The sequence below is a fragment of the Drosophila ananassae genome, assembly GCF_017639315.1.
Source record: "Drosophila ananassae strain 14024-0371.13 chromosome 4 unlocalized genomic scaffold, ASM1763931v2 tig00000077, whole genome shotgun sequence".
Taxonomy (NCBI): Eukaryota; Metazoa; Arthropoda; class Insecta; order Diptera; family Drosophilidae; genus Drosophila; species Drosophila ananassae.
The window spans coordinates 111,809-183,897 of NW_025319043.1; the positions used below are offsets into that span (position 1 = coordinate 111,809).

At 35.2% G+C, this 72,089-nt stretch overlaps 1 protein-coding gene and 1 pseudogene across 1 annotated transcript; both read left to right on the forward strand.

Moving 5' to 3' along the window:
* Window positions 1-25,491: 25,491 nt before the first annotated feature.
* On the forward strand, window positions 25,492-25,598 carry LOC123257961 (annotated as a pseudogene).
* A 4,331-nt stretch (window positions 25,599-29,929) lies between these two features.
* On the forward strand, window positions 29,930-31,405 carry LOC123257956 (ATP synthase subunit beta). Its single transcript, XM_044717899.1, has one exon. It carries the CDS (start codon window positions 29,978-29,980, stop codon window positions 31,403-31,405), a length of 1,428 nt encoding a protein of 475 aa, XP_044573834.1. The 5' UTR covers window positions 29,930-29,977.
* Window positions 31,406-72,089: the final 40,684 nt, after the last annotated feature.

The following is a 72,089-nucleotide window of genomic DNA, read 5'->3' on the forward strand; positions in this document are numbered from 1 at the left end:
AGCAACTCTAACTTTACCTGGAATTGCCGGTATTGCACTCACTGTCGGTATGGCGGTGGATGCAAATGTTTTAATATTTGAGCGAATTCGTGAGGAAATCAAATCTGGCAAGAGAGTGGAACGTGCTATTGAAGAAGGGTTTAAAAACGCTATAAAGACAATACTGGATTCAAATATCACTACATTAATTGCTGCAGGAATAATGTTCATTATTGGCAGTGGAGCAATAAGAGGCTTTTCTGTCACTCTATCAATAGGAATTTTATGTTCGATGTTTTCTGCAATCACAGTCACAAAACTCCTGATAGAGTTGTGTATGAACCCGAAGGAACTAGTGCTTTGTTAGTCAACTACCTTCATTCCCACAACGTTATATCCTGAATCAACGTGCAAAATTTCTCCAGTAGTGCCACTACTTAAGTCGCTTAATAAGTATAACGCTGCCTTGCCAACATCCTCTATTGTAACATTGCGTCTGAGCGGAGAATTATTTCTATTCCATTCTGATATGGAGTGAAAATCGCTTATTCCAGAAGATGCTAAAGTTCTGATTGGACCAGCGGAAATTGCATTTACTCTGATATTTTGTGGCCCGAGATCACATGCTATATATTTTACACTTGCTTCAAGTGCCGCTTTACATAAACCCATAACGTTATAATTTGGCATAACTTTTTCAGCGCCATAATAAGATAAAGTAAGTAAACTACCACCATTTGACATCATTTTTTCAGCCCTTTGCGCTAAAGCAGTAAAAGAATAGCACGATATATGCATTGCATTGAGGAAGTTATCCAGTGAAGTATTGACATATTTACCATCTAACTCATTTTTATCGGAGAATGCTATTGCATGCACCAAAAAGTCAAGAGTACCCCATTTTTTCTCTATTATTTCGAAAGCGTTATCTATGATTTTTTCATTTGAAACGTCGCAGTGTAATATTAGCTCCACATTTAGTTCATCTGCTATTGGTGATAGTTTTTCTTTTATTATTTCATTCTGGTAGGTGATTGCAAGTTCTGCTCCGTGCTCTGAGAGAGTTTTTGCTATACCGTATGCTATTGATCTCTTATTTATTATTCCGGTTATTAATCCCTTTTTGCCTTGTAATAGACTTGTCGTCATAGAACTATCTGTTTTTTTATAATTTGGAATATTAACTAGGTAAAGTCAAGATATCACTATGTTTTAAAATATTTTTTGCAGTAACTTGAAGTCTAATACCACTGTTAACAAAAAGGCAGCAATGAGAGTTTCTAACAGCCGTCTATCTTAGATTGCTCCTTATTAAACGAAACAAAGCTTTATTAATTAAATATTATAGTTAATAATTATACTCTTTTGACAAGTAATTAAAATAGTGTTAAACTGCGTGCATAAAATAATTAGTGAGGTTACAATGTTAAGTGAGATTATAAAACAAGCTGGTGGCTCGGATACAAAAGCACTAGCTACGATATTTAGTCGTAAAAAATTTTTTAGACAAGTCGATGGTGGTGAAGAAAGGTATAAAAACTACCTAATAGATCTGGTTTCAGAAAGTTCTGGTTATCAAGATAATACTGTAACTCTGCCAAGAGAAATAATACCTGATAGTGTTACTCTGGATGCTTTGTATTTTACTCATAAAAAAGATCCTTTAACTCTACCTATTTTATTAAGATATTTCACTCATAAAAATTTACTTCAAGAAGCCAAAGATGATTTGGATAAACTAAATCAAAAGCTGCAAGGTGCAATGGATGAGGAGCTAAAAAAGCTACAGGACGAGCTGAAGCTATTGTGTGAAGAGACAGTTGAGTTATCTGGCAAAAAAGTGGATGTTAAACAGAGTAAAGTACTTGTTACAAAGAGTGAAAAAATAACTGAAACTGCATCTAAGATCGAGGAAATTAAGTCATATAAAAAAAACATCAAAAACCTTTTTAACGGTAGTAAAACAAAATTAAATTCTTATCCATCCCAATATTTCTCTATACTAAATAGTGGGCTTATAGAGATAATGGAAAAAAAACTAACAGCTTATGTTAAGGGTGATACTGATATTGGGGAAACATATTCAAGTCTTAATAGTAGAGCAAAAAAAATTATAAGAGTAAGAAATGTGAAAAATACACTAGTACTTTCTGCGTCTCTGACCTTTTTCATACCATGTATTTCAGTAATGTGTCTTGGCATGTTTTGTATGGGAGTACAACATGGACCACGACCTAGCTTCTTATTTGCTATGATTGACATCACACTTTTTTATATAGTACCAATTATGTTATCAATCGCCGTTGCATTATACGCAACAGCAGGTGTGGCTCATCTAATAAAGAGACGCTATGAGCAAAGTTTTGAAAAGGAAATGCAAGACTTCATAGAAGGACCAAAGCGTGCAGAGAAAGCAACTAATGAAGATGTGAAGAAATTAGAACAAGAAGGAACAAAAGTAGGCGATGTAATAGATCTTTCTGGCAATTGTGAGATGAATGATAAGGTAGAACCTTCGGCACCACCTAAGCGGTCAGGATTGTACCCAGATCTTTCAGAAGAACTTTTAGCATCGTCATGCAATAAGAAAGATTCACAACCAAACAGTAACGTTGATTCTACTCTGTCTGGTGTAACACAAGTAAGAGAAAGCAATGTACAATTATTGAGAGGTATAGTCATAGGAAAAGAACAGGAAATAGGTGTGTAGATAACGGCAAGCAAAGTTACAAATGTAATTTTGCTTGACTATCCATTTATTACCACCTAAAGCAGCTAACAAAGCCATCCCATATGACATTTTGTCTATACCTAATTAAGCATATCAATAAGTAAGTAAATTTTAATATAATCTTATTATACTTATAAATACGCTGTATAGAATGAAAGTATGGATGATTTCATAATTGCAAGAAGAAAAGATGATGCTGTGGTATCTGTTTGTCAGGATAATAAGAAAAAAAACGTGTTAATTTTAGGGCTCAATCAAGCCGCAAGGAATTTGTTAAAATACGAGGAAGGGAATTTACTTAATAAGCCGTTAATCAATATTTTAAGTGCAAGAGCAGCTGACGACATGAAGAATTATTTAGAGTATACCGAAAATGGGCACGATTTACTTGATATATTACCTAAAGTGATAGATTTTTCCTTAACTGATGCTAAAGGAGAAGATATCAGGACAAAAGTAAAAGTTTTCCGCACTGCACAATTTGCCAGTAATAAAATAAATTATGAGCTATTAATACGTGATATCAGTTTGTCCCATAAACTAGGAATCTTTAGAGATAAATATCTAATGGGTAAAAATATAAAAACCATGACTTATTCGATATACCGGGCAATGAGTCCACTATTCTAGAGTTATACGTTATATTAAATTTTGCCTTTCAACATCAAATTAATGCAGCTATAGGAGTGATTGGCTTAAATAGTAGCTGTAGTGAGACAAATAATGCACTGAAAGTTGTCATAGAACATTTTTATAAAAATTGCCGTAGTGATGATTTTCTAGGGTATATTGATGAGAATAAAGTGCTTTTTGTTTTGATTAACTGCGATGTAAAAAGTACATCTAAAATAATTAATCGTATACATTCTGCCATTAATAAGCAGTTATTAAAGCGAAAATTACCAAGTGTATCAATAATTTATGGGAATATAGCTCAAAAACAGGCAGCAAAATCTACCAGCGGTGCCTTCTGAAAAGTTGTTTTTTATTTATATTGAGTTTAAACTTAAATTTTTACAAAAATTTAAGTTTATTTATGAAGTTAAGGTACTACCTGATAGCACTGCTTTCGTTATTATTTTCACAGAATAGTGCTAGCTCTAGAACAATTTTGGATAAGGAAATATTTTATGTAGAGCTAGACGGAAAAATAGATTTGAGATTCGGCTACGCCTTCAACAGAGATTCTTTCAATGCTAAGGCTAAGGATAAAACTTCAAGTTATTCATACTTGCGCTTTCTTTATCTACAGCAAGTTTATCCAAATACTCAAATGGGGGTTAATGTTAAGGCAGGGGTTTCTGGTATTGCAAACCTAAAAGCGTTAGACATAGAAAAGTTAGACATGGAGGAATGGTATTTTATCATAAAAAACCAGGAACTTGGATCAGTTGAATATGGTAAAAGAAGTTTAGTTAGTCAGAGCATGTTAATTAACACTTCAAAAATTTATGCAGCTGCTGGGGGAATAAATGGTCATTGGACAAACTATGCAAATTTGCGTGGTAACAAAAACAAAGATAATGACCCTGGATATGATAAAGACAAGACTTTTTGGGTAAAACCCAACATTTATAGCGATTATAATGGGCTAGAACTAGGGTTAAGACAATCATCAATTAACTACATCTCCCCTGAAATCTATAACTTTCAACTCGGGTTCAGTTATGTCCCAGGAAAAAATAACTTACAGTACAGCAATCTAATTGCTGCTGGCCTTTCCTATAAAAACAGCTTGTCAGATGATATAGGTTTTACTACTGCTTTGACTGGTGAATTTGCAAGAGAAAATTTAACTGGTTGCTCAGATGGAACTCCTGAAGGTTATAAATGTCGTAATCAATTACTACACTGGAATTTTGGTTTGAAGCTAAAATTGTTCGATCTTGATTGCATTTTTTCGTATGGTAATGGCGGTAAATCTGGTGAGAAGCATAATCCTGAAACAAATAATACGTATTATATAAATGCAGGTATCGCTTACCGTTCTGATTCTTACAAATCGAGCTTAACATATTTTAGTAGTGGTAGGGATATTGCAGGCGAAGGTACAAACGAGTTAACATCATATGCTTTAAGCCTTGAAAATTCTCTTTTTTTAGGTACTTCATACTATTTCGATATTGTAAAATTTAGTACCAAAGAACCTAAAATAGAAAATAACAACTCTGGTTATGTGTTCTTGGCTGGACTGAAATTAAGTTTTTAATATTGCCTCCTTCCAACACTCTTTTCTGTCATCCAAGGTAACCGTTCACAGATTTCCACTTAATTTTTCAATCTCACTCATGGAGAGGCCAGTAAACTGACCTTACCCAGAAAAAGTGGAGAGAAAGAAAAGAGTTTTTTTGGGTAAAATAAAATTTTGGAGGATTAGAAATGGTAAGAGAATATACGGCAGAATTCAAATTGGAAGCTGTTAAGCTGGCAAATGAACAAAGAAAGGCAGGTCAAACAATTACAAAAATAGCAAGAGATTTAGGAATAAAGGGTGGTTTATTAGGAAAATGGATAAAGAAACACAACGAAAAAAAGTCGGCAGCAGATGCATTTCCAGGTAGAGGTAACATGGCTCCTTACGACAAAGAGAGGTTTGATTTACAAAGCAAGAGTAACAAGGGAAAGAGACATTTAAAAAAAAGCCCTGGCCAGTCAAAAAGAGTAAAATATTTTTTTATATAGTAACTGCTATAAAGTACAGGAATTATGTAGGATTTTCTGCTAGTGGCTACTATAAGTGGACCACAAGAAAAATAAGCAGTAGAGAATCAGCAAATAAAGAGCTACTCGAAGCTATTCAAAAAATATATCAAGTTTCTAAATGTAGATATGGAGCTCCTAAAATTCATGCTGAATTGAAGGCTTTGGGTAAAAGTTGCAATTTGAAAACGGTGCAAAGTATTATGCAGAAAAATGACATCAGGGCTATACTGAGAAGAAAGTTTAAAATTAAAAAACAACAAACAGATAATAGAGCTGTAGCTCCCAATATACTAGATCAAAACTTTATTGTTGATCAACCAAATAAAGTATGGGATTACTTACATCAAAACCAAGGAGGGATGGCTATATTTGGCAGCAATAATTCTCACGTATGGTAGTTAATGAGTAGTGCAATAAATAAACAATTGGTTATGAACTCTTTATTAATGGCCATTAATAGGCGTAAACCTGTTAAAAATCTACTGCTGCACAGTGACCAAGGTTCACAATATACTGCGCAAGGGTATCAATATCTCTTAGCTGTAAAGAATATAGATGAGTAATAAAGGCTGTTGTTACGACAATTCTGTTGCAGAAAGCTTCTTTAGCTCATTGAAAAGAGAAATACTTATTGATACTTCACAACACTCTGCTCAACACACTAGAACTGCAATATTTGAATACATAGAAATTTTTTATAACAAACAACGTCACTATTAACTATTGCATTCCAGAACAATTTGATGCATCATTCTTTTTGTAAAAAACATTCCACACTTTCTCTCCACTTTTTCTGGGTAAGGTCACTGACTCAATACCCAGTCAATATCCTTTCCACCAGTTCTTTTACTGCCGGTACGTAGCCATTCTCATAAAATGGATCTTGCTTAAATTTGTACACATTGTGCCCGGAAAACATGAGTTCGTTCTCAATATCACCATCGTGTATAACGTTTTGCAGTGTTTTTTGTATGCAAAAACTACGCGGATCTGGCTTTCGTCCTGTTGAATGGTCACCATGATCTTTCCAATTGCTAAACAAACAATGGCTCAAACATCCCATACAATTGATTTGATCTTCTCTTATTTGTTTAAATTTATCTGGCGTCACAAAAATAACAGTTGAATCTGGGGTTTTCATTGCTTCTGTGTACCCTGCTTTAGTCCATGTATTTGCCAGCTCTTTGTCTTTTGCAGTAAGGTAGATCTTCCTACCTCTGCTACCCATTGCAAATTCACTATTGAATTCCTCGCTGGCATTTTCTGAAAAATTTACTTGATGTAATTTTCGTTCCTGTAACTCACGTATAAAATTATTCCTCACCGCAGATGAATAAAACCCTGTTGGACTGAATTTATTTAAAAATACATCACCTTCTTCTAAAGTGAGTAGCTTCTTTTTCCACTCTGCAGAAATTGGGCTTTCTTTCGTCAAAAGTGGACGAGTGCCAAACTGAAAAGCTATTGGTCCAATTTGCAGATTGTCAAACCAATGTTCCCAATCTTTCAAATGCCACACTCCTCCTGCCATAACAATTGGTGTTTCTGAAAGACCGATCTCGTTCATGAAAGATCTAAGCTCTGCAACTCTTTCAAATGGAGCCTGTGGTAGCTCTGGGTCTTCACTGTTACTCAGTCCATTGTGCCCTCCAGCAAGCCATGGATCTTCATACACTACTCCACCAAGCAAATAGGAAGATATTCTTTGGTAAGCACGCTTCCATAATGCTTTAAAAGCACGCACCGATGAGATAATAGGGTAATAATAAACCTGATATTTAGCTGCAATTTCTCCAAGCCTATAAGGCATACCAGCACCGCAGGTAATACCATGAATCAAACCTTTCGCTCCTTCTAATATGCCATGAAGCACGCGTTCTGCTGCTCCCATCTCCCAAAGTACATTCATGTGTATTCTTCCATGACCTTTTGATATTTCATTTGCTATTCTTGCCTGACTAATTCCAGCTTCAATACTATACTCAATCAATTCACTATGCTTTTCATTTCTTGTTTTGCCTTTATAAATTAGTGGCACTAACTCGCCATTATCATCAATAAGCTTAGCATTTGCACCAGAAAATGTACCCACAGCATCTGCTGCAGCAAATGCTCCGCTTGATCTTCCATCACTAACTGCAATGCCTTTGCCGCCCTCGATGATTGGCCACACTTCCTTTCCTGAAATTACTATCTTTTTTATCTTATTTTTCAAAACTTCCTCGCAATCTTTCACTCTATTTTACTTAATTACTAAAAAAATGATAGCTGTTTATTTTTTCTTGTATCATTAAAGCTTCTGTAGCTACTCATGCTGTTGTAGTTTGAGAGCAGTTCCCATCGAAAGGGTGTCATTCCAGTGCTTGACACTGGAATCCAGTTTTTGATCAAAAATGTTGCTATAGTGCACAATCAATTTTCCTGGATCCCAGTGTCTGGGCACTGGGATGACACCATAGGGGGCTACTTGGATGATAGGGGAGGGAGGCTGCTGGGATCCTGACAACCGTCATCCCGCTGCTTGTTAGCGGGATCTAGAGATACCGCGGCGGTATGACGTAGAGCTACGTGTTTAGGTTTAATGAATCCACTATATCTTTTACTTGAGAAAAAACATACTCTTTGCTTACACTGGTATCGATAATAAAGTCACTCATCTTCCTTTTCTCCTCAATAGATAACTGAACATCGGAGATTAGATTAAGCTTTTCTTTATCTATGTTGCGTTCGTTAAGTCTTTGAGCTTGCACAACGCTATCTGCATGAACAAAAACAATAAGGTCGCAATATAAATAAAATTTTGTTTCTAATAGAAGTGGCACATCTAAAACTAAAAGTTTTCTATCGATCTTTTTTTCCTTGGCAATAAAAAATTCTAATTCACGCAGCACAGCAGAGTGAACCAAAGATTGAAATTGTTTCCAATTTTCATCGTAGGCTAAGAAATATTTAGACAGTACTGTTCTATCTATTTCACCATTTACTACCACTCCAGGAAAATTTTTCTCTGCATAACTTATTATGCTTTTATCCACTTTATAAAGTTGGTGTACAACAGAATCAGCATCAAATACAACAGCACCAAACTCTTGAAAGCAATTAGCTACAAAGCTCTTTCCTACCCCAATTCCGCCTGTTAGACTTATAATCATATAACAAAATACATTCGACTTCTTTTGAAACTATAGCTAAGGTTTCTCTATATATATTAACTAGATTTTCTAGATCCCAGTGTCAAGCACATAACTATACGAACATTGCAATTTGTAGGTGGTGTCATCCCAGTCTGGGATCTAGCTTTTTGGTAATTTTATCGAAAATGTTTGCTCGTTTACAATCAATTTTCCTGGATCGAAGTAGTCAAGGCACTGGGATGACACCCTACTTAACCGTCATACCGCCGCGGTATCTCTTAGCCACTAACACGTAGTGGGATGACGATTGTCGATAAATCTAAGTTACTTTAGCAACAGTTATTCTCCACTAAATTACTCTGAATTTTGGTTATATTATTTGCGGATTTCACTGCTGAAATCTCAAATTTTGAGCTTGTGTTCAAAAATGATTCAACTGACCTGCCAAAAAAATCATATCTCCATCCCTTGAATAATTTATCTGTCTGTCCAGATATTGACCCGGTTAACTCATCTTTTGAAGAAACTAATTTCCTTGATATGTTACTTTCTTTACATTTACTATCTAAAATAATTGAGAGTATATCAAGTACAGATTTGTCATAATTACTCGATAAGGTGTTGTTTTGCTGCATCCAATTTCTCTCATTTTCATTAAAAATATTCACAAACTCTAGTAAATCCGCATCTTTTATATTTTTTGTATTCCTCTTGAGATCATCTAAAATCTCATCAACATGCTCTACATTTTTTTCAATAAAATCAGCTATTACAGCATTATTGATTATTTTATTACGGTTCATATTATAGCGCTGTGCTAAGGTTTCTTGCCACTCACTAACTGCTTTAACAGTTAGTATCAATCTTGGATTTACTTCATAATTAAATTTAATCCTCTTCCATGCATCTTTTGGGCTATGTAAATACTTATTTATATCAACTATTGATTCCATCTCTTCTTGAAACCAACCCATCCTATTATTTTCTTCAAGTTTATTGCACAATATTTGGTATAGGTCATATAGGTGTACCACGTCGTTTACTGCATAATCTAACTGATCTTCGGACAACGGACGCCTTAACCAATCTGAATTTTTAGCTTTAATTTTATCCAGTGCTATTCCTTGATATTGCTCCACTACTTTTGAGTAACCAATAAAGTCATGATAATAATGACAAAACATAGCAGCAACTTGGGTATCAAAAATGGGAGTGGGAATACATTTAAACACAGTGAGTAAGGATTCTATATCCTGCCGGCAGCTATGAAACACTTTGGTTATCCCCTGATTTAGCATTATTTTCTTAATGAATGATAAATCAATTTCTGGCACTAATGCGTCTACAATAAAACTCTTCTCTCCGTAAGAAATTTGAATTAACGATAATTTTGGGTAGTAGATTAAATTATTTCTAATGAACTCCGTGTCAACTGCTATAAATTTTGGCTTTTTTGCTATCAACCCCTCACATATGTCCTCCAGCTCCGACGTTGTATTAATTAACATATGTTTTTTATTCAGTGGTTCTATTTTACTACTTATATTAAATTTTGCAATTAGAGTCACTACGAAATTAGTAATGGAGCTTGCTAGTTACTTATAATATTATAAAGTGTTTGTTATGTAGTGGTGAAGTGTTATGGTAGATTTTATAGACCTTTTTCAAGGAAGTAAAGATTTTACGATGTGCATGCACAACGGTTCAGGGGATGCAATATATAATCGATGTATATCTGCTGTAAGAATGGACCCGCCATGTATGCATGGTGAATCTATTCAAGGTTTGTTTGAAAGTTCGTTTGAACAAGGTGTTGTGACTGTTAGAGTGAACTTAGACTTAGAAACTTTAAATGTAGTGGTATATAAATCTCCTCCAACTTCTGATAAGCTTGACGCATTTTCACTAGCATATCAAATAGACAGATATCACATAGATGAGAATACTATAGTTTTTGATGAGAAAGTAAATACAATAAAATTTGATATATCAAATCCTTTAAAACATAAATTTATTACATTTGAGATTTTTAAAAGATAAATTATAATTCTGGTTCATTTATAAAAGGCTAGACTTAACGTGCCAGGCAGGAATTAACTGAAAGAAAAATTGAAGTAGCAAGAATTGATCTAGTTTGATATTACTAATATAGTAAATCTCTGGATATATAATAAGAACTAGATTCCAGCGTCACGCGCTGGAATGACAGGGCTATAGGTATCATCCAAGTAGCCTCTTTCTTGTCATCCCAGTGTCCTGACACTGGTTTCCATCCAAAAGGGTGTCATTCCAGTTTGGAATCCAGATTGGACACTGAATTGGTGAGTGTAAAATTCTACGTCATACCGCCGCGGCGCTAACAAGAGATCCCGCTAACAAGCAGCGGGATGACGGTTGTCAGGCTAGCTGTCATCCGAGTAGCCTCCTTTTTTTGTCATCCCAGTGCCCAGACACTGGGATGACACCCTACTAGCGGAAGTTACTCTCAAATGTTTGTTCATGTTAGCCACAAACATTAAGAAATTTACCAAATGAAAAAAAAGGCAAAAGAAGCCCTGGGGTTATTATCCGCTTTAAAATATTGGCGTTTTTTATGTTTTAAACGCTTGACAAGCGAGATTCAGCCGCTTTTAATTGCAACTAACTTACGCTGCAAATGTTTAAGAAATTTACCAAGCAGAAAAAAAGACAAAGAATCCCCGAGTTAGCTAGTCTTTTACTATCTCTGTCGAGTATTGGCATTTTTTGATGTCTTGTAACGCTTTATAAGCGCGTTCAGCTTATTTAGATAAAAATCTAGATGTAGATGAAGTTTTGTAAAGACATACAGTATCTATATACTGCAAAAAATTGAACATAAGACGCCGATACATTAAGTAATCCTTACCTTTTAATCTGCAGATTGGCGAAAGCAAATACAATAGCTTCACTATCATGATAAGGGCGCTGGCGAAGGGTGTCAAGTAAGTTTTTCGTTTCTATAGCTACTACCACGATTGTATAGGTAATTCTTCACTTATAATAATGATTCAAGCCTTCAGCTCCTCAAATACCTCACTTGCTCTATTTAAAACAGAATCAGGAAAACCAGCAAGTTTTGCTACATGTATTCCATATGACTCATCTGCAATGCCTTCAATTACTTCATGTAGAAAGATAACCTCTCCGTTCCACTCTCTTATTTTTACACAAAAACATTTCACGTTCTTCAAGTATTTGCTTACTTTAGTTAATTCATGATAATGAGTTGCAAAAATGGCGCGGCACTTATTTACATTGTGAATATGTTCAATCACCGCCTGTGCAATAGATAATCCATCATACACCCCTGTGCCCCTACCAATTTCATCAAGTATCACCAAGGAACGGTCCGTTGCCTGATTTACTATCGTTGCTGTTTCGATCATCTCTACCATGAAGGTAGAATAACCAGCTGTTATATTATCCGTTGCGCCAACCCTGCTGAATATCTTGTCAATCACTCCAATATGCGCACTCTCTGCTGGCACAAATGACCCCATGTGAGCTAAAACTGCAATAAGAGCGTTTTGCCTCAAGAAAGTGCTTTTTCCAGCCATATTAGGACCAGTAATTAGATGTATACCAGCTAAATTGATGCTATTTGCAATGAATTTATTGTTAACTTCAACCACTGGATGTCTTCCGCTACAGATATTGAACTCTTTGCTGTCATCAATAATGGGTTTTACGTAATTATTTTGCACTGCAAGCTCTGCAAACGCGGTTCTAATATCAAGTTTTGCCAAAGCATTTGCAGCAAGAGCAATTTTTTCAGACTCTTTAGCAACTTCACTACACAGTTCACTAAAAATTTTCATTTCTAAGCCGATTGCAGCATCACGTGCCGTAAGAATTTTATTTTCTAGTTCTTTCAATTCATTAGTAGTGTAGCGCATGCTATTTGCTAAGCTTTGCCTATGAATAAATATATCCGAAGTTATTTTGTGATTTGCTGACACTTCAACGTAATAACCGAGTATATTGTTGTGTAATATTTTGAGTGCGGCAATGCCAGTTAGGTCGCGATAAGATTCACGAAGTTTGGTTACCAACTTGTTACTATTGTTCAATATATAAGATAACTCGGATAATTCTGAGTTGTATTTTGAGTGAATAAATCCTCCTTCTTTCACGGAACTGAGGTTATTATCAAGTATAGCACTATTTAACAGTTCAAATAGGTCTTTATGATTGCCAAGGCTTTTATGTATTGTGCTTAGTTCACTTTCGTCACTACTTATCACCTGAGTAGTAGACACTGGTTCCTTTTCTTTGGTCAAGCACTGGAATGACATCTGAGAGTTAATTTCTGATTTTTCACTTAAACAATAATTATGCAAGGTAGACAGGAACTCAGACAATTCTAAAGTCTTTCCTAGGCCTATTTTCAATAGGTTCATATCCTTTGGTGAACCACGCCCTAGTATTAAGCGCGATAAAGACCTTTCAATATCCGGAATGTTAGATAATATCTCTCGTATTTTTCTGCGTGGCTCATGATTATTTACAAAAAATTGAGCGGTGCTGAGCCTCAAATTGATTGCCTTGGAGCAAGCAAGGGGTGAAGCGAGCATTTGTTTGAGCAGGCGTCCACCAGAAGCTGTAACTGTATGATCAATAACTGAAATTAGTGAACCTTTCTTTTCACCAAATTGAGTTGAAAACAACTCAAGATTTCTCCTTGCTGAAGCATCAATAAGCATGAAATTTTGTTGCTTATAGGTTTTTGGGAATTCAAGCCTTGGAATAGAGCCCCTTTGTGTTACTCTGACATATTCAAGCAGTGCACCACACGCCATGATTTCTACTTTGCTGAAATTTCCTATACTCCCAAGTTCCCTGATTTTATAAAACTCGCATAATGTTCTGTGAGATTTACTATACTCAAAAAAGCTCTGTGCGTGTTGCGTAATTGATATTTTATAATTTTTTAAAACCGATCTAATTTTTTCATCCTCAGTGAATTTTTCAGAAATTAATAATTCTCTTGGTGATATACGCAACAAATCACTATCTAGAGCTTTCAAACTCGTTAAAGTGTGAAAAAATTTTCCCGTTGATAATTCAAGCCAACTAATAGCATATTCGTCATTTTGTTCAACTATGGACGCGAGATAATTATTGCTTTTATCCTCTAATAGCGAATCTTCTATAATTGTACCTGGAGTTACAACTCGCACTACATCACGTTTTACTATGGATTTATAGCCCCTCTTTTTTGCTTCATCAGCAGTTTCTAATTGGTCACAGATTGCTACTTTGAATCCTAAATCTATTAGCTTGTGTAGGTAAGATTCACTACTGTGTGCTGGCACTCCACACATTGGTATGTCCTGCCCACACGAATTACCTCTCTTGGTTAGCACTATATTCAGCAATTTCGCAGCTTTAATAGCATCATCGAAAAACAATTCATAAAAATCTCCTAGCCTATAAAATAGCAGATGATCTTTGTATTGAGCTTTCAGGTTCAAATACTGCTCCATCACAGGGGTGTTTTTTTCTTTTACGAAGCTCATAATATTTTTTAATATATTGTATTGATAAACGTTATTATAGATTATATTGCACATGTGAATAACATAAATTTTAAATAGGTGTATAGAGGGGAAAATTTAAAACAATTAAATTTCTTGGATCCAAGTAGTCAGGACACTTGGATGACATAAAGAGCAGGAGTATTTGATGACAAAAAAGCAAAAACACAGTTGTCATTCCAGCGCGTGACGCTGGAATCCAGAATATCCTAATTACAAGGTTTATTATTTAGTTTGAAAAATACTATAGCTTTTTCTATGTAAGTTGTGGCCCCTTTTTACCATTTGCGACAGTTGTATCATCAACAGATATTTCAGAGCTAACAGTGCTAATAGTTTTTTCTATCGCTTTAGCCTGTTCATAGTCTTGACTCAAAAAATACATGGCCAGCCCAACAGCTATACTAGCAACAAGAGAAGATGCTATCATTACACCTAGTATCATACCACCAGAAAGACTTACTGCAACATACACACCAGCTCCAAGTACAACACCAAGAAAACCACCAATCATTATGCCAGGCACTAAACTGCCTATCATAGCGCTTTCTTTTTTCGTATGAGCTTGTTTTTTCATACTTTTAATAAGCACTTCTTTTGCTTATCTATTCTTTTGCTTTTGCTTCAGCTAAATCTGAAGGAATTTTATTATCCGCGTTTTGTATCAAAGGATTTGCACTATATGCAACAAGAAGGGTGGTTATTTCTTCAGTTTTATTACCTATAACTGCATGATGTAGTAATGTATTTCCCTCTTCATCTTTAAAGTTTATATGAGTACGAAATTCTTCATCTAGATTTCTTATTGGGTTGTTTTTTGCATATATCCCAGATTGTATTGCTCTATCTAAGCATTGTATCACTTGTTCTAGTGATTGCTCGCCAGGATTTTGTATAAAATGAAGCAGAATTTCGTGTACTATCGCTTCCTTTGTAGTTTTTGGGCATCGTAAAGCGTAATTAAATGTCTGTGTAGTAATAACTTCTTCTTTTCTTTTTTTAAGAACAACCCTTAAATCTTCAATCGCCTTTTCACCATCTTTTATTCCAAGAATTATTGAATCCAAATTATTTATCATGCTATCCTCCTTGGTTTGATTGCATTACTCATTAATAAATAATATAATAAATCCTGCTAAAAGTCAAGCAATTAATTAATAAGTTAATATAATCCTCCAAAAGGAGCTCCTTACTTTTTGTTCAGCATGTCCATTGGATCAGACTCTTTAAGCTTGCTGTTTGCTGAATTTATTCATCACAATAGCTACAATGTGCTATCGAAGTTCTCTGTAATCTTAGTTGGTTCTTCTAGAATATTCAAAATATCAGTTGCACAATAAACCCGATCTCTCTTTCCTTGAGAAGTTTGTGAAACGATGCCTAAATCTTCAAGCTTTACGATTGCTCTTTGGGCTGTTGTAAATACGACACCTAAGTTTTCAACCACTTTCCTTATAGTAAAGTAAGGGTTTAAAGACTATTAACTAAATCATTGTCCCATTCAAATTTTGGTGGCAAGGGGCTTGGTATAAATGCCTGATAACCAGCGAATACTTTGCCTGATGGTGATCCTTTAATATACATTCATTCAACCGAGCACACTATTTTTATAGTATATATTATTTTCAAATAAAGTCAAAAATGAAAATAAGGCTTTATCTTATTTGCGTGCATGAAAATAAGAAACTCTCTTATTATTGATTTTGCTCAAAAACGAAAATAGAAGAAGCTGCTGAACTTTATATATCCTGTTTTTCTGGAGAACTGCTATAAAACTTCTGAGTGAAGTCACTTAATTTTTACACATCTATTGTAGAGTAAGAAGAACCGAATTTGAAACAAAAATGCTAACTGATGCTTGGACTTTACTGACACTTACACTACTTGAAACTATACTTAGTGTAGACAATTTAATCTTTATTTCTCTAGCAATAGATAAGGTACCAAATGCGCTGAGAGAAAGAGTGCGCCTTATGGGCCTTGGATTAGCACTATTAATGCGTTTTGTAATACTATTTTTTACATCATCTATATTATCAATGCAAAAACCTATATTTCACACTGCATCAGCAAGGGATTTACTTATGATCGCAGGGGGATTATTCCTTATTGTTAAGAGCTCTATGGAGTTACGGGATGACATCTTTGTATGTAAGAAAAATAAAAAGAAAGCAAACGTTAAATCAAAATTTTTTTTAGTTGTGCTAAAAATTATATTAATAGATTTAGTTTTTTCGGTTGATTCGATATTAACTGCTATAGCACTAACTTATAACATGGTAATAATTGCTACAGCATTTACATTTTCCATGCTAGCAATGCTGTTTTTATCAAGTTATACCGCCCAGTTAATCAAATCTAACCCAGGGTTAAAAATAATCGCCATTTTATTTGTTTTACTTGTCGGTGTGTACCTCATACTTCATGGATTTCATATAGAATTACCAAAAGGATATTTGTATTCTTCATTTATGTTTGCACTGCTTGTGGAAATTATAAGCAAAATAAAGAAAATTAACCGTCATACCGCGATTCATTCGCGGTATCTCAGCCGCTAACAAGCAGCGGGATGACGAGGTTGTCGTCATGTTGCCGCGAACTGTCATACCGCGATTCATTCGCGGTATCTCTAGATCCCGCTAACACGTAGCGGGATGACGAGGTTATCGTCATGTTGCCGCGAACCGTCATACCGCGATTCATTCGCGGTATCTCTAGATCCAGCTAACAAGCAGCGGGATCTTTTTGATTTACTCCCACTCAATAGTTGCGGGTGGTTTAGAAGTGATATCATAAACAACTCTATTTACTCCGGGAACATTATTAACAATTATACTGCCGACATTACGTAAAAAATCCCAAAATACTAGCAAGTGTTGATCCTTATCTTCAAATGGAAATGCATCGGCTGTCATACCATCAGATGATGTTACAGCCCTTAAAGCACAAACATATCCATACGTACGACCATCTCCCATAACGCCTACAGTTTTTATTGGTAATAATACAGCAAAAGCTTGCCATATCTTATCATATAGATCGTAATTTTTCATCGTATTAATATATATTTCATCTACTTCTTGCAATATTTGCACCTTTTCTTTATCGACTTCACTTATAATCCTCACTGCAAGTCCGGGTCCAGGAAATGGATGTTGAAATATTATCTCGTCTGAAAGCCCAATTTCTTTTCCAAGTAGCCTTACCTCATCTTTAAAGAGGTAACGTAAAGGCTCCACTAACTTCAGATTCATCTTTTCTGGCAACCCACCAACATTATGGTGAGACTTAATTGTACTAGTGTTGTCTGAGGCATGCCCTGACTCAACTACATCAGAGTAGATGGTACCTTGCATCAAAAAATCCACATCACCTATTTTTTTTGCTTCTTCTTCAAACACTTCAATAAAAGTGTTACCGATAATTTTTCGCTTTTCTTCTGGATCAGTTATTCCCTTCAACCTACTCAAAAATAAATTTGATTTATCAACGTAATTTATCGGAATCTCTTTCAACATAGCGATGGTTTGGTTCTTGCGTAACAACCCAGTATCGATAAAAATACAGTTCAATTGTTTTCCTATAGCTTTATGTGTGAGAGCCGCTGCAACGCTTGAATCAACCCCACCACTTACTGCAGCGATTACTTTTTTCTCTCCTACTACATTTTTGATTTTTTCCTTTTGCTCCTCAATAAACGACTTCATTGTCCAGTCTCTTTTGCAATTTGCAATATCCAAGAAGTTAGAGAGCAATTTACTGCCATTTGTTGTGGGCTTAACCTCAGGATGGAACTGAGTACAGTAAATCTTCCGCTGTTCGTTGACAATCATTGCAATTGTTTGATTTATCACACCTGATGCGATAACAGTAAATCCCTGTGGTATAGTATCAACACTGTCCGCATGGTTCATTAATACATCCACTTCAGAATTAACATCCCAGGTATCCTTTACAATGGGGGATTCTTTTAGTATCTTGATTTTAGTTCTACCAAACTCCTGTTTGAAACTCTCTTTTACTTTTGCTCCAAAATAATGACAAATGAGTTGCTGTCCATAGCATATTCCAAGTATAGGAACGCTTGTTGCCTCATTAAGTTTTATAATTTCATGTACTACTCTACTTGTTTCAGAACAATCATCATTTACAGATTGTGGTCCTCCAGAGAGAATAAACCCATTGAATTTTGATATTGTTTCAAAACTGATGTTGCTTGGAAATATCTCACAATAAACACCCATTCCTCTTACTTGTCTTGCGATAAGCTGTGTAAACTGTGAACCAAAATCAATAATGGCAATTGCTGACAATTTGCTCCTCCATATTATTTAAAATGATATCTGATAATAAAGAAAATAATGGAGTAAGTAAACCAAGACCTGTTTAAAAGCTTTAACGCGTGGTACAAGTTAGCTATATAGCTAATTTTCCTACACCATACCGCTGCGGCGCTAACTAGTAGCGGAATGACAGCAATCTACGTCATACCGCCGCAGTATCTCAGCCGCTAACAAGTAGCGGGATTATCTTCATGCTGCCACGAACCGTCATACCACCGCGAACCGTCATACCGCGATTCATTCGCGGTATCTCAGCCGCTAACAAGAGATCCCGCTAACAAGCAGCGGGATGACGAGGTATAAACTTTATCGTCATGCCACCGCGAACCGTCATACCGCGATTCATTCGCGGTATCTCGGCAATAGATCCCGCTAACAAGTAGCGGGATGACGATTGTCGTTTAGCCATAAATGTTTAAGAAATTTACCAAATAAAAAAAAGGCAAAAGAAGCCCCGTAGTTGGCTAATTACTTACATTATACTTTCAAGTATGGCGTTTTTTTATTCTAAACGCTTAATAACCGCGACTCAGCTGCTTTTAAATGCAACTAACCTTAGCTATAAATGTTTAAGAAATTTACTAAACAGAAAAAAAGGCAAAAGAAACCCTAGGGTAGCTAGTTATTCACTATCCATTTTTTAAGTTGGCGTTTTTTTATGTTTTAAACGCTTTATAAGCGCGTTTCAGCTTATGTAGGTAGAAGTTTGATAAAGACATAAGGTGCACATAGTGCAAAAAATTAAACATGAGACGCCAGATACGTGAGTTTTTTTGTCATTTAATCTGTACAGAGAAGATAAATAAATAGCTTCAATTTTATGATAAGAGGGCTGGCGGAGTTTGTCAAGAAAGTTTTTTCGTTTCTATTCCCAATAAAAGTGCGTTATATGGTTATGCAAGAAGTCTATTTACCCATTTGCTTAACTTTCTCTCTACTTTTTTTGAGTAAGGCCGCTATTGGCATGACAGACATTCATCGTAGTCAATATCTGTTTTTTGTTGCAATATTTCACTTTTTTTGAATATGTCATGCGAGACCTTATCGGCTCTCTGCATTGATTGTGATCTGCAGTAATATAAGCTCTTCAATCCTTTTTTCCAAGCAAGCATGTGTATTTTGTGCAAGTAACGTTTATGTACGTTGGCAGGTAAGAACAGATTTACTGATTGAGATTGACAAATATACGAAGTTCTATCACTTGCATGTTCTATAATCCATCTTTGGTCAAGCTCGTACGCTGTTTTAAATGTCAATTTTTCATGCTCACTAAGAAAATCTAAATGCTGAACGGAACCCTCGTTTGTTGAAATTGAAGACCATATTTTATCATTGTCTTGATTTTTTTCTGCTAATAGTTTTTGCAAGAATTTATTTCGCACTACAAATGAACCTGTAAGTGTCTTTTGTATGAATACGTTTGCTGCATATGGTTCTATTCCAGGAGAGGTATTACCTGCAATAATGGAGATCGAAGCAGTAGGAGCAATAGCGAGTTTGTGTGTAAACCTTTCCATTAGATCAACTTCTTTGGCATCAGAACATGCTCCCTTTTCTTCTGCTAATTTTTTAGAAACTATATCTGCTTGCTCGCGTAAATACTTAAATATTTTTTTATTCCATTGTTGTGCTGTTACTGATTCAAAAGGAACCATTTTGCTTTGTAAAAATGAATGAAAGCCCATCACACCAAGACCAATACTGCGTTCTCTGGCTGCAGAATATTTTGCTCGCTGCATTTCATTCGGTGCTTTATTTATGAAATCTTCCAATACATTATCAAGAAAGCGCATTATATCTTCTATGAAGAGTTTATTGTCTTTCCATTCTTCGTAGTACTCAAGGTTTACGGATGATAGACAACACACAGCAGTGCGTGACTTATTCAGGTGATCATAACCTGTGGTTAAAGTTATTTCACTGCATAGATTTGACATCTTGATGTCTAAGTTGAGCTTTTTGTAAGATTCTGGCTTATTGTTATTTGTTGCATCAAGGAAAATAATGTAAGGTTCTCCAGTTTCAACTCTTGCTGTTAATATTTTGATCCATATATCCCGCGCTTTTACAGTTGAAATAACCTTATTGTTGTGAGGGCTTATTAAATTCCATTCTTGATCATTCTCAACAGCCTGCATAAATTTATCTGTTACTATTACAGCATGATGTATATTTAACGCTTTGCGATTTGGGTCACCGCCTGTTGGCTTGCGTAAATCTAGAAACTCTTCTATCTCCGGATGAGATACAGGAAGGTAGACTGCTGAACTTCCTCGCCTTAGGGATCCCTGACTAATTGCAAGCGTTAGAGCATTTTGCACTACAATAAATGGAACAATTCCTGATGTTTTGCCGCTACCCTTTACGCTTTCGCCTATTGAGCGTAAATTTCCCCAATAACTACCTATGCCTCCTCCACGTGCAGCAAGCCAAACATTTTCATTCCATAGATCAACTATTCCCTGCAAGCTGTCTTCGGTTTCATTAAGAAAGCAAGAGATAGGTAACCCTCTCTTAGTGCCACCATTGCTGAGTATTGGTGTTGAAGGCATGAACCACAAGTTGCTCATGTAGTCATAAAGACGCTGCGCATGTTCTTTATTATCAGAATAGTAATTAGCAATACGTGCAAAGAGGTCTTGATAACTTTCATTTTCTATTAAATACCTGTCTGATAGAACTGCTTTTCCAAAGTCGGTTAATTTGCTGTCCTTTGCGTAATTAATGGTAATGTTATTCATAAAGTTCCTTTTATTCTTTTATTATATATAGATACTTAAAAGTCATTTTGAGCGATTTTTAAGTTAGGTTTTTCGGATTTTCTTGTTGATGCTGTAATGCAAACAAGATACCGTCAACCTGACTGCCATATATTTTACAGTAACTCATATAACTTATTTGCATATTTATTTCTTTTGCAACATGTTGAACATAACTTTCTGAGTGACGAAAATAGTCTCCTTTATTTACAAAGTCAATACCTTCACCTTCCTTTCTTCTTATTAAACATACAATAACCCCTTTTTTGCTCGTAGATCTTTTTGCTAATTCCAATTCTTCTTGAAAGTCATGTAGATAATGTAGCACTTCAGCAAAGATAATTACATCATACTGCTGGTTTTTCTCTTGTTTAAGAAACTCTTTCATTTCCATATGTATTAATTCATTGTAAACAGGCTTACCTTTTATAAAGCATCCTCTTGCGATATTTAGCATTCTACTTGAAATGTCAATTCCTGTTATATGGTTTCCAATACTATTTATTTTCAAGAAATGACCACATATTCCAGTTCCACAACCAAGGTCGAGTATATTGAGCTCAGAAGTGGAGTTGTTGAAGATTTTTGTAATTATCATGTGTACAAGTTCATGCCCTCTATATTGTTTGGCAATCAACCAATGCTCAACAAAATATTCACCTGTGTAATCAAAATATTGTCTTATGAGGTTTTTTGGCAATTCTGTAATAGGCGCTGAGTTTGTCATTTTTTTTATATAGTAAGACGCCTCTTCGTGGTCATTATCTAATTTTAGTGCCCTTGTTAAATAATTATAAGCTTTGTTAGTATTCCCTACCGCAAAATGACACCTTCCGATGTTATACCAGACTATAGGTAAATGGGGGTAAAATATGCTAATTAACCAAAATCGTAACTTTGCATCTGATATGCTACCTTTATAAAAGTGATATAAACCGATTTCAATGTTGGTGTTTAACAGGTTCTTAGATTTTTTAAGAAGCACTGTCATTTCTTTATGAAGAGTATTATATTTATTCACAATGAAGTGTTTTACTTTCTTAATATTTAATACGCCAATGAGCTTAGACATACAATTTAAAGCAACGTTTTTTATAAAAGAGAGATTACTTTTCATACGTTAGAAATACTCCGAATGTTTATTATCATTTTTAGGCAATTGATTTTAACACATTTTATCTTACAAAATATCTTTTTTATTAATTTTTACTGTATATATAAGTTTACCACATATTTCTCAGATTATACTGTTTAGGATTGCTAGTATATTGTTGTTGATAATATAAGTAAATGTTTTGTGCAAAAAGGCGTTGACATATTATTTATTAGGTTATAACATATAAAAGATTAATTTAGTTTTTAGATGTTTGACAAGTTTTATGGTAGAGATTAATTTAATCTCAATTCAATTTTAATAATATTTAACTCTGCATATTCTGCATATAGTCGGATAAATAAATTATTAAGAGCACTTGATGGATGCCTTGGCGTTAAGAGGCGATGAAGGACGTGGCAGGCTGCGATAAGCTGTGGGGAATTGTCAACAAATTTTGATCCGCAGATTTCCGAATGGGGAAACCCAACTAGTTTAGCTAGTTATTACGTACTAAGTATGTAAAGCAAACTTGGTGAACTGAAATATCTAAGTAGCCAAAGGAAAAGAAATCAACCGAGATTCTGTTAGTAGTGACGAGCGAAAGCGGAAAAGGCTAGTGATTTAAGAATAAGAATTAGAATACTCTGGAAATAGTAACCATAGAAGGTGATAGTCCTGTATAAGTAGAAAGTTTTTAAATCCTTGAGTAGAGCGGGGCACGTGAAATCCTGTTTGAATATGGGGGGACCATCCTCCAAGCCTAAATACTCCTTAACGACCGATAGTGAACAAGTACCGTGAGGGAAAGGTGAAAAGAACCCCGGGAGGGGAGTGAAATAGAATCTGAAATCAAGTGCTTACAAACAGTTGGAGCTCTATATCAATTTATTGATATTTAGAGTGACAGCGTACCTTTTGCATAATGGGTCAGCGAGTTAATCTATGAAGCAAGCTTAAGCCGTTAGGTGTAGGCGTAGCGAAAGCAAGTCTGAATAGGGCGTTTTAGTTTTATGGATTAGACCCGAAACCAAGTGATCTAGTCATGACCAGATTGAAGGTGTGGTAAAACACACTGGAGGATCGAACCAGTTAATGTTGCAACATTATTGGATGAGTTGTGATTAGGGGTGAAAGGCCAATCAAACTTGGAAATAGCTGGTTCTCCGCGAAATCTATTTAGGTAGAGCGTTGTATGTATGTTGTTGGGGGTAGAGCACTGGATAGACTAGGGGGATTCACCGTCTTACCAAATCTAACTAAACTCCGAATACCAACAATTAATTATACAGCAGGCACACTACGGGTGCTAAGTCCGTGGTGAAGAGGGAAACAACCCAGATCACTATCTAAGGTCCCAAAATTACAGCTAAGTGGGGAAGGAAGTAGAAAAACCATTACAGCTAGGAGGTTGGCTTGGAAGCAGCCATCCTTTAAAGAAAGCGTAACAGCTCACTTGTCTAAATAAGTTTTTCTGCGCCGAAAATGTACCGGGGCTAAAGCTGTATACCGAAGATGTGAGTGCTTATTGATTTCGATCAATAGGCGCGGTAGCGGAGCGTTCCGTAAGTCTGTGAAGGTGGTTTGTGAAAACTGCTGGAGATATCGGAAGTGAGAATGCTGACATAAGTAGCGTAAAAGAGTGTGAAAAACACTCTCACCAAAAATCTAAGGGTTCCTACGTTAAGTTAATCTGCGTAGGGTTAGTCGGTTCCTAAGGCGAGTCCGTAAAGGAGTAGTCGATGGCAATTAGGTTAATATTCCTAAACCTCTTAAGTGTGACGGGTTTCGTATTTGTATAGATCTTATTGGATTGATCTATGCTTAAAAGAAGCTCCAGGAAATAGCACTTATATTTATGAGGCCGTACCGCAAACCGACACTGGTGGATGAGTAGAGTATACTAAGGTGTTGAAAGAATGATGTTGAAGGAACTCGGCAAATTATACCTGTAACTTCGGAAGAAGGGTAACCTGCTTTTAGGCAACTATGAGTAGGTGGCACAAAATAGGGAGTAGCGACTGTTTACTAAAAACACAGGACTCTGCAAACACGTAAGTGGAAGTATAGGGTCTGACGCCTGCCCGGTGCTGGAAGGTTAATAGGAAGGGTGCAAGCTCCGAATTGAAGCCCCAGTAAACGGCGGCCGTAACACTGACGGTCCTAAGGTAGCGAAATTCCTTGTCGGGTAAGTTCCGACCCGCACGAATGGCGTAACGATTTCTCCACTGTCTCCAACATCACTTCAGCGAAATTGAATTCCCCGTGCAGATGCGGGGTACCCGCGGTTAGACGAAGAGACCCCGTGCACCTTTACTATAGCTTTACATTGCTATTAAAAGTGTGATGTGCAGGATAGGTGGGAGACTTTGAAGTTATGGCGCTAGCTATAATGGAGTCAACCTTGAGATACCACCCTTTACACTTTTGATATCTAACTATGTTTCATTATCTGGAACTAGGACATTGTATGGTGGGTAGTTTGACTGGGGCGGTCGCCTCCTAAAAAGTAACGGAGGCGTGCGAAGGTAAGCTAGAGCTGGTCGGAAATCAGCTTGATAGTATAATGGCATAAGCTTGCCTGACTGCGAGGCTGACAAGCCAAGCAGAGACGAAAGTCGGTCATAGTGATCCGGTGATTCTGTATGGAAGGGTCATCGCTCAACGGATAAAAGGTACGCCGGGGATAACAGGCTGATGGTGTTCGAGCGTTCATAGCGACGACACCGTTTGGCACCTCGATGTCGACTCATCACATCCTGGGGCTGAAGAAGGTCCCAAGGGTTCGGCTGTTCGCCGATTAAAGTGATACGTGAGTTGGGTTTAGAACGTCGTGAGACAGTTCGGTTTCTATCTGCCGTGGGTGAAGGAAATTTGAGAAGGTCTGACTCTAGTACGAGAGGACCGAGATGGATATACCTCTGGTGTACCAGCTGTTATGCCAATAGCATCGCTGGGTGGCTATGTATAGATGGGATAATTGCTGAAAGCATATAAGCAAGAAACCCTCTTCAAAAAGATTTCCCAATTAAGGCCGTGGAAGACTACCACGTTGATAGGCTAGGTGTGGAAGCATGGTAACATGTGAAGCTAACTAGTACTAATAGCCTGATTGATTTATTTGCTTTCTATATGTGTGTATGCAGTGTTAAATATTAAGTTAAAATTGTTAAGTTAGAAATTTTTATTGACTTGGTGGCTATAGCAAAAATGAACCACCCGATCTCATCTCGAACTCGGAAGTGAAACTTTTTAGCGCTGATGGTACTTGAAAAGGGAGAGTAGGTCGCCGCCAAGTTTATAAAAATTTCTTTGTTAATTAGACAGTAGGTATACTTATATTTTGTATCCGTTCAGGAGAGTGGTTTAAGAAACAATAGATAGGAGATTTTGGAAAGGATTGAGACCCCTTTGTTTCCAAGTTAAGTATAATGAAATTATCCGCTCAAGGAATGTATTTCCCCGCTTTGATTGTGTAAAATATGAGTTTTTGCGATAAACGACATAATGCCGAATTTGCCGTTCAGCGTGGTTATTTGTCAGCGGAATATTTTCTGGGTCATCTAAAAATTTCCACATCATTCTTTCAGATCTCAGAACATTTTTTGCAACTCGAGAGGCTCCAATTGCTTCAGGTAAACGAGATATCTCCTTCAAGTAATACTTTGTACGTTTTCTTAATTTTCTGGCACGTCTGACAAACCTCAAAACATCTATCTCACTTTTTAGTAAAGCTTTTTTTAGTGCAAATAATTCAGTGGCCACGTTTCTCAAGTAACAACCCAGAACTTTAACTTCAATATTCCAACTATGTGCTAATCTTTCAAAATCTCTTGATAAATGTGCCCAACAGATTTGCCTGTTTTTATCGGCAAAATAATTGTATGCTGCATACCTGTCAGTTATTACCAAGCTATTGCGATTGCAGAATTTACTATTTTGTAAAACTTTCATTCCTCTTGACTCTGTAAATTTTACAAAACTTGCCGTATTGCTTGCAAACATCCAACACCAAGCGAGTTTACCTTTGTTATAATGGCTCGTTTCATCAATATGTAGAACTTTACTCCTACTTATCTCTTGTTCGATCTGCTCATACATTTTTTTGCATTTTGAAGCAACTCTATGTTCACTATTTGATATGCTACCGACGCTTATGTTCAAATTGAAGATATCATTTACGACACTCGCTATTTCGCGTTTTGAATTTTTGTAGAATCCGCTGAACGCTGCAATTATTGACTTAACCCTTGGACCAAATGTATCTGGCGTAACACCTTCCGGTAACTTGCTACTTCTTCTCTTTCCGCATCTCCGACAACGGCCATGTTCTAACTGATATTCCACTACATAAGGCTTGATTTCTGGAAGATCAACTTTCTGATGAATATATGGTTTTTCACATATTGCAATTTCTCCTCCGCATTCGCAAGTATTAGGCAACTCTATCTTTACTACTTTATCTGCATCCATGTTGGCGCGAAAACTTCCTTTATGACCAACCTGACCGCCAATATTCCTTTCGCTTTTCGGCTTATTCTTTTTTATTTTATACAACTCTTTGGAACTTGGTATTGATGAATTTTTTGAGCTTAAACCGAGTCTTTCTCTTAACTCAGCATTTTCTATCTTTAAAGCCTTATTTTCTGCTTTTAAACTTTCATTCTCTTTTTCCAATCTTTCTATTTTTGCTTCTAACCTTTCTATTTTTTGCTGTAAATTTTTGCAAAGTTCTAAAAGGTTTACCATATTATTTCACTTTTGCTCTATGATTATCTTTTTAGATCACCTTGTCTACCTTATTCTGCCACTCCGCTGAACGGATACTATATTTTAACTTTCTTGTTTTGTTACTATTCTTTAAGTTTTTACTTTAACCACGATATCTTTTTTTTCTTATATGTTCTTGGTCATTTTCTACATTATTTAGCATTGTTCCTACTTCCCCTAATTGATTCCCTTTTGAAGGAGAATTACTGATTTCTGGTAATATTACATTACTTCCCACTTTTTTAAATAATTCTTCTTGTTGGCGAAATGCTGACCTCCAATCTGTTCCTGTTCCTTTAGGAAGAAATAAGAATTGATACATCTGACCAAAGCCTGTGTTATTTACCTCTTTTATATGCTCTACCATTCACCACACCCATTAACTATTTTTAAAAATTTTACCTATATTATCATAAAAAATATAGTTGTAAATACCTTAATTGAGATTTTTTTTATTTTATCTTTTTTAAGCAAATAGTTAGATCTTTTTGTAAGTTTTTATAACTTGCTTGCATAATGTTTCTATGAGTTAGTATTATGTAGTAGTGCCCTATATTACTTATATTTAAAATGCTAATTTTAGCAAGCATTCGTAGTTGCCTTTTTATTTTATTTCTTTTTGCTGCTTTTCCGGTTTTTTTACTGATAGCCAGACCTACTCTAATAGTATGAATGTACTTTTCAGGTTCTCTTTCTTTTATAGCGTACAGTGATATATAAAGCCCACGATAAAAAAGACTGTTGAGTGCTAACTTATTTTTGAAAGCAGAAGAAAAATCTTTTTTTTTATACTTACTATGCGCATAATTTGTTACACCCTAATGAACGGCGCCTATTAAGGATTTTTCTTCCAGCTCTTGTTGCCATACGTGAACGAAATCCGTGTCTGCGCTTTCTTATCAAATTTTTTGGTTGAAATGTTCTCTTCATTGTTTTTATATAATATAATTATTTATTTTAAATTGTTTTACTTTATTGTCAAATAATGGTGAACTTGTATGACATTTTCGTAGAATAAAATTTGATGCATGGAAGAATGAATTCGGTGATAGTCATACCTGTCTTACTAATCCTTTTATTTTGTTTTAGTAGGTTTCAAGAAGTAAATAAGGTTAAATCTTATCTATATCTTAGTTGTGTATGGATGCTAACTTGGTTGTTAGTATTCTATAATAATTGTTTTGTAACTTTTATTTCTATAGCGTTACTTTTTTTCATGCTTGCTTTTATCTTTAACAAGAAAGGAAAGCTAACTTCGAGCGGAGCCGAAGTTTATATACCCTTGCAGTTCACTCGCAGTCCGCTAGGTGGCGCCACGCATCTTATATTATTAGATATGTAGCGGATCGTATATAGTTGGCCGATCCTTATGAAATTTGGCATATCGAATTATTTTGCCAAAAGAGTAATCTGTACCAAATCCCATCTTTCTAACTTAAAAAACACCAAAGTTATGCCAATTTCGATCGTTCTATGACAGCTATAGGATATAGTCGGCCGATCCTTATGAAATTTTGCACACAAGATATTTTGGTCAAATATAACATGTGTGGAAAGTCCCAACCCTCTAACTTAAAAAACACCAAAGTTATGGCATTTCCGATCAATCAGTTATATGGCAGCTATAGGATATAGTCGACCGATCCCGGCCGTTCCGACTTATATACTGCCTGCAAAGGAAAGAAGGGTGTGTGCAAAGTTTCAACTCGATAGCTTTAAAACTGAGAGACTAGTTTGCGTAGAAACGGACAGACGGACAGACGGACAGACGGACCGACGGACAGACGGACAGACGGACAGACGGACAGACGGACAGACGGACATGCTCATATCGACTCAGGAGGTGATCCTGATCAAGAATATATATACTTTATAGGGTCGGAGATGTCTCCTTCACTGCGTTGCACACTTTTGACCAAAATTATAATACCCTCTGCAAGGGTATAAAAATAAAAGAAATAAGATAATAAAACTTTCGTTATTTGTGGCTTTGGCCATATCATTTTTTATCACTTTATTTATAATGCTGTCTATTTTTATTCAATTCATTAGTTTTTTTAATAAAGTAGCTATTTCAGAATTCTTGTTTTGCTTGAAATGGGGCCACAATGTAGTCACTATCAATGAAGAGAAGATAGGATGTTTTGGTATAGCGCCGCTTTTAGTTGGTACATTACTTATAACTATTATAGCAATGTTAGTTGTCGTTCCGCTTGGTTTATTTTCTGCAATATATATTAGTGAATATGCGAGTGAGAAAGTGCGTTATATTGTTAATACAACTTTGCAAGTTTTGTCTGCTATTCCTACGGTTGTATATGGATATTTCGCGGTTGTGTTTTTGTCTTTCTTTATAAAGCAGGTAGCAAATTTTTTTGGTTTAAGTATACACTCAGAAAGTGCCTTAGTTGCCGGTTTATCGATTGGGATAATGATTCTTCCTTTTATTATTTCTTTACTCGAAGATGCCATAAGATCTGTTCCAAAAAGCTTGCGTTATGGCTTCATGGCACTTGGTGCAACTCCAGCGGAAACTATATGGCATATAACAATACCTTATGCAATGCCTACAATTTTAAGTGCAATTTTATTGTCAATTTCAAGAGTGATAGGTGAAACAATGATTGTGCTAATGGCTGTGGGAATCAACGCAAATTTGACTTTTAACCCTCTTAATTCAGTTACTACTATTACCGTGCAGATCGCTACATTACTTACCGGAGATCAGGATTTCAATAGTGTACAAACTCTTGCTGCTTATGCGCTTAGTTTAGTATTGTTTATTATTACTTGGCTATTAAATGCGTTTGCATTGTTTGTAATGAAAATTTCTATTAATAATATAAAATTTATTTTCTTTAGAAGTTCTTTTATGGAATTATAGTGTTAGGTGATAAAAATAAAGAGATGAATATAGGTAGAGCGATTAAGGTAACTCAAGCAGTTGTTGATATAAAATTTGAAGGTGAATTGCCTAAAATATTTAATGCTTTAAAAAGCAAACTAAAATATAAGGATAAGGAGCTGGTTTTAGAAGTTTCGCAGCATATAGGTGACAATATAGTTCGTTGTATTGCTATGGATAGCACAGATGGCATGTCAAGGGGGGATGAATTTGTTGATACAGGTGCACCAATATCGGTGCCAATTGGGCGTTCAACTTTAGGAAGGATTTTTAATGTTGTTGGAGAGCTTATAGATGAGTGTGGTCCACTGAAGGGAAAATATAACTTAGAGCCTATACACAGAGCACCTCCAAGTTTTACTGAACAGAGAATACAGGAAGAAGTTTTAGTTACGGGAATAAAAGTTATAGATCTTCTTGCACCTTATCTTAAAGGAGGAAAAATTGGCTTATTTGGTGGAGCCGGTGTTGGTAAAACAGTCCTAATAATGGAATTAATTAATAATATAGCAAAAGCTCATAAAGGATTTTCTGTGTTTGCCGGGGTAGGGGAGAGAACGCGTGAAGGTAACGATCTTTATCACGAGATGATCACTTCAAATGTAATAAATATAAATGAGCATGAAAAATCTCAAGCTGTTTTGGTTTATGGTCAGATGAATGAGCCTCCTGGAGCAAGGGCTAGAGTTGCTTTAACAGCACTTACTATGGCAGAGTATTTTCGTGACCGTGAAAACCAAGATGTTCTATTTTTTGTGGATAATATCTTTAGATTTACACAAGCTGGTTCTGAAATTTCTGCTTTACTTGGAAGAATACCGTCAGCTGTTGGTTATCAGCCAACCCTTGCAACTGATATGGGTGCAATGCAAGAAAGAATAGCTTCAACAACTTCTGGCTCTATTACTTCTGTGCAAGCTATATATGTTCCTGCGGACGATTTAACTGATCCAGCTCCAGCAACTACGTTCTCTCACCTTGATGCCACCACAGTGTTGTCAAGGCAAATAGCTGAAATGGGAATATACCCTGCTGTTGATCCACTTGATTCAACTTCTCAGTCTTTATCTGCTGAAATCATTGGTGAAGAACATTATAAGGTAGCTTCTGAGGTGAAACGTATATTGCAAACTTATAAATCACTGCAAGATATTATCGCAATACTTGGTATGGATGAGCTATCTGATGAAGATAAAATTATTGTTGATAGGGCTCGTAAGATTCAGAAATTTCTTTCTCAACCTTTTCACGTTGCAGAAATATTTACTGGCATGCCTGGTAAATTTGTTTCACTTTCTGATACTGTTTCCAGTTTTAAAGGGATTGTTGAAGGCAAATATGATCACTTACCAGAGGCCGCTTTTTATATGGTGGGGAATATAGATGAAGCAATAAAAAAGGCTGAATTAATACAAGCTGAAGCTAAGTAAAAGTTAAAGATTATGAATACTTTTAAAGTGCAATTTTTCTCTCCTGATGATCAAATTTCATTCAGTGGAGTGGTTTCTCTTTCAGTAACTGGGCTCGAAGGGGAGCTTATGATTTTAGCTCACCATGCTTCTTACTTAATTTATTTATTGCCTGGTATGATTACTGTTAAAATGAGTAACCAAACAGAAAAGAAGGTTGTAATTGATAGTGGCGTATTAGAAGTTGCAAGTAATAATTGTAGCATTATAACAAGTCAAATTCAGGTTTTTGATCGTGCAATTCATGATGAGAAATCTTTTAAAAATAAGAGAATTAGTATATATTTAAGTTATCTTGATGAGAAGTTTCTTTCTTAGTTATTTTAGGCAAAAAGTCAATTATCATTCAAGTGGCTATAAGATTTTTGCTCAGGGGGCTCTTTTTTGTCACCCCAGAAACCCCGGGGTGTCATCCCAGATACTGTCTCTGCTGTCAAACAAATTATCCAACAAAATTACAATTAAATGGTTGATTCTTTTTAAGAATACCAAAAAAGACATGCATTAATTTTCGCATTAACGCAAGAACTATGACTTTTGGACATTTGCCTTTACTTGCTAGACGCTGACAAAACTTTTGAAAATGATTATTATGGTTTTTGACTACTATAGCTGGCATATAAAGAGCTTTTCGAATACGCTCAGATCCTATTTTGCATATGCAACTTCTCTTACTTACTGACGATCCCGATTGATAATGTCCTGGCAGCAAAAGCTGTAAATTGTTTAGCATTGTCAAAGTTATCAACTGATGGCATTTCTGCGACAACAGCAACAGCAGTAAGATATCCTATACCTTTTATAGTCTTAAGGTTTTCCACCATATTTTTTAGATGTGGATAGTTATTTATATGCTCATTAATTTCTTTTTCGAGAACAATAATTTGCTCCTCTATTGCCAAAATTACTTTAGATATAGCTTCTTTGCAACTGGAATGCATATTTTTGTTTTCCAAGCGATTTGTCTGTTGCACCTTATCATCTTTTAGCGATTGCATGCAACGCCCTCAAATGCCTCATTTCAGGTGCAATGGGCTTCCAAAGAGCAGGTTTGTTGGCGATACAAAATCTAGCTATCATAGCTGCATCTGATTTATCTGTCTTATTTCTGAGCAGCTCACTTTTGCCAAAAGCTTTCTGGGTTTACTATACTGACATTATGTCCTAAATCGTGCATAAAAGTAGCCAAATCTTCTCCATACCAACTAGTTGCTTCAAGACATAAATGAGTAAGATTTGCTCCATGGCCATTGCACCAAACTACAAGTTTTGCAAAACCATCTTGATTATTTTGAAAGACTTTGTGTCGTTTTTTACTGTCCACTAACAAACAAACATCAAATTTCTTTTTTGAAATATCCACACCCAAAATAGCATTTACTTGCATAAAATTGCCTCCAAGACTATAAATAAACTGAGAGTTTAGACTAACCTTGTAATACGGGATATAATTCCAAAAGATACTGTTCAGTCTTTAACTCTATGGGAGGGAAGCAAAATCTGGCTTAATGGCATTAGTGTCGCATCAGCTTCACCCTCCCTGTGAGGTATTTTAGCTCTAATGCCTCACATCATAAAGATACAAGTGTCGGAGTACTTTAGGTGTATGATCCCAGAGTGTGATGGTATGGGACCATACACCTAATCAAATAAAAATTAAAGAAGGGTATCCGTTCAGCGGAGTGGCAGAATAAGGTAGACAAGGTGATCTAAAAAGATAATCATAGAGCAAAAGTGAAATAATATGGTAAACCTTTTAGAACTTTGCAAAAATTTACAGCAAAAAATAGAAAGGTTAGAAGCAAAAATAGAAAGATTGGAAAAAGAGAATGAAAGTTTAAAAGCAGAAAATAAGGCTTTAAAGATAGAAAATGCTGAGTTAAGAGAAAGACTCGGTTTAAGCTCAAAAAATTCATCAATACCAAGTTCCAAAGAGTTGTATAAAATAAAAAAGAATAAGCCGAAAAGCGAAAGGAATATTGGCGGTCAGGTTGGTCATAAAGGAAGTTTTCGCGCCAACATGGATGCAGATAAAGTAGTAAAGATAGAGTTGCCTAATACTTGCGAATGCGGAGGAGAAATTGCAATATGTGAAAAACCATATATTCATCAGAAAGTTGATCTTCCAGAAATCAAGCCTTATGTAGTGGAATATCAGTTAGAACATGGCCGTTGTCGGAGATGCGGAAAGAGAAGAAGTAGCAAGTTACCGGAAGGTGTTACGCCAGATACATTTGGTCCAAGGGTTAAGTCAATAATTGCAGCGTTCAGCGGATTCTACAAAAATTCAAAACGCGAAATAGCGAGTGTCGTAAATGATATCTTCAATTTGAACATAAGCGTCGGTAGCATATCAAATAGTGAACATAGAGTTGCTTCAAAATGCAAAAAAATGTATGAGCAGATCGAACAAGAGATAAGTAGGAGTAAAGTTCTACATATTGATGAAACGAGCCATTATAACAAAGGTAAACTCGCTTGGTGTTGGATGTTTGCAAGCAATACGGCAAGTTTTGTAAAATTTACAGAGTCAAGAGGAATGAAAGTTTTACAAAATAGTAAATTCTGCAATCGCAATAGCTTGGTAATAACTGACAGGTATGCAGCATACAATTATTTTGCCGATAAAAACAGGCAAATCTGTTGGGCACATTTATCAAGAGATTTTGAAAGATTAGCACATAGTTGGAATATTGAAGTTAAAGTTCTGGGTTGTTACTTGAGAAACGTGGCCACTGAATTATTTGCACTAAAAAAAGCTTTACTAAAAAGTGAGATAGATGTTTTGAGGTTTGTCAGACGTGCCAGAAAATTAAGAAAACGTACAAAGTATTACTTGAAGGAGATATCTCGTTTACCTGAAGCAATTGGAGCCTCTCGAGTTGCAAAAAATGTTCTGAGATCTGAAAGAATGATGTGGAAATTTTTAGATGACCCAGAAAATATTCCGCTGACAAATAACCACGCTGAACGGCAAATTCGGCATTATGTCGTTTATCGCAAAAACTCATATTTTACACAATCAAAGCGGGGAAATACATTCCTTGAGCGGATAATTTCATTATACTTAACTTGGAAACAAAGGGGTCTAAATCCTTTCCAAAATCTCCTATCTATTGTTTCTTAAACCACTCTCCTGAACGGATACAAAGAAGGAGAGTTGGTTGTAACGGTTGGAGATAACGACTTTGTTTTACCTGGAATTTACGTTGGATAAACTACAAAAAATAACAGGTAAAAATCAACGTAAATTTAAGATAAATCGATTTTATTAGTATTATCAAATCAAAATCTGTTTTTAATTAATCAATAATACTTTTTTACATATTTTCATCCCCTTTCATGGATTTTTTAATTTTATAGATGATATCTAATATTATTAGAAGCATTGTAAAATATCTTATGAGAAAAATTATAAAATATATTAGCATTATTGGTATTGCATGTTTAGTATTGTTATTTTTTATATCTAATGTGGAAACACGCGTAAAAACACAGGAAGAACAATTATTCCTAGCTGTAGAAGATGGTAATGCACAAGAAGTAAAACTATTACTCAAAAATGGTGCAGACCCAAATTGACCTTACCCAGAAAAAGTAGAGAGAAAGTTAAGACGTTTTTATCATGAGAATAAATTGTGCAGGAATGCAATAGTTAATAGTAGAATGTCTACGTTATTTGTTATAAAAGATTTCTATGTATTCAAATATGGCAGTTCTGGTTTGTTGAGCGAGAAGTATCAATAAGCAGCTCCCTTTTAAGTGAACTTTTCTGCAACAGAGTTATCGTAACAACAGCCCTTATGGCTCATGCTGGAAATGATGTTTTTTGTATTCAATAGAAATTGGTAATTTTGAGAGGTATACTGTGACCCTTGATCGCTATGTAACAGCAGATTTTTATCGGGTTTGCGTTTATCAACGGCCATCAATAAAGAATCTATAACTAATTATCATGTTACTCATTAACCACCATGCGTGAATATAGGTCAATTATTGCCGCCAACAACCTTCTTTAGTTTTTATGTAGGTAATCCCAAACTTTATTTGGCTGATCAGTAGTAAAATTTTGATCCAATGTGTTCGGAGCCACAACTCGGTTGCTTATTTGCTGTTTTTTATTTTTGAACCTTCGTCTAAGCTTGGTTTTAATGCCATTTTCTTGCATAACACTTTGTACTGTTTTAATTTTTGCCTAAAGCTTTTAATTCAGCATGAATTTTAGGGGCTCCATATCTGCATTTAGAAGCTTGATGTATTTTTTGAATATCTGCTAGAAGCCCTTCTTTTGCTAATTCTTTACTGCTTTTTTCCTTAGCAACCAATACCACCAGTACAAAACCCTACATAGTTCCTGTATTTTATAGCAATTTCTATATAAAAGAATACTTTACTCTTTTTCTTTGCCCAGGGCTTTTTTTAAGATGTCTCTTTCTCTTATTAGCTCTTTTTTTAGATCAAATCTTTCTTTGTCATAAGGAGCCTTTGCCTGGAAATGCGTATGCTCCAGACATTTTTCCATCATATTTTCTTACTTAACATACTGCCATCTATACCTAGATCTTTTGCTATTTTTGTACTTGCTTGACCTGTTTCTTTAACCAGCTTAACAGCTTCTAATTTGAATTCTGCTGTATATTCTCTTCTATTTGTCATATTTTGAAAAAACGTTTTATTTTACTCCAAAAACGTCTTAACTTTCTCTCTACTTTTTCTGGGTAAGGTCACTTACAACTTACTTTTAATTAGTCTAACCCATGCGTGCCAATCCCTCTCACCAAGATTGCTTTCAAAAGATAGGAGATCCTTTACAGCTTTTGAGCAAATTTCTTCACTTGGAATTGATAACTCCTTATTCATTGCTAACGTTAAACATTGAGTTTTGCACGCTTGTTCTAAATGATACGTGTAAAACATTGCTTCTTGTATACTCCGACCACACATTATAGATCCATGATTACGCATTAACATGACAAAATTTTCTTTCAGATCAGCTATTAACCTCTTTCCTTCTGTATCGCTAAGTGCTAGGGAATTATAATTATGGTAAGAGATTTTATTGTAAAAGTGCAGTGCCCATTGACTTATAGGAAGCAGCCCATCTTTGAGAGAAGAAACCGCTACAATAGAAGGTGTATGCAAGTGAAAAATTGCTTGAATATCTTTCCTTGCTTGATAAACAAAACCATGAATTATATAGCCAGTTCTATTATATTGATATTCTTTGCCTTCAACTACATCTCCATCAAATGATACTTTCATTAACGAACGTTCATCTACTTCATCAAAACGCATACCAAACGGATAAATATAAAACGACTTTTGATCTTCAGAACGCACTGAAAGGTGAGTATATGTATGATCATCGAACTTAAGGTAGGACAAAATCTGATAGGCATAGACTAGATCCCTTTTTACTCTGCTCTTTGTTAACAACACAATCCTCTGTTAGAATCTTCTGAAGGTTTATACGCGAAAAGAGACTTGTAGTAAACTAATAAGTCTATGCCACTCTGTCTTGCTTTCTGAATACCAAACACTTTTGTGTTGTAGCTTGCTTAAAAATAGTTATCGTTATTATAGAGTTTATATACAGAATTTATGTTTTTAAATTACATAATATCTTAACTACAAAAATAATTTTCTATATAATATTTCATATGTTTTGAAGCTTCATTTTTATGTTATTATAAATGTAAGTTTCAAGATTGAAAATAATATGGTAAATATTAACACAAAAAAACAGCCAGCAGGATTTTTCATATATCTCTCTGGTCTTTCGGGAAGTGGTAAACTTTCCACAGCAATAGAATTATCTAATATGATAAACGCATTAATTGTAAATAGTAAGTTCTATAACAATGTTCAAGCTTGCTCTATATACGATGGTGTCTTTGAACGTGATCAAATACCTAAAGAAGTTCAAGATAGAATATATGGCATTATGCAAATTATGCTTCAGGTAATAGAAAATTATCCGATTCACTCAAAAAATTACATATTTATTGATGAGTTGATGGAAAATAATGACCAGAACATGAGGATGTATGATTCAATAGTAAGGCTTAGTAAAAAAATGAACACAGAAATCCTTCCTGTGGTACTTAGGTGTGATCTACCGACATTACAAAAGCGTATTGCATTAAAAAGGCAAAGAAAAAATAGGAAGGTGATTAATCTAAATAGCATTGTAGAGAAATTTAGGACTGACGATTTATTTATACCACCAAGTGCCATAGAGATAGAAAATTCAGATATGAGTATAAAAGAAGTAGCTCAAGAGATAGTAAACCAGATGCACAAGCTTAGTAACATTGCATGTACGCGAAAGAATAGTCTATAATGATTTCATATACTGAGGCTCATTTAAATATAGAGCTTCAACTTCATTTAATTTTTGCTTGTTCCCTAATCTATAACGGACTAATAGCCCTGCATGGCTAGCATTTAAATTGCAATCCATATGTGTACTGCTTGTAGCGTGACACTGGGATCCAGGTGCAGATAGTGGCAATAAATTGAAATCAAATAACTGCGTATAAAACCCTTGAGCATTTTTGACTATAGCTCTGATATTTTTTTTGTTATTCGTACAAAGCAAAGATATTGCGTAGGCTTGAACTTCCAGCGCACTAACTCCGTATAATGGCTTATTTGTAGCAAGATTTATACCTTGTGCAGCTGATATACCAACTCTAATTCCAGTGAAACTTCCTGGTCCAACTACTACCACTAAATGATCTATTTTATCATAATTATAGTTGTGCTTATCAAACAAAGTATTCAGAATTTGAAAAAATGATTCTGCATGATTGTTGCTGGCGGAATTGTGCTCTACAAAACAGTTACCATCATAATCAACTATTGCTATTGAACTACCAATACCTACAGTATCAATCGCTAAAATAGACATTACTTAAGCTTATCATAGAGTTTTGTAAACATTATAGCAAAGGCACCATTACCCATAACGTTTGCTGAAGTGATTATTGGATCAAACACTATATACAGTGCTGTGATTAACGAAAGCATTTCTGGAGAAAATTTGAGGTATTTCTCAAGAATAGGTAGCATTACCATAATTCCTCCTGCCGGAACTGCCACGATAGCAAACTTAAATAACAAAAAATAGAGAAGGAAAGTTACATAGTCTGTTGTGCACAATGAATAACCGGAGGCAATTATCATTGATAATATTATAATAAAAAAGCAATCACCTACTAAATGAAAGCTAGCAGTTATTGGCACAACAGACGATGCTATGTCAGGTTGCTTTACATTTTTTTTGCTTCCTTCAAGAGTAAGCGGCATAGTTGCATTACTAGACATTGTGCTCATTGCAGTAATAAATGCCGGTATCATATTGCCTATACTAGCTATCCAGCTTGTGATCTTGAATGAATTTGCTGCTCCATATAAGAGGAAAACATAAAGGTAGGTTGCAGATGCTATAATAATGAAAATTATTGAGTAATCCTTAAATATTATAGATAAAACTTGATCATGCTGCATTTTTAAAGCAAGCCCAAGTACAAATATTGGAATAATCGGCGTCAAAAACGTCTTCAAAATAAAGAGAGTTAAATCTAACATTTTGTTCGAAAGCTCTCTGCTTTTTTTGGGTAGCAGTGTGGACACTACTATGCTGGACACAAATCCACAAGCAAGGGCATAAAAATTAGAAAGCAATGCAGGCAGTCTAAACGACCATAAGGGAACAATTGTTTCTTCATACGTTATATCTTGTATTGAATAAGTGTTTTGTATGATAAAATGCCCAACAGAATAAGCTATTAAACTTGAAGCCAGATTCGATAAGAAGATCATTATAATAAGTAACAATATGAACTTTATAGCTGACTGCTTAAGATTGTTAACACTGCTAAAGATTAACGCAAAAATAATAAAAGGCATTATAAATAGCAAAACCTCTTTTATACTAAGGCTCGTTGAGTACAAGAAGGTTTTTACTTCCATTGGAACTAAATGACCAAAGAATGCAGCTGAAGTGATGACCGTGAGTAAGATTAATAGTTGTAGCACGTTCTTATATACCAATGTCCTATGGACATATATATGGTAAGTTAGTTGTTAAGTAAAGCAAAACTGTCTAAACTGCACAGCAAATGGTGTAATGAAAGTGGAATGACAAAAAAGAGTGAAATTAGCATTCACTTATTATTCGTGTCATTTTCAGTAAAAGCTTCTTCCCACGTGCCTTGAGTTGCTGCGCGGCTATACTCTGTTACTCTATTTTCAAAGAAATTCGTATGTTCAACGCCATTTAGTATTTCATCAAGCCACGGAATAGGATTATCATTGACATCATATATGGACTCAAGACCTAATTGCATTAACCGTCTGTTTGCTACGTAGCGTATGTAATTGCGCACTTCTTCTGCGGATAGTCCTTCAACATCTCCTAAATCAAAGGCAAGCTTTATGAATTCGTCCTCAAGTTCAACGATGGTGCGACATGCAGAATATAATTCCTCTTTAAACTCGTTGTCCCAAATTTCATTATTCTCTTTAATAAATGTATTAAATAACATGATAATTGAATTGGTGTGCAAAGTTTCATCACGGGCTGACCAGGCAATTATTTGTCCCATGCCTTTCATTTTTCCAAAGCGTTGAAAATTGAGCAAAATTGCAAATGATGCGAATAACTGCAACCCCTCGGTAAATGCACCAAACACCGCTAGAGTTTTAGCTACATGTTTTTTATCGTGTTTTTTGCTTTCCTCGAATTCTAACATGTATTCATACTTCTTTCTCATAGCATCATACTTTAAGAATGCTTGATACTCGCTTTCTGGCATGCCAATTGTGTCTAAAAGATAAGAATAAGCTGCAATGTGTATAGTTTCCATATTGGAAAAGCTTGCAAGCATCATGCATATTTCCGTTGGCTTAAATATATTTGAATAATGCCTCATGTAGCAGTTATTTACTTCAATGTCTGCCTGAGTAAAAAATCTAAAGATCTGGGTTAGTAGATTTTTTTCTACACTTGAAAGTTTAGTTTTCCAATCCTTTACGTCATCAGCAAGCGGAACTTCCTCAGGTATCCAATGGATTCTTTGTTGCTGCAGCCACGCATCATACGCCCAAGGGTAATTAAAAGGTTTGTATATTGGATCTGCTTCTAACAATGACATAAGACACCTATTATTTTCTAAAGTAAATATTATATTAAGTGATATTGAGAATCAGTCAATTTAACTTTTTTGAAATTTGACGGCAGATAATTTATTAGTGTATTATAGCTTCAAGTAATTTATCAACAGAAATGCGAGTATTAATATCTTTTATTTTATTATTTACAGTGAGCTGCACTCACACTATTCACAATCACGGAGCTCCTGGCATTAGTGTTGAATTGTGGAGCAAGATAAAAGTAGGTGACGATAAAGAAAAAGTGGTTCACACTTTAGGATCACCAACATTAGTATCAAAGTTCGATGACAATGTTTGGTACTATGTCTCATATAAAATTAAACAAGCCAATTTTTTAGGAAAAAGGAAGTATAGTAGTAAGTCTCTGCAAATTTCATTCGACCAGGACGGTAAAGTTGAAGATACAAAAGAAACTGACATCTTAGAGAGATCTTTGGCTGTTTCTGATTGAAAGTTTGCTCAGATCTTCCTACGTCATACCGCGGTTCATTCCATAACTGTACGAACATTGCGATTTGGGCCTACCAGAAGGGTGTCATGAAAGTAGCTGACACTAGTTCCTTTATGACGGCAGTGCCCAGACTACTTGGATCCAGGAAACTTAATTGCAAGTAATGCATTGGGTTTGGTAAGTATGGGTTTTGCGTTATAGAATGAAGCACTTTTGGTGAATTTGTAAAGAAAACTGGATCCCAGTGTCAAGCACTGGGATGACACCATTTGTTGTAAACTCACTTTTACTCTATGGTTATACTACCTTGCTGCTATCCTGAACGGATACAGTGGGCTTATTAAATTATAGAATTACTTTAGCTATAGAATAAAATCTAGTGTTACTTCACGCCAAATGTGGTGGTGCTGAGTAGGCAAGCCGGTCAATGGGCTACATTTATATACTGCACGCATTGCATTATCTGCTATCGACCTGAAAAGTGGATTATTTCGATAGGAATCACTGTCTGCTACATCCGCCATAATTATCTCGCCTTGACTGGATAACAATAAGTTAATTTTTATATTAAAATTTTCTTTGTAAGCTATGCTTTCAGGAATGCTCCAGCATTTTGTGAGCTTTTCTCTTATAGAGTTAATAATTTCTGTTACAACTAATTCATCCTTTTTGCTCTCAACGCTTTTTTCGTTTCCTATTTCATTTTTTGCCCCTCTAACATCCCTTCTTAGTTTTTTCTCTACACTTTTTTTTCTTTTTGGAATTGGAATGAATTCTTTACCCTCGTTAATAATGACTTCTTCTTGCATTTCGATAATTTGCCTCGGTTGTGCTACAACAGTGTGCTCAACTATTTCTTTTTTCCTTTGTGGTATAGGAACAGCTAACGTATCATTCGTTTGGGCTTTTGTTGAAGATAACGAAAAAAGCAAAAAACAACATAAAGACAAAAAAAGAATATAATTCGAATAGAAAAAACGCATATGTTAAGCAGCTTGTTTTACTGGTTTAAAGCTAATATTGCACGTAAAGTCAATATATTTTAGTTGATGGACGAGTTTGAAGTCAATAAGGAATCCCTTCAAAGCTGAAGGCAAGCGAAAGATTGTCTTCTCGACAGACAAAGGAATTGTATAATGGATTAAAAGGAACCGTATGACAAAAATTATAGCAAAAGAATATACAGAATTTTTAGAGCAATTGAAGGATCATATTGCAACAAACCGTTATAAAGCAGCACTTGCAGTAAATAGTAAGCTTATTTTGCTTTACCACCATATTGGTACAGAGATCCTAAAACGCCAAAAAGAACATACCTGGGGAGCTAAGGTAATTGATCAATTAAGTAAGGATTTGAGAAGTACATTTCCAGAAATGAAAGGCTTTAGCATGAGAAATCTGAAGTATATGCGTAAGTTTGCCGAAGAATATCCTGATGTTGAATTTGTGCAGGAGCCTCTTGCACAATTAACTTGGTATCACAATATCACTCTTTTGGAAAAAATAGAAAGTCATGAAATAAGATTATTTTATGTAAAAAAAGCTATTGAACATACGTAACATTATGGTGATGCAGATAGAACTTGGCCTTCATAAACGGCAAGGTAAAGCAATTACAAATTTTAAAGAAAAACTGCCTTATCCAACATCAGATCTAGCAAATCAAACTCTTAAGGATCCGTATATTTTTGATTTTTTAAGTATAGGTAAGGATGCTCATGAAAGAGAAGTAGAAAAAGGACTCGTAGGGCATATGGAAAAATTTCTGTTAGAACTCGGTGAAGGATTTGCATTTGTTGGTAGACAATTTCATTTAGATGTTGGTAATAAAGACTTTTATATTGATTTATTATTCTATCATTTAAAGTTACGTTGCTTCGTAGTGATTGAACTAAAAGATAAGGATTTTAAGCCGGAATATGCTGGTAAAATGAATTTTTATCTTTCTGCAGTTGATGATTTACTGAAGCACTCGACAGATCAACCTTCTATAGGGTTAATCTTATGTAAATCTAAAGACGATGTACTTGCTAAATATACACTCCGAGACATGAACAAGCCAATAGGGCTAGCAGAATATCGAATAACTGAAAATCTACCAGAGAACATAAAAACAGCTTTACCGACGATAGAAGAATTAGAAGCTGAATTATCCAAAATTTCAGACGAGGAAAAGTAATGTTACTAAAATCATTCAAACAATTATTTAGCAAACCAAAAGCTCAGTATGAAATGCATCAGGCTCAGGAAGAAGAGTGGCAGCCAATAACTTACTCTCTCATAGCCTTGAAACTTTGGAAGCAAACAGTAACGGAGTAAGTGATTTTTATGGATTACACGCTCTAGGTGCACTATCCTATATATCATACGGTCAATACACTCTAAATGAGATGGAAAGATGAAGGCATCATTATAGCTGCTAAAAAATACGGCGATAAAAACTTAATTCTTTCTCTGTTTACAAAAAATCATGGAAAGCGCAGGGGATTAACTAAGCTAACAAACAATAGCAATTATAAGTTTCAGATAAGTAATCTATTACATGCAGAATGGAGTGCTAAGTTACCTGAAAATCTAGGTTTTTTTAAGTGCGAATTAATCGAATCTTCATTCCATCATTTCTTTCAAGATAGGTTAAAAAGCATTACTATTGTTTCTTTCTCCTCTATTTTAGAAAAAGTGCTTCCAGAAAGTGAACCCTGTGCCGTGCTGTATGACAATTTTCGATATTTCATCGATGTAATTAAACACAACAATCAGTCTTGGCAAAGCCATTATCTTAACTTAGAGCTTCTGCTTCTTACGCAATTGGGATTCAAGTTAGACTTATCCAAATGCGCTGTAACAGGTGTTAAGGAAAATTTACAATTTATTTCTCCAAAAACTGGTAGAGCAGTGTCAAAAAAAGCAGGAGATTATTATGCAGATAAACTCCTACCTTTTCCACAAATGTTACATGATGTATACAATAATAACCTACAAAACAGCTACTCATTCCAAGAATTTCAGTTAGGACTGAAAGTTACAGGATATTTTTTAAATAAGTATCTATTTTTGCAGTTAAACGTGAAATTTCCAGAGCTGAGAAACCTCATGTTGTCGCTTTAATCTTAGTTATCATTTTTTTGAAATCATTTTAGAAATCTATAGCTAACCCAAGCAACACGTCATACCGCGATTCATTCCATAACTGTACGAACATTGTGATTTTGGCCCATCAGATCCCAGTGCTTGACACTGGGATCCAGGAATTTTAATTGTAAGTAAGCATACTGAGTTGATAAGTATAAAAGTAGCTAGAAAATAAACATTTTTGATGAGATTATATGGAAAACTGGATTCCAGTGTCAAGCACTGGAATGACACCCTCCTGGTGGAGACTGCCCTCAAATCACAACATTAGTACAATTGCACTATCTGTAAACATACATTGCTTTAGCTATATGTCTAATTTCAGAGATCTAGCCAGTAACCACTCTATTTCTACCACTGTTTTTTGCTTTATATAAATATTTGTCGGCACGTACTATAAATTCTTTAATATTGTCAAGGTCAGATCCTTGCATTTCTGCAATTCCAATGCTCACAGTTACATTATGGGTTGTATTTTTATCCGCAAGTATAAAAGGTTTTTTAGCAATAATTTTGCGTATTCTTTCCGCAATAGTATACGCATCTGATGTATCGGTATCTGGCATTACAACAACAAATTCCTCACCACCAAATCTAGCTAACAAATCTGTCACTCTAATATTTTCAGAAATTCTTCTCTGTATTTGCTTTAAAAGTTCATCTCCAGCACTATGTCCAAAATTGTCATTCACCATCTTAAAATAGTCTATATCAAGTATCATAAGAGACAACCTTCTATCTTTTTCTACAGAGTCCTTAACAATGTTTCTTAAGTGTGCATCAAAATATCTTCTATTATAACAGTTAGTTAATGGGTCCTTTATAGACATTTCCGCATTATTGAATAAATTCATTCTCAAGGCATCTTGATATCTTTTGCGTTTTACTTGCGAATTAACCCTTGCTATTAACTCACCCTCATCCAAAGGTACTGTTAAATAATCATTAGCACCTACATCAAGTGCTTTTACTAAATTGTTTTTATCATAATCCTCAGAAAGAATTAGAATTGGTGTATAACGTGTTTCCACCTTACTACGAAACCCAGAACACAAACGCAAGCCGTCAGTTTTGGAAAACTGCATATCAGAAATGATCAAGTCGTAATTATCCTTAATACCAACCTTTAATGCCTCTATTGGATCACTCAGTATTTTAATTGACCTAAAGCGTTGCTTTAGTACATTATATATTTGCTCTGCCTGAAAGACGTCCTCATCTACAACAAGTATGTTAGCATCAAAAATCTGATTGGAATAATCCATAATACTGTTTCCTGCTACTCCGCCAATCTCAGCGTTGGTTTCTCCTCTTAAACGCAATTCATCTATAATCATTTTTAAGCGCGTGAGAGACTTAATTCGTGCAGATAAAGCAGTTTCGTTTATTGGTTTAGTCAGAAAATCATCCGCGCCAGCATTAATACCTTGCACTCTATCATGAGTGTCATGCAGTGCAGTTACCATAATTATTGGAATATGGGTTGTCAAGGGATCACTCTTTAGCTCCTTACAAACTTGAAAGCCATTCATCTTTGGCATCATGATATCAAGTAATATAATATCAGGCTGTTGCTTTGCTACTAAATCTATAGCTTCTTCACCATCATGAGCTACGATAACCGTATAGTACTCTGCTTTTAGTCGAGCTTCTAAAAGCTTGACATTAGATAGTACATCATCTACTACCAGAATCTTCGCTGTCATTATCTTTAGATGTATTATCTATATCATAAGTAGGATAAAGCTTACCATTTTTACCAACTATGTAATTTACTTTCTCAGTATTACACTCTTTATATAAGTCTTCAATTCCGGCATCCTTCAATAACCTTTTGGCTTTTGACTTTACAATTGTAAAATACCTATATATAGTCTTAATAAAATCAATAAATACAGGTACCTTATTTTTATCAAGAACAATTATGCTCACTAAAGCTACAACTAAAATTTCTGAAAGACCTATATTGAACATTTTCCTATGAAGCAAGTACTTTAATCCTTCTGATTATAAATATTAATTTGCTTAAATCAAGTTTAGAAGCAACCATCTCATCTAAAAAACTATTATAACGTTCTATGTAGTCCTTATCATTACAAGCCCAGGTTTGAACCTTATCTTCGGGGTTATCAGTAGCTTTTATGACTTTAACAGCTAGCTTGTGATGGTAATTGCTTAAATCGTCCAATAAATCATTAACTAAGCTGCGATCCCAATAAGAAGAGCGGCTTTTCATCTTGATGGCAATTGTTCTAATCAGATCGAATCTTAACAGCGACTTTAACTCAAAGTATATTTTACCAGCATCAAGAATGGACAAAGATGTCTGTTCAGCAACAGATATAATATCCAGTGCATAAGTAAGAACGCACAGGTCAGCAATTTTTTTTGCTAGATCTTTATCTATATTAAGTTCCACTAAAGAAGTGTATCCATGATTATAGACCTTTAACAGGTGTTCATCTAAAACATCATGGCCTAAAGTTTCAATTGCATCTTTAAATTTTGTAACATCATCCAATTCTACAAAGCTAAGATTTTTTACTAACCAAAACGATACTCTGCCAATAAATTTCTGCACATTTCTCACTATTTGCAAGTATGAGTTAATATCAATTTTTCCATCCAATTCATCAATTTTCTGCCACAGGTTATTTAAATCATATAGGTGGTTAACAACGATATATATGTTAACTGCTTCGTGTACCTTAATTCCAGTATTCTCAACTAAATTATTAATAAATATACAGCCCATCCTATTTACAACATCATTTGCAATGCAAGTGGAGATAATTTCTCTACGAAGTTGGTGTTTTAATATGAAATCCTTAAACTCTGTTAACATCTTTTTAGGAAAATAACCTAGCAAGTAGTCATTAGATATAAGATCTTTTTCAGGCAGATCGGAATGTATAATTTTATTTTTTATTGCTGTTCTAGCATAAGATATTAGAATAGAAAGCTGAGGAGAACTGAAACCTTCTGCACCGGTTAACATCCTTGCTACCTCTTCGTCAGCTGGAAGAAATTCTACGCTTCGGTTTAACAGCCCAGATTTTTCTAAACTGAGCAGTAACCTGTGGTCCTGCTCCAATCTCTCTTTAGCTTGCAAACACTCAAGAAGTAATGCTTTTGTTTCAATTCTGTTGTGGTTCTCAAGCACCTTGGATGCAACTTCATCCACCATACTTGCCAGTATTTCATTCCTTTTTTCTAAAGAAATACCCCCTGCTTTCATAGCTGAAACAAATGCAATCTTAATGTTAACTTCAAGGTCCGAACATATCACTCCGGCTGAATTATCAACAAAATCTGCATTGATATATCCACCTCTTTCAGCATATTCTATTCTTCCAAGCTGTGTGCATCCCAAATTTCCGCCTTCTATAAACATAGAAGCTCTAATATCTTTACCATTCACTCTTAACTCATCGTTTGCTTTGTCACCGACCATGCTATGATTTTCACTCTTTGCCTTAACAAACGTGCCGATTCCTCCATTCCATATGAAGTCCACTTTTGCTTTCAACAGATATCTAATCAAATCACTTGGAGGTAGCATATCTTCTGTTATATCAAAGCACTTTTTTATTTCTTGAGAAATGTTTACTTGCTTGCTGCTACGCTCAAATACTCCTCCACCCTTAGAAATCAAATCTTTGTTATAATCCATCCAGGTTGAAAATGGTAACTTAAAGAGACGTTTACGTTCTGTGAAACTCTTTTCTGCATCAGGATTTGGGTCAACAAAAATATGCATATGGTTAAATGCGCCGATTAAATGTATATTTTTTGAAAGCAGCATACCATTTCCAAATAAGTCGCCAGCCATATCCCCAATTCCAATAACAGTTGCATCCTGGTAAATATCCTTATTCATTTTCCAAAAATGCCTCTGTGCTGCAATCCATGCACCTCTGGCTGTAATACCCATTTTTTTGTGATCATAACCTGCTGATCCACCAGATGCAAATGCATCTCCAAGCCAAAAATTGTATTCAGAGGCTATCTGGTTGGCATAATCAGAAAATGAAGCAGTGCCTTTATCTGCTGCAACTACCAAGTATGGATCGTCTTCATCATACCTAATCACATTCTCTGGTGGAATTATTTCACCATCAACCACGTTATCAGTAATATCAAGCATTCCTCTAATAAAACTCTTATAGCACTCAACACTTTTCTCTCTTAAAATATTCTTATCTTTATAAGCTTGCTTTATTACAAATCCACCCTTTGCACCAACAGGGACAATAACCGCATTTTTTGTCATCTGAGCTTTCATGAGCCCCAAAACTTCAGTGCGAAAATCTTCCGTCCTATCCGACCACCTTAAGCCACCACGGGCTAATTTCCCTCCTCTTAGATGTATTCCCTCAAAAAGGTTTGAATAAATATACAATTCACGATACGGACGAGGATCAGGCAAACCATTCACTTTACTTGAGTCAAATTTTATGGATAAGTAGGGTTTATTATCTTGATAATAACTGGTCCTTAAAATAGCCATTATCAAGTTAAATATCGAGCGCAAAACGTAATCATGTGAAACATTGCTGATCTCTTTTAGAAGTTCCTCAATTTTTTCTCTGACAATGTCTGTAGTTTCTGCTCTATCAATGTCTATGTTAGGATCAAATCTTGCATGAAATAGTTGTATCAAATACTTTACTACTTTTGGATACTCTGAGACTACCTTTTGGATATATTCTGGGTTGTAGTTAAATGACGTCTGCTTTAGATAGGCACTTAGCGCTCTAATCAGAAGCACTTCCTTCCACTTGAGCCCAGCAATAATGATCAAACTATTGAAATAGTCATTTTTAATTTCCTTGCTAAACACTTTCGCAAGTGTTATTTCAAATTGCTCTTTTAGAGTAATGTTGTCTATTAATTCATCGACTCTTGACAACACAAAATGGTGTATCCATATTCCACCGTTAATTTCTATGTAATAGCCATTATGAGATAGAATTTTAGCTCCCAAATTCTTAGTGATCCTTAATATCTTCGATAATTCAAGGCCTCCATTGTTTGGAGTATAAACCTTTAATTGATAATTAAGATTATCACGAGTAAGTCTTAAATCGACCTCGCTAACTCCTTTCTTCCTCACTATCTCCAATTTTTTCATATCGTAATATGCGTCATGAGGTTCGAAACTCTCTTGATAGCTTATTGGAAATGCCTTGCAATAACGGATGAATATATCCTCAACAGTGCTAAAAGTATTGTATAAATTGTCTATAAAACGATCTTCCCACTTTTCTGTAATGTTTCTTAATTTGTTTTCGATACGCAAAACTTCATCATCAGGAACACTAGCGTTTTTAGCCTTTAGCACCACGTGCAATTTCATTAAGTCATATTCGTTTATAATGTGGTGGTTATAAATATCTGAATTTTCTGCATTTATCTCATCCTTCAATATATTGCTTATCTTGAGCATTAGCCTGGAGCTAGCATAACGCATCGGTATCAGCACTATACAACTAGTAAACGCTCCCTTACTTCTTAAGCATAACTTGACTCTTGGTCTTATTGCAAGGGACATAATAGAAGTACAAATTTGAAATAATTCTTCCTCATTAGACTGGAACAATTCATCACATGAGAATACTTGTAAAATATAAATTAGAGCTTTGTTATTGTGGCCCCCGGTTACAAACCCTGCATTTTTTTCTATAACTTTAACTTTATCTCTTATTATTGGAATAGTTCTAATATCTTGGACCTCCGCTACAGAAGTAAATAGCCCGAAAAAACGCCGTTCCTTTACCACATTACCCTGGTCATCAAATTCTTTTACTCCTATACAATTCATGTATGTACGCCGATGGACTATTGAGATTAGATCTGATCTCAATATGTATAGGGAATCAAGGTTTGCAGAAGGAATCAACGTACTTTGACCTACTCTCATCAGGCCAAGGTCCTTTTTGCTGTCACAGACGAGTTTTTCATCTTTACCAGCAATATATTCTTGATAACCTAGAAATACGAAGTTATTATTCTTTAACCAAACTAGAAAATCTTTTTGCTCTTGATTTCGGTCTGGTGTCATTCCAGTGCGTGACACTGGAATCCACGTGTCCTTTTCCTGGATCCCAGTATCAAGTACTGGGATGACAGAAAGACTTGCCTCATCAAGTTTCTTGAGCATTAAGTGCCAATCTTTCACAACACAATTAACTGCTTTCAGCGTTTTTTGTAGAGATTCTTTTAATGTATCAACAAAACTGTCACTTATACCTTTGATAATTACATATATAACTGACTCTTTTATTCCATTACTTTCTTCCAAAGGGTAAATCTCATCTATTAGGCCATCTTTTCTTTTAATGTTAATTATGCTGTTGCTGTAATAGCATATGGTTAAATCGTGCGACTTAATAGTTGCAATAACGGAGTCAACCAAAAATGGCATATCATCGTTTGTTATCTTAATCGTGGTAAAATCGCCTTCTATTCCTGGTATATCATCTATATTACTTACTACTAACTTACTTTCATCTTTCTCTTTTTGAGAAACAAAATTGTAAGCATCGTTTACAATATATAGCAAAAACTTATCATTGGCTTTTAGGTCGCTTTTATAAACAAAACTATAAAAATACTTAATAAATTTTTTAATTTTTTCTTTATCTTGCTGATTTTCTTGATCAGCTAACTTAAATAAAGACTCAGTGTCAACATTATGATCTATACACATTTTTTTTAACAAAAATACACAGTGAACTTAAACCTTTTTAACTAAGATTTCATTATCAAGAGCGTACACTATTAGCTCATCATTTTCTACTACTTCCCCTGATAAAACTAATTTAGCTAAATTATTTTGAATACACTCTTGTATAACCCTTTTTAAGGGCCTTGCTCCATATTCAGGGTCATAGCCAGTTTGTGCTATTAGTTCTTTAGCTTCCTGCGACAAACTTATACTCAGTTTACGCTTAGCAAGTGTTTTTTGTAAATAAGAAAATTGAACATCTATAATTTTATAGATGTCATCTCTGGTTAAACTGTGAAATATAATAATTTCATCCAGCCTGTTTAAAAATTCTGGACGAAATGTTGATTTAACTATTTGCATCACTTCATTTCTTACAGAATCAACATTCCCTTTTAGCATTATCTCAGCGCCAAGGTTAGAAGTTAAAATCAGTATGGTATTGCGAAAATCAATCAATTTGCCATGACTATCAGTGAGTCTCCCCTCATCCAAGATTTGCAGCAATAGATTAAATATATCTGGATTTGCCTTTTCTATCTCATCAAATAAGATTACCTGATATGGTCTTCTCCTCGCTGCTTCAGTTAATCTGCCACCTTGTTCATAGCCAACATACCCTGGAGGCGCGCCAATTAACTTTGAAACAGAATGTTTTTCCATATATTCTGACATATCAAAACGCAGAAGCGCTGATTGATCGTCAAACAGAAATTCAGCTAAGGCTTTCGCAAGTTCAGTTTTACCAACTCCAGTTGGACCTAAAAATAAAAATGAACCAAAAGGCCTGTTGGTATCTTGCACCCCAGAGCGGGAGCGCCTAACTGCATTACTTATCGCTTCTATTGCATCTTTCTGCCCTATTACTCTTCTTCCTATTTCATTCTCCATGTTAAGGAGTTTTTCCTTTTCACTATGCATCATATTATCAACTGGAATTCCCGTCCACTTTGAAACAATGTTTGCAATATCATCTCCAGTCACTTCTTTCTTTAAGAAACTATCAGTAACCTTTTCCTGATTTTTTAATTCATTCTCAAGCTGAGGGATCACACCATACATCAGCTCTCCTGCTTTTCCTAAATTTCCACTCCGCTGAGCCAATTCCAGCTCTTTTCTAGCGTTATCTAATTTTTCGGCTGTTTCTTGTATTCTAGCTATTTTATTCTTTTCCATCTGCCATTTGCTGTTCAAGTCAGCAAATTTACTGTTTAGATTTTCGATCTCTTCATTTATCTTTTTTAAACGCTGTTTAGAATTTTCATCACTTTCTTTTTTTAAAGCCTCTGCTTCAATCTTTAGCTGTATAACCTTTCTCTCAAGTTCATCAATAACTTCAGGCTTGCTATCCATTTCAATTCTCACCCTACTTGCTGCTTCATCAATCAAATCAATTGCTTTATCAGGTGAAAACCTATCTGTTATATATCTATTGGACAACGTTGCAGCAGCAATTATTGCACCGTCTGTAATTCTTATACCATGATGCACCTCATATCTTTCCTTCAAACCCCTGAGTATTGAAATGGTATCAGTTTCAGTTGGTTGAGAAATAAACACAGGCTGAAAACGCCTTGCAAGTGCAGGATCTTTTTCTATATGCTGACGATATTCATCTAAAGTTGTGGCTCCTATACAGCGAATTTCTCCACGTGCAAGAGCAGGCTTCAGCAGATTCGAGGCATCCATTGCACCACTTGTTGCTCCTGCTCCAACTAAAGTGTGCAATTCATCGATGAATAATATAATTTTTCCCTCCGCTCTCGAAATCTCATTAATCACTGCTTTTAACCTTTCCTCAAACTCTCCTCTAAACTTAGTGCCAGCAATTAGTGCTCCAAGATCCAAAGCTAAGACCTTTGCATCATGCAAACCAAGTGGCACATCGTTTGCAACAATTCTATTTGCAAGCCCCTCAACTATTGCAGTTTTTCCAACACCAGGTTCACCGATCAGCACTGGATTATTTTTTGTCCGCCTCAGTGATACCTGCATAGTTCTTCTGATCTCTTCATCACGACCAATTACAGGATCAAGCTTTCCTTGCATAGCAAGCTCTGTAACATCTTTTGTATATTTCTTTGCCGCGTTTAATTTTTCCTCACTGTTTGGCGAGTCCGCACTGCTGCCTTGTCTCATTTCTGCAATAACTGAGTTCAGTTTTTGTAGAGTCACACCATTCTCTGCCAGAATTTTGCCTACAGTATCATCTTTTTGTGCAGTGAGGCCCTGTAGTAAACGCTCAACAGCAACAAATGAATCTTTATTTCTTCTTGCAATACCAATTGAATCTTCAAAAACTTTTGCTATTTCTCTTGAAAGTTGAAGGCCACCACTTCCTGGACCTTCAATTACTGGCAACTTTTTTATTGCGCTATCCACAGCATCAGAAATACTTTGCACACTTCCACCACAAGCGTTTATCAAATCCTGAACTAAACCTGATTCATCTTCAAGCATCACTTTTAGTAAATGCTCAGGCATAAAAATCTGATGCCCAGCTCCCAACGCTTTCATTTGAGCACTTTGAATTAGACTTTTTGCTTTTTCGGTAAATTTATTTAAGTCCATAACACCAGTTAAATTCGTATTTGCTGATGTATATAACAACTGATTTCATAAATTTAAACCTAAAGTTGTTTATTGTTAGGTATGAAATTTAAAACTTTCTTAAAAAAGGAACTATCATAGTAACCATACAAATATCTTGTATCTCAAGACCTTTGGTTTTTGTTGCTGAAAATGGTTGTATTATTTAAGTTATTAACAATATACAATACTAAGTTAATGTAATTTATTTGGAGATGACAGGAAAATTTATTGTAACTTTATATTCTAAATAGAATAAAGTTCTTTTGTTAGTATTGTCCTTTTTGTAAAAAATATTCCTAATTTCTTCATCATTTCTGTGGGTAAGGTCATCTGCTTCTCTATCTCAAGTGGTTAACAAAGTTTCTTGTCACGAGGGACCAAATGGAAATCTGCTCGTTTTCACGCGAATTAATGTTACAAATTCTATACATTTCGTTACAAAATGGCATTCGCTTTCTCCATTATCCTTTACCTGCATTTTCATCAGCGTTCCTTGCGGTTTGCTTGCCATATAGGCGGAAATACAGGCTTACCCTGTTCTTTCTGTCATACAACAGTGGGTTAGGTGACTTCTCTATACCGGTGATTTGCGTACATCCAGAAATGAAAAATGTCACATTACCTTTTGGTCGGAGCTTATCAGCATCTTTAGCTCTTTAATCGTTACGATACTTATGAAGCTTCACTTACGTTCACCATACCACTAAGCCTAGCTCTCCAACCACATGATGCTTGTAGTTTATGCTCCTTTCACGATTGAGCATCTTCTTTTTCAAGAGGAGGTTCATTGTCCGCATCGCTTGGCACCAACCGGTTACCCGATTCGCACTGATGCGTAGACTCAGATGGCAAAACATCTGGTTTAATAAGTTTTAGAACTCTTTTAGTTTCTTTCTGAAGGAATTCCTCTCCTTTTAAACAATATGACCGAAGACTTTCAGGTCGCACCATTTCAATAATTAGCTGGGTTCCAGCAGAATCAGTACAGAAAACATCAATAATACTTTGTTTTTTAGAGGCAATCTCAGCATCCATGATAGTGCTGAGAAATTCTATTTCTTCTATTTCATCTTTGCCAGCGAAGCCCAATATATCATTGAGAAAGTGAATGAGAATATCTTTATTTTTCTCAGTGCCAAATATTCTCTTGAACGCGAAATTGTTTTTTGGATCGAGAAATTTCGAAAAGGCCATAATTAAATACAATTAGGAGACGAATAATTATACACTATTTTTCGCAAATGTTCAACCTCTGATTACTCCTTATTTTTTGCCCTTCCTGCACGTTTGCGTTCATTTGGATCGAGGAATTTCTTGCGTAAACGTATAGATTTTGGGGTTACTTCTACCAATTCATCATCGTCTATATACGCTATCATATCCTCCAGGGTCATTATCTTTGGAGGAGTGAGTTTTATGGCTTCATCACTACCTGAAGCTCTTACATTGGTTAATTGTTTACCTTTTAGCACATTTATCTCCAAATCATTGTCACGGCTATGCTGGCCGACAACCATGCCACAATATACCTTATCCTGTGGTTTGATAAACATAATTCCCCTATCTTGCAAATTGAAAATTGCATATGCCACAGCCTCACCCTTATCTGTAGAAATTAAAACTCCATTGCGCCTTCCAGAAATTGGACCTTTATGTGGAGCATAACTATGAAATAAACGGTTAATTATGCCCGTACCCCGAGAATCAGTTAAAAACTCTCCTTGATAACCAATTAATCCTCTTGATGGCACTAAAAACGTTAATCTTGTCCTGCCATTGCCAGAAGGTCTCATGTCAGTCACTTCACCTTTTCGGAAGCTGAGTTTTTCCATGATGATTCCACTATATTCATCATCCACATCAATTACTACTTCCTCTATAGGTTCAAGTTTTTTGCCATCTTCTTCCTTAAATAGCACTCGAGGGCGTGATACCGAAAGCTCAAAACCTTCTCTTCTCATATTTTCAATTAACACCCCAAGCTGTAGCTCACCACGTCCACCTACTTCAAACGCTTCACCGCTTGGTGCCAAAGTCACAGTAATTGCAACATTTGTTTCTGCCTCCGCGTATAAGCGATCCTTTATAGCAGTTGAGGTAAGCTTTGTACCTTCTTGTCCAGCAAAAGGCGAATCATTAACGCTTAGAGTAATCGCCATTGTCGGCGGATCAACTGGAGTTGAGCTTACTGCAGTTGTAACCTCTGGTGCTGCTATAGTGTCTGAAACTGAAGCTTCCTCAAGTCCTGCAATTGCAATTATGTCTCCCGCTACAGCTTGTTCTACTGGAATGCGTTTCAAGCCAGAAAATGAGAGCAATTTAGTTAATCTCCCTCGTTCAATTACTTTACCATCGAGGTCAAGCACCTTAAGATCTGAATTGACTTTTGCAACGCCCTGATAAACCTTTCCTGTCAATATTCTGCCAAGAAACTTATCAGACTCAAGTAGAGTGACCAACATAGCAAAAGGTGCATTTTGATCATAAACAGAAGGTTTTATATAATCTATAACCGTTGAAAATAATGGGCTTAAATCTTTTCTTTCATCGGAAAGCTCCTTAGCACACCAACCATTTCTACCTGAAGCATACAACACTGGAAAATCTAGCTGCTCGTTGGTTGCATCAAGGTTAAAAAATAACTCATATATTTCATTTAATACTTCATCAATTCTGCTGTCTGGTCGGTCGACCTTATTGATTATCACAATTGGCTTCAAATTTGCTTTTAGTGCTTTTGAGAGCACAAATTTTGTTTGTGGCATTGGACCTTCTGCAGCATCAACCAGCAGCAACACACCATCTGCCATGCACAATACCCTTTCTACTTCTCCACCAAAGTCTGCGTGCCCTGGCGTATCAATAATATTGATTTTTTCATCACCCCACATTATTGATGTGCATTTTGCAAGTATTGTAATTCCTCGTTCACGCTCTTGATCACCACTATCCATCACTCGCTCTTGAACTTCTTGATTCTCGCGGAACGTGCCACTTTGTTTTAACATGTTATCAAGCAAAGTAGTTTTACCGTGGTCAACGTGTGCGATTATTGCTATATTACGGATCGATTTAAATTCGTTCATTTTCTATCATTTCAAAATTAATTTAGTAATAAGTATACATAAAATACACTTAGAGTAAATAACTAAAGCTGTGCTGTGCTTCCAAGATATTATAGGATTACTTTGTTAAATATTCTCTACTCCCAGGTTTTGTTATGGGTAGTTGTTTTAATTCACTTGGAAGTTCTTCCTCGCTGTAGTTTTTGATGTTCAGTTCAATCAAAGATATGACAGGAAAAGGCAGTTTCGTTTCACTATTTCTCTTTATCAAAGAAGCTTCAGCAACAACTTTACCTCCTTCCCCTTCTGCACATTCCACTGCTTCAAGTGAAGATTTGCCTGTGGTTATCACATCCTCGATAAGTAATATTTTTTCACCTTTTTTAATTTCAAATCCACGGCGTAATTCAAACTTGCCATTAACGCGCTCGCAAAACATTGTCCTTATTCCAAGCTGCCTGCCAATCTCATAACCCACAATTATTCCACCAATTGCAGGAGATAATATTAAATCTATGGAGCTATTTAATTCTTTTTTTATTTTATCTGCTAATAATGCGCAAACTTTCATGGCTCTGCTTGGATTTTCAAAAATTTTAGCGCATTGTATATATGTATTGCTATGCAATCCAGAAGATAAAATAAAATGCCCATGCAAAATTGCTTCTGCTTCTTTAAATTCTTTTATTATTAGGTTATTTTCGTCTAATATCATTTTTTAAGTTTCACTATTACATTCTTTATTAATTATCTGAGTTATGCAAATATCAGACCACACATTTATTGCAGTTTCAAACATATCGATGATTGTATAAATAGGCAAAATCAGTCCCATAATATGCAAAGGAACATTCATCGATACGAGATAACTGGTTGCCATAAAATAGCACCCCATCGGCACTCCAGCGTTACCAATTGCAGCCCCTGTAGCTAAAAAAATCCATATCAACATTTCGCTCAAGGAAAATGCGTATCCGTTCATTTCTGCAACAAACATTACAGTGATTAGTATAAATGCAGCACATGCATTCATATTAATTGTTGTGCATATTGGTAAAATAAAAGACGACAATTTCTTTGGCACCTTTAGCTTGTTCTGCACACAGTCTATGGTTGTGGGCAGCGTTGCACTGGATGATTTAGAAAAAAACGCAAGTGTGAGTGCCGGCATAACTCCCCTTAGCGTTTGAATTGGTGATATGCCTTTATACCACATAAGTAGCGGTAAAATCAGAAATGCCTGTACAAAATTTGCAGACATTATGCAAACAAAATACCAAAAAAGACTGTAGAACTCGCTACCGCCTTTTAATTCGTGCAAAAAACATGTGATAAAGGACCACACAGCAAGCGGAATAAATTTTAATAACCCTTGAGCAATTTTAAGTAGCGTATCAAAAAGTGCAGAGAATACTTGATATAATATATCCTGCTTTTCTTTTGAAAGTGAAACAATAGCTCCACCCATCAAAAAAGCGATCAATATGCTACCAATCATATTATTTTCAAGAAAAACTTGCACAAAATTAGAAGGAATGAGTGATTTTAAATATGAAAAATAACTGTGGTTATTGCTGTTAATACTCCCTATTGTATTACTTATGAAATTTTTTCTTGCTGGATCTATTAACAAATAAAACGATAATGCAACAAACGCAGCTATAATAGTTGTAAGCAGAGTATAAAATAGTGTTTTCTTAACTAAGACTTTGATTTCAATTGAGTCCTTGAGCCCTGAAATTGTGGAAACTATGGATAAAAAAACCAGAGGTAAGCTTATTAATTTGAGCAAGCTGATAAAGATATCACTAAATAGCTTTGCTATTTCAAATATGATTTCATTGTTTAGGTAGTAAGCAACTATTGCAAGCAGTATAGAAAAAAGTATTGCAAACTTGTGCATTGAAAATAAAACTTCAAAGTAACATTATACAATAATTTTGCTGTTTTGGAATCAGATTGATAGACAAAATAACTTTACAGATTAGGGAAAGATAAGAGGATGTGTTTATTCGGAGACAGTGTAAGATTTCTTAATTTAAATTTAGGTGCACTTAGCCCATTCTGGTGATAACAAATTGGAATAGATAAGATATGATAACTAACTCTTCTGCGAGTATATAGTTTTGCCGGACACAACAGTACGTACTACGTGTCCTTTTACTTTGCGACCATCGAAAGGAGAATTCTTTGATTTACTAGCAAAGTTGTCAGTTTTAATTTCCCATTCATGATTGAGGTCAACTAAAATTAAGTCTGCAGCAAGGTTTTTTTGTATACGACCACGTGGTATGTGTATTATATCTGCAGGCTTATATGTCAATTTTGCAAGCACATCAAGTAGACCCATTTGCCCACTGTGATAGAGTTCAAGTGAAAGGGGCAGCATTGTTTCAAGACCAACAATACCAAATGCAGCATTTTCAAGTGGTAGATCTTTAGAACTACGATCATGCGGAGCGTGATCAGTTGCAATGCAATCAATCACACCTGTCTTTAAACCTTCAACCATAGCTAAACGATCTTCTTCAGTGCGAAGCGGCGGATTCATTTTTGCAATTGCTCCATGTTGTTTTACTATATCTTCAGTCAAAGTGAAGTGATGAGGGGTTACTTCGCACGTAACATTTAATCCCAAATCTTTTGCACGTTTAATAGCATCAAGTGAATCTTTTGAAGAGACATGTAGAATATGGTAGTGCACATTTTCCATATCCTTCATTAGCAGTATATCACGATTTACCATAACCGATTCTGACGCACTCAAGATCCCCTTTACTCCCAATTCTTCAGAAATTTTACCTTCGTTGATTGCACCACCTGCTGATAAATTTAAATCTTCTGCATGTTGAGCAATAGGAACACCCAGCATGCTTGAATAAAGCAGCGCCTGTCTCATAATCATTGGGTTCATAACTGGCATGCCATCATCAGTGAACCCAACCGCACCTGCTTCCTTTAAAAGTGCCATTTCAGTCAACTTTTCTTCCAAAGTGGTGATTTTAGCGTAAAATTCAACGTTTACATGTGAAGTTTCAAGTGCTCTATATTTCAAATATTTAGCCAAAACAACGCTATCAATTGCTGGAATAGTGTTTGGCTGACAAACTACAGTTGTAACGCCTCCTGCAGCTGCAGATTTGCTACCTGTATATATAGTTTCTTTATGTTCCTGCCCTGGTTCACGAAAATGTACGTGAATGTCAATAAGGCCTGGCATTAGAACAAGCCCTTTACAGTCTATTGTTTCATCAACTCCACTTGTTGAAAATAATGATTCGCCAAAATCAACAATTTTATCCCCTTCAGTCAATAGCGAACCTTTTATATCAAGTTTAGTTTCTGGGTCGATAATACGAGCATTAGTATACGCAATTTTATAGCCTTCCTTTTGCCCTGTTTGTAACAAATTCCAAGTCTGTGTCATTATATTTGAGTATCGATTATGCAATAAATCTAAAGTTTTTTTAATAAAACACAACCAAATTAAAACACAGACTAAGAGCTGTCTTGAATTAAAATTATCCCAAAAACCCCGCCCTTATAACCTAGTTAGCTCAGTTTTAACGTTAATGTGTGAAACTCTTAGCTCTGTTGGAGGATTTTCCAGTTGAATATCTAGCTCATTCTGCATGTTCGATAAACAAATTAAAGCTGAATCAAAATCTTCATCGAACTGTTTTGCTTCATGTATACCATCGATTATTTCCTCTAATTCTTCCACATCATCCATTTCTTGCGGCGCACTTTTTAATATCGCTTTTATTTGGTTTAAGTTTTGACGAATTTTCTCCTGATATCCAACAATTCTCTCTTGATATATATCAATCATTTTTTGACATGCGTTGCCTCTAAATGGATGTTCTTTTTTCTCTTTTATGTAAGAACTTTGAAAGTCTTTACAGTTAAGGATTGCTTCTCTATGTTTTTTTATGTCATTAATTGCGCTGATTATCGACTTATCTATTTTCTTCAAATTTTCTTCCCGTTCTTCTCTTTTAATTATACTTTTGGATTCATTTTTTATCTGGTTCATTTTGTCATACAGGTTTCTGCATTCTTTGTAAGATGCCATTGGTTGTAATATTCCTTCTTTTACACCTTTATTGTAAAAATTCTTCAACTCATCATTTGATAGTATTGTTATAGCATCTTCCCTTTTACTCTGTGATTTAGGATACTTTTTATTCAATGAACTAACATGATTTAACAAGAAATCTTTAACTAGCTCTTCCTTTTTAACTTCAGCTAATTTTTCTAGTGTTTCTATATATTTTAGAACTTCTGCAAAGAGCTGTCCACCAGATGGAGCAAATCCTTGAAGTGGTTTACTCTGAGCTTTATAAAAATCGGTTTGTAAAAAATCTTCAGCTTGTTTTTTTATTACTGAAAGTTCATTAAAGGCTTTTTCTGGATTGATTTTTCTCAAAATACTAATAGCTTCTCTAATCGCTTTTTCTCTCTTTTTATCACCTTGTTTTTCATTTAATATTAGACGTTCAGCTTTGGTAAAAGCATCACCGCGATCACTCTTTGCAATGTTACAAACGATGCTTTTTACAACTTTTTCGGTTGCTGCATAATCTATTTCCTTTGCAAAACAGTCAACAAATGATTGCCAAACTTTTTTATTAACAAGCTTACTTGTCTTATTTTCAAAATCTTCTATATCTTTGAATCCCAAAATAGTATAGAGATTTTTTTCGATTATTGGTTCGGCATGTTGTTTTGCCACTTTACCTTTTATATTAAATGGAAATTTACTAATCTTAGTTGTACCCACAATGTTACCTCAATATTAACGCTATCTATAAAAGTATAAAGATTTAATATTTAATTTTTAATTAATGCCAGACAGCTAACTATGGGAGCATTATGCTATAGCTGACCCAAGAAAGATTTCCCTACGTCATACCGCGATTCATTCGCGGTATAGATTCCGCTAACGAGTAGCGGAATGACGAATTTGTTGTTTTTCAAATTGTAGGTAAACCTAAGCCACTTTAGCTATAGCATCAATAGCAAGTGTCAATTAACACTTTAACTTCTTACTTGTCATCAGTAATATTGTTTATATAAAAACTATAATTTTTTATGCCTGAACTTGGGAATATATTGCTATTGCTAGCCTGCTTATTGTCTTTGACATATTTGTTTTTACCGCTTAGTTCTTGTCGGTTTATTACCACTGCCATATTTTTTTGTGTATCAACATCAATGGCTATTTTGATCTACTGCCACATTACAAATGATTTTTCACTTGAAAACGTATACTACCACTCACACACAACAAAACCTTTAATCTACAAGATTTGTGGTGTTTGGGGAAATAAAGAAGGGTCCATGTTGCTTTGGACCTTAGTGCTCACCATGTATTTATTACTAATGGATATTTATATACCTTCTGTCATCCCAGTGCTTGACTACTTGGATCCAGACAATTTAATTGCAAATGAGTACATCAAATGGCAGTATAATAAAAACTGGATTCCAGTGTCAAGCACTGGAATGACACCAGAACGAACTAATGGTAGTAAATTAAAAAAAATATCTCTTATCACCCAAGGCTTGATTTGCTTTTGTTTTTTACTGTTCACTTTACTTGAATCCAGCCCCTTCACTAAAATGCCAAGCGTTGAAAAAGATGGATTGGGTTTTAATCCGATATTGCAAGATATAGGCCTTGCTATTCATCCACCGATATTATATTTGGGGTACCTTGGATTTAGCGTTCCTTTTTCGCTCTCTATAGCTGGATTAATTGCAAAAGTTGAAGGAAATGTTTGGGCTAAAATTGTCAGGCCTTGGGTACTTATTTCTTGGTCGCTGCTCACTTTGGGCATCAGCTTAGGTAGCTGGTGGGCATATCGCGAACTTGGGTGGGGTGGATTTTGGTTTTGGGATCCAGTGGAAAACGTTTCTTTGATGCCGTGGCTAATTGCAGTAGCGCTGACACATTTGTTGCTCGTGGTGCGAAATTTCAATGTTTTAAGGAACTTTGCTATTTTACTTACGCTTACAACTTTTATATTGAGTGTGACTGGAACATTTCTAGTCCGCTCAGGAATACTCACCTCAGTGCACACGTTTGCAGATGACCCAAGATATGGACTATATATATTAGCTCTACTTGGTGTAATTACAGTCAGTAGCCTTGTAGTATTTATCGCATTTGCAAAAAAGAATAGATCTCTTACACCACCACCTGTCATCCCAGTGCTTGGCACTGGGATCCAGGAAAAAAATATAGAGGGACCTAATTACACACCAAAGCAAAACTTCTCTGTTTTCTCCCGCTTTACAATGATGTTAATGAACAATCTATTATTTATCACTGCCTTTTTCATTGTGTTCGTTGGCACTTTATACCCTACAGTGCTCGAATATTTAACCGGTGAATTAATTTCAGTTGGAGCACCATATTACAATTCTTTGTTTAATCCTATTGCACTGGCTATTCTAGTGCTCACCATGATCGGGCAATACTGCAGTTGGCAGGGAAATAGTCTATTGCCAATATTCCGCGAATATAGATTTTCATTCTGCAGTGCTGCAGCTATTTTGCCGTTTATCTTTCACATGGAGCTAATAATTGTGCTATCAATTACTATCTCCATAGCATTATTAATCTTTGTTTTAGAAGCATACAGTAAAAGAATTCGTTTATTTAAGAGCGAATCAATTTTATTAGCAAAAAAAGTTTCTAAATCCTACTATGCAATGATGGCAGCTCATGCTGGAGTGGCAATTCTAGTGCTTGGTATAGCATATTCGGTTGGTTGGCAGGAGAAAAAAGAAAATTACTTAAAAATAGGGGATAGCATAACAGTCAATAAATTTAAAGTTACTTTACGAAATATTGAGCTAATAAAAGAAAAAAATTTCCATGCAGTGAGGGGTACAATGGATATCAGGAATTTGCTGAATAATAAGATATTAGGTGAGATAACCCCTGAATATAGATTTTACCTTGTGGAAGGTCAGAAAAATGTTGAAAGCAGTATCTACCACAATTTGCTTTCTGATATTTATGTTGTAATTGGAGAGATTGATAAGAGTAAGAGCAAAATCGCAGCCAAAGTGCACTATAAACCTGGAATGTCTATAATCTGGCTTGGATCCTTTCTTATCGCTTTTGGTTCGCTCCTTGCTGCTTTTCCTTTTAGTAAACGGGCGAAGGTTGTCTAGCTGTCGTGGATTTATTAACAACGCTCCTAGGTCCAGAGTGCAATATATGAGAAATTACCGGGCTATAGATACTGATTTGCAAAGGTTAGAACCAAAGAAAGTTATATTTTTTTATTGACAGACCTATATATTACGATATTCACTAAGGGATTAGTGAGTGATGGTTATACAATATGAATGGTGAGGTATCAGGCAAGGAAGAAGTTATGCACACTCCTTACAGCGATTTGTGTCAAAATCTTGAAAGTAATGCACAAACTCCTCTACAGCACTCCGATGATTCTTGTACAAGTGATAACAGTAATAATCATAGGTCAGGTGATTCAGATTCAGAAGAAGGTGATGGCCATGATTCAGGTATTAGTTCCGATGATGAGGATAACCGGACAACTGATACAGAAGTACAATTAACTAATGATTCTCTTGATAGCCAAAGATATACAGGAATATGCATTCCAACACCAACTGATGGTTGGGCAGGTGAAAATAATCATCAGACTGGTTTATCAGGTGATTTGCCAGACGTGAGTAATAATCCACAAATTTTTGAAAGTACTGATTCAGTAGAGCATAATTCTACCTGCAATGATCATGTAATTTGTGATTCAGGTCACAATTCTGACGATGAGGATCAGATTCCAGAGGACTTTCCTTCAAGGAAACGAGTACGATCGATTGAAATTGATCAGTTTGAACCGTTGTACAAGAAGAGGAAAATAGAAGCACAAAATAATCAAAAATATACAGAAAATGTATGTAATCCAACAAATGGTGGTTTGTTAGGTGAAAGTGATAATCAACAGATTTCTGAAGATACAGAAATAACTTCTGATTGTAATCCAGATGATTCAGATCCAAAAGGGAATGAGGGCTATGGTTCAGATGGTTCTTGTGAAAGTAAAGAAAATTTGACAAAGGGCGCTGGTGGTAGTAATCAGACTTTTGAAGGTGAACAGAAAAGCTCAGAATTTCCGAAAGTTAACAATTGGTCAGATAGTGATGGGAACTCAGAAGACAGTTCGGACTGTGGTGATGATAATGTTGGTCATTATGATACAGATTGTGGTGAACGCTACAGTCATCTAAGTTTTCATGATGAAAACACAAACATAATAAGAAAAAAAGATTCTTTTTTTTTAGCCCAAATAGAACTGAATAAAGCAGAAAGGGAGAAGTATGAAAATATTTGGCAAGAAATGGACAAAATCCTTAGTAGTTCACATGAAGTTGGTCTATGTGAAGATGATATTGAGGAGTTGAAAGGGAGACTTGATGAAGTTATAAGCCAAGCACTGGAACAAAGAATTATGTTCACTTTTCCATATAGAGACGGCGAGTCCTTTGTAGACTGTATAATTAATACAACACAAGAACTATATTGGGTCGATTCTACTGAGAATTCTAGACTTCTAGAGGAGAAAAAGATATTACAAGTAATATCGGAGGGTGCAACTTTAAATAAATTTACTAAAGAAAGGTACGATGATTATGTAAATTGTATTTACAGAGAAAAAGAGATTTTAAGTCAAAGGAATAAAAATATTTTAGGACTTAATAATTTAGCATATGAAAGTATTGTAAACAAAAGCAAGCAGACTCAAAATGTATTAGGAGTAGACAAGGATAATAGATATTTTTGTATAGAGTACTCGCAAGATAGTATTGTTGAAGTTGCAGAAATCCTAAACAATGAAAAAGCCAAAGACTTAAATTTAAGAGTTGGCATACTCAAAATTGGAGAAAGTATAGTAAGAGTTGAAAATGTAGAAGAAATAGGGGAAAAAAGAAATTATATGGATGTCTCAAAAGGTGGTATTGAAATGTCTTTTACTACTGAGGTAGGAAAGATAAGTGTTTATCTAAGTCCTAGTGAGAAAGGCAGCAATAAAATAAAAGTGGAGATTGATGGGGAAAACAGAGCAAGGCTTAATGAGTTAAAAGATAAGGGAAAAAGTTTAGGGGAAAACTGTCTTTTAGGAGGAAAAAGTGTTGAGGAAGCTATAGAGCACGAAAGTTTTGAAAGGTATGGCAGTGTACCTAACACTGCTATGAAGGAACCTAGCTTAGATTGCGTTGCTAACATAACAAGGGGGGGATAAGCTTGCAGAGATAAAATGATGGGCCAAATTGGCAGTATTTCGCTTTTGTAATGTACTTCAAAATGGTAGTATGCAAGCTAGATAGAACTTAATTGACAGACAAGAATTAACTGATGGAAAAATTGACATAATCAAACAATCACAGAATAAACTAGTGAATTTTTTGAAAAGTATATAAAATTCAAGTTTAAGTAAATAGCATGGCACTTAGACTCATTCCAGATAACCTCAATATCAAGTTTAGTAAATATAGAAATTTGACAGCACTCGTTAGCATTATTCTTATCATCTTTTCAATGCTCATTGTTGTACTGCGTGGAGTGAACTTAGGCATAGACTTTGCAGGCGGAATTTTGATAGAGATAAAATCTTCAGATGAGAATCACTCTATTCTCGATGCATTAAAAGAAAATGGTTTTACAGTGCAGAGTTCAAAAGCGGGTGATAATTTAGTCATGCGTTTTAAAGATGAAGGAGATGAAGATAAAATCAAAAAGATAAAAAGCATACTAGAAGAAAAGCTAGGTAGCTCAATAAGCTATCGTAAAATAGACTATGTTGGCCCACAAATAAGCTCAACACAAATATTTGAAGGAATGTTATCCATGTTGATCGCGATTGTTGGAATATTTTTTTACGTTTGGTTTAGATTTAATTGGCAATGTGGATTCAGTGGAATAACAGCACTGATTCATGACGTGATTTTAACTGTTGGTTTTATTAGCCTAACTGGCATTGAGTTTAATATTTCATCAGTTGCAGCTCTCCTCACTGTCATTGGTTATTCAATCAATAACTCAGTAATTATATACGATCGGATTCGAGAGTATTGCAAGAGTGGTAAAAGTGGGCGGATGAGTGAGATAGTAGATGCAAGTATCAACGCTACATTATTTCGCACTATATTAACTTCTGGTACAACCCTTCTTGCTGCTCTTCCTTTGGCATTAATCTGCACAGATGCAGTGAAAGACTTCAGCTTGATCATTTTTTTTGGTATTTTGATTGGCACTTGTTCTGCAATATTTATTTCTGCTCCTATATTGACCTACAGAGCTTTAGATTGTAGAAGTGTTTAGTCGCGGTATAATATCAACTTATTATCTCTTATAGTGAAATGAAAATACCTTAAAAAGCTCATTCCAAGTAGTGAATGAGACATAGAATGAGTGTTAACGCTTGCCTGTACATCATTAATCAAAAAATTTCCTATTTTAACTTGAGGTATTTGAACCACTCCAGCTTTTATTTGACCTTTCGCAGTTTCATATATTTTAAAATCCTGAACGTATCCGTTCAGCGGAGTGGCAGAATAAGGTAGACAAGGTGATCTAAAAAGATAATCATAGAGCAAAAGTGAAATAATATGGTAAACCTTTTAGAACTTTGCAAAAATTTACAGCAAAAAATAGAAAGGTTAGAAGCAAAAATAGAAAGATTGGAAAAAGAGAATGAAAGTTTAAAAGCAGAAAATAAGGCTTTAAAGATAGAAAATGCTGAGTTAAGAGAAAGACTCGGTTTAAGCTCAAAAAATTCATCAATACCAAGTTCCAAAGAGTTGTATAAAATAAAAAAGAATAAGCCGAAAAGCGAAAGGAATATTGGCGGTCAGGTTGGTCATAAAGGAAGTTTTCGCGCCAACATGGATGCAGATAAAGTAGTAAAGATAGAGTTGCCTAATACTTGCGAATGCGGAGGAGAAATTGCAATATGTGAAAAACCATATATTCATCAGAAAGTTGATCTTCCAGAAATCAAGCCTTATGTAGTGGAATATCAGTTAGAACATGGCCGTTGTCGGAGATGCGGAAAGAGAAGAAGTAGCAAGTTACCGGAAGGTGTTACGCCAGATACATTTGGTCCAAGGGTTAAGTCAATAATTGCAGCGTTCAGCGGATTCTACAAAAATTCAAAACGCGAAATAGCGAGTGTCGTAAATGATATCTTCAATTTGAACATAAGCGTCGGTAGCATATCAAATAGTGAACATAGAGTTGCTTCAAAATGCAAAAAAATGTATGAGCAGATCGAACAAGAGATAAGTAGGAGTAAAGTTCTACATATTGATGAAACGAGCCATTATAACAAAGGTAAACTCGCTTGGTGTTGGATGTTTGCAAGCAATACGGCAAGTTTTGTAAAATTTACAGAGTCAAGAGGAATGAAAGTTTTACAAAATAGTAAATTCTGCAATCGCAATAGCTTGGTAATAACTGACAGGTATGCAGCATACAATTATTTTGCCGATAAAAACAGGCAAATCTGTTGGGCACATTTATCAAGAGATTTTGAAAGATTAGCACATAGTTGGAATATTGAAGTTAAAGTTCTGGGTTGTTACTTGAGAAACGTGGCCACTGAATTATTTGCACTAAAAAAAGCTTTACTAAAAAGTGAGATAGATGTTTTGAGGTTTGTCAGACGTGCCAGAAAATTAAGAAAACGTACAAAGTATTACTTGAAGGAGATATCTCGTTTACCTGAAGCAATTGGAGCCTCTCGAGTTGCAAAAAATGTTCTGAGATCTGAAAGAATGATGTGGAAATTTTTAGATGACCCAGAAAATATTCCGCTGACAAATAACCACGCTGAACGGCAAATTCGGCATTATGTCGTTTATCGCAAAAACTCATATTTTACACAATCAAAGCGGGGAAATACATTCCTTGAGCGGATAATTTCATTATACTTAACTTGGAAACAAAGGGGTCTCAATCCTTTCCAAAATCTCCTATCTATTGTTTCTTAAACCACTCTCCTGAACGGATACTCCTGAACGTTTTGTAAGTTAATACCAGCATGTAATGCGTCTTTTTGTGATAGAACAATATCGGTTGCTCCAGTATCAAGCAAAAACGTTATATTGCTATCATTGACTTGAGCCTGAATATAAAAGTGTCCATCGTATGATTTCGTAAATTCGATACTTCCACTATTTTGAATTCTTCCTTTATATGGTAAAAAAGTACTGAGAAATCTGTCGCTTAGTTTGTCCCTTTGTGAATCAATAAGCATTGCAGTGGTGGCTATTATTAGTAACCAAATAACTAGATTTTTCACCGCGTTCATATCAGACCTCTTGCATAATCATTATTTGAGCAAAAAGTTAACAACGCACTTCCTGATGTCATTCCAGTGCTTGACACTGGAATCCAGTTTTCTGATCGAAAATGTTGTATAGTGCACAATCAATTTTTCTGGATCCAAGTAGTCAAGGCACTGGGATGACACCTTTGTACTTGAGGTAAAACCGGCTAACACACTGTCTTCGAAAACAAACGTTTGTACAATTGTGCACGTGACACTGGAATCTAGAAAAAAAGAACCAGTGTCAGCTACTTGGGTTAAAAAGAGCAGTTTATCGTTAAAATTTGAAGCCATTACAATAAATTTTTAAGATTAGCGTTAAAAGTTATTATTCAAAATAAGTAAATTTCATTGTTTTAGTACAATATTTAGTATACACTTTAAGAAGATATGTTTGATTTAATTTCATGTCAGAAGCAAAAAGTTTAATTTTGGCAGCTATCCTTTCCATGTTAATCATGGTGTCTTGGCGTATTATTTATGATAATTTTTTTAGTACAAACCAAAATCAGCCATTGATTGAACATATCGAATCTTTTAACGACCTTGCTCCTATAATACACCAGAATCGTTCTGAAATTATTAATTCTACTCGAGAACAGAGGGTTAGTTTAACCAATAACATGATTAAAGGATCAATTTCTCTGAAAGGTGCAAGGTTTGATGACTTAATTTTAACTAATTACCACTTAGAACCGAGTTCTTCTTCTCCACAAGTGGTGTTACTGTCACCTGCAGAATCAAAAGATGTATATTTCGCAGAATTTGGGTGGCTCGATCCGAGTAACAAGATTAAAGTTCCAGATTCTAAAGCAGTCTGGCGAGCAGATAAACTTAATCAAAAAGAGGTCAATTTATCTTGGGACAATGAGAATGGCATTTTATTTAGAATGAAAATTAACCTCGACGATAATTACATGTTTAAAGTTGAGCAAGTTGTTGAAAATAATACAAAGGATAATGTAGTTTTGGTTCCTTATGGTAAAATCAACCGTAAACGTGATAATATTAATGAGTCTTATTGGATATCACATGAGGGAGTACTGGGTGCATTTGATAATAAACTGGAGGAGTGGACGTATAAGGATATCTCCAAGAAACATTTAATAAAAGCAAATACAAGTGAAAAAAATTGGTTTGGTTTTGCTGATAAATACTGGCTCACAGTCATCATACCTGAAAAATCTGATAAAATAAATGTAAGCATTAAACATACTAACGCTAATGATATTGATAAATTTCAAGTAGATTTTGTTAAGTCTTATAAGAGTATACTTCCTGGTGCAAGCACTTCTAATGTGAATTATTTTTTTGCTGGAGCAAAAAAGTTGAATTTACTGGATTCTTATAAGGATACTCTCAATATACCTTTGTTTGATAAAGCTGTAGATTTTGGTGTTCTTTACTTTATAACTAAACCAGTGTTTTTACTGCTTGAATACTTTAACTTCGTTTTAAAGAATTTTGGCTTAGCAATATTATTGCTGACTTTAGTAATCAAACTTTTGATGCTTCCCTTATCTAATAGATCATATGTTTCAATGTTCAAGGTGAAAAGCTTGCAGCCTGAGCTAACTCGTGTAAAAGAGTTGTATAAAAATGACAGCTTAAAGCAGCATAAAGAGACAATTGCATTGTTTAAGAGAAACAACGTAAATCCAATGTCGAGCATTTTTCCCATGCTAATACAAATACCGGTATTTTTTGCTCTATATAAAGTATTATTTGTTACTATAGAGATGAGGCATGCTCCTTTTTTTTTATGGATTAAGGATCTTTCAGCTCCTGACCCAACGAACATCTTTACATTATTTGGGTTGTTTAATTATAACTTTCCTATTTCTATAGGCATTTTACCTATAATTTTCGGTGCCACCATGATAATTCAGCAGAAGCTAAGTGAGAAAGATCAAACCAGTAAAGATGATATTCAAGTAAATGTTATGAAGTTTTTACCTTACATTTCTGTCTTTATTTTTTCTTCTTTTCCTGCCGGCCTGGTAATATATTGGATATTTAGTAATATTATAACTCTAATTCAACAGTCATTAATAAAGTTGTTTTTAACAAAAAAAGTGGTAGTAAATGTCGAGAATACTAATAGTTAATTCGATTTATTATACTGAAATAGCGAACCTTTTGCTTGAAGGTGCAATTGATAAATTAAAAGGCAGTAATGCCAGTTACGATGTAGTTGAGGTTCCTGGTACATTTGAGATACCAGCTACAATTCTTTTTGCAGTCAAGAGTGGGCATACTAATTATGATGGTTATTTAGCTCTTGGGTGCGTAATTCGCGGTGAAACCGATCATTATCAATATGTTTGTAAAGGAGTAATTGAAGGCTTAAATGAGGTTGTTATGCATTATGCAATACCCCTTGGTATGGGTGTAATTACCGCTGACAGCAAAGATAAAGCACTAGTTAGAGCTGATAAAAACAAAAAGAACGTTGGTGGCCATGCAGCCTCAACTGTTTTGCGTATGATAGATTTACACAATAAATTAAAATAATGGAGGAAAAACCAGTAGATAAAAAGTGGCGCATAAAAAGAAGCACGGCAAGATTTCTTGCTGTACAAATTGCTTATTCAAATATTTTCGTAGGTTACAACAAAAGCACTTTTAAACTGGAAAATTGTGAGCTTAAGGACTACATAAATAAGTTGAAAGATATATTTGAATGTGAAGAATTTGAACATCAGTTCTTAGAAAACTTGTTATATAAGGTTATAAAAAGCAGTGAAGAATATGATAAAATAATAGAGTCTTATTTACACCCAAGTTGGTCCCTTTCACGGTTAAATCTTATAAGCTTATCTATTTTGCGTGTTGCAATATGTGAGTTAGCTAATTGTGATACGCCAGTTCCAGTTGTCATTAATGAATATACTAACATTGCATCTGATTTACTTGATAAACCAAGCGAAATTGGTTTTATTAATGGGTTATTGGATAAGGCAAAAGATGCAGTTAAATTAAATAAAAATCCTTAGCAATTATAGCCAGCAAGCACAAGGTGTCATCCGAGTAGCTGCTGTATGAACATTGTCTACCAGATCCCAGTGCTTGACACTGGAATCCAGAAAAATTGATTGTGCACTATACAACATTTTCGATC

Bases quoted from the DNA above. Each gene is read 5' to 3' on its own strand.
- LOC123257956 (XM_044717899.1), top strand. From the start codon at position 29,978: ATGAATATAGGTAGAGCGATTAAGGTAACTCAAGCAGTTGTTGATATA.